Source organism: Dasypus novemcinctus, chromosome 28 (assembly GCF_030445035.2).
Source record: "Dasypus novemcinctus isolate mDasNov1 chromosome 28, mDasNov1.1.hap2, whole genome shotgun sequence".
Lineage (NCBI taxonomy): Eukaryota > Metazoa > Chordata > Mammalia > Cingulata > Dasypodidae > Dasypus > Dasypus novemcinctus.
The window spans coordinates 20730981-20781666 of NC_080700.1; the positions used below are offsets into that span (position 1 = coordinate 20730981).

At 41.4% G+C, this 50686-nt stretch overlaps 1 protein-coding gene and 1 pseudogene across 3 annotated transcripts; one reads left to right on the forward strand and one right to left on the reverse strand.

The window, feature by feature from the left end:
* Window positions 1-15826: 15826 nt before the first annotated feature.
* SOD2 (superoxide dismutase 2) lies at window positions 15827-34124 on the reverse strand. Of its 3 annotated transcripts, XM_058289714.2 has the most exons (6): window positions 33943-34063; window positions 33134-33336; window positions 23000-23116; window positions 20076-20255; window positions 18562-18727; window positions 15942-16078 (listed from the first exon to the last, which is right to left on the reverse strand). In XM_058289714.2, exons 1-5 carry the CDS (start codon window positions 33972-33974, stop codon window positions 18582-18584), a joined length of 678 nt encoding a protein of 225 aa, XP_058145697.1. In that variant the 5' UTR covers window positions 33975-34063; the 3' UTR covers window positions 15942-16078; window positions 18562-18581. The 3 variants fall into 3 exon arrangements, with proteins under 3 accessions (XP_058145696.1, XP_058145698.1, XP_058145697.1); XM_058289713.2 differs by having other exon boundaries at window positions 15827-18727; window positions 33943-34124; XM_058289715.2 differs by having other exon boundaries at window positions 15827-18727; window positions 33134-33333; window positions 33943-34078.
* On the forward strand, window positions 24097-25324 carry LOC101425573 (actin-related protein 2/3 complex subunit 1A pseudogene; annotated as a pseudogene).
* Window positions 34125-50686: the final 16562 nt, after the last annotated feature.

The window sequence follows — 50686 nt, forward strand, 5'->3', positions numbered from 1 at the left end:
TTCTAATAAGCCAGATGCCAAGACACCAGCAGCAAACTATAATCTATAACATGAAACAGGAAGATATGGTCCAGTTGAAGGAATAAGCTATGACCCCAGATGACATAAAGGAGTTGAGACAACTGATCATAGATGTTCAAACAAATTTCCTTAATAAATTCAATGAGATGGCTAAAGATATTAAGGATATTAAAAAGACAATGGATGAAGAATTTGACAGCATACACAGAAAAATAATGGATCGTAAGGGAATGAAAGGCTCAATAAATAAATTTTAAAATAGAATGGAGGGAAGTGGACTTGGCTCAATGGATAGAGTGTCCACCTATCACATGGGAGGTTCACAGTTCAAACTCAGGGGCTCCATGACCAGTGTGGAGCTGGCCCACGCACACTGCTGATGCATGCAAGGAGTGCCATGCCACGCAGGGGTGTCCCCTGCATTGGGGAGACCCATGTGCAAGGAGTGCACCCCATAAGGAGAGTCGTCCAGCACAAAAGAAAGTTCAGTCTGCCCAGGAGTGGCACCGCGCACACAGAAAGCTGACACAGCAAGATGATGCAACAAAAAGAGACACAGATTCCCAGTGCCACTGACAAGAATAGAAGCAGACAAAGAAGAACACACAGTGAATGGACACACAGAACAGACAACTGGGGTGGGGGGAGGGGAGAGAAATAAATAAAAATAAATTTTTAAGAAAATAAAATACACTGGAGTCAGATAAGAGCCAACATGAGGAGACAGAAAAAAGGATTGGTGAACTTGAAGACATGGCCTCTGAAAGTGAACATACAAAAGAACTGATGAAGAAACGAATGGAAAAAACTGACCACGGTCTCAGAGAACTAATTGAAAGCAGGTGATGTGCCACCATATGTGTCATGGGTGTCACAGAAGGAGAAGAAAAGGGAAAAGGGGACTAAGGAATATTTGAAGATATAATGCTATAATGCTAGATATCCATGCCCAAGAAACACAACATACTCCCATCGAAATAAATCTTAATAGACCAACTCTGAGATGCATACTAATCAGAATGTCAAATGCCAAAGACAAAGAGCGTATTCTGAGAGCAGCGACAGAAAAGCAATGCATAATATATAAGGGACACCCAATAAGATTCAGTGCCGATTTCTCGTCAGAAACCATGGAGGCAAGAAGGCAGTGATACAATATATTTAAAATACTCTAAGAGAAAAACTGTCAGCCAGGAATCTTATACCCAGCAAGACTGTGTCTCAAAAATGAAGGTGAGTTCAGAATATTCACAGATAAGAAGAAACTGAGAGAGTTTATAACGAAGAGCCTTGCCTTGTAGGAAATACTAAGGGGTGTGCTACAGGTTGAAAAGAAAAGACCAGAGAGAGGGGTTTTATTTATCTGAAAGAGTAAGGAATCCCAAATAGCCAGAAACATCTTAAAAAAGGAAAAGCAAAGTTGGAGGACTCTCACTTCCATACTTTAAATCATATTACCTAGCCATAGTGGTAAAAAAACAAAAAAAAATAAAAAATAAAAAATAAAAAACAGCATGGTACCGATATAAAGACAGACAATAGACCAATGGAACTGAATTGATGGTTCAGAAACAGAGCGTCACATCTATGGTCAGGTGATTTTTTACAAGCCTGTCAAACGCACCCAGCTTGGGAAGAACAGTCCATTCAACAAACAGTGTTGGGAGAATTGGATATTCATATCCAAAAGAAGGAAAAAGGACCTCTGTCTCATACCTTATACAAAAATTAATTCAAAATGGATCAAAAGCCTAAATATAAAAGCAAGAACCATAAAGCTTCTAGAAGAAAATGTAGGAAAACATCTTCGAGACCTGGTGATAGGTGGTAGATTCTAAAAGGAGTTAAGAGGAGGACTGAGGACTACTGACGGTTAACATAGAAGTTTTAATTAACTTTATTAAAAGTATGGAAATGTATAGAGTTGATGGTAACACATTGTAGTGAGTAACAGCTGGTTTATAAATAGGAATATGGCTGGAAAGGGTAGTCTAGGGATGTAAATGTCAATTGAAAGAAAGCTAGAGAATAATCTAGGGATTGAATAACAAAGTGAACCCAGAGGTGGATGAGAATTGTGGCTGATGGTACAGATGCAAGAGTGTCCTTCTGTGAGCTAGTGGCATTCATTCTGCTGTAGAGAAGGTGGTGGGAATGTGGAGAAGCATGGGGAAAATATAACTGGAGTGACCTATGGACTGTGTTTAACAGCATACTGAAACATTCATGCATCTTTGCCAAAGATATACTGGGTTGACAATGGGTGAGTATGGAAAAAGTGTGCCAAATGTATGCTACGGACCGTGGTTGGTGGTAACAGTCTGATGATATTATCTCATAATCTGTAACAAATGTTCCATCACGATGCAGTCTGTTGATGAAGGGGTGTTATATGGGAATTATACACATGGGCATTTGTAGTTTGTTAAGTTCACAACTTCTGTAATAAAAATATATTTTTAAAAATATGAAAAATGTTCAACATCACTAGCAATTAGGGAAATGCAAATCAAAACTACGATGCGATACATTCACATCTATTAGAATGTCTGCTTTTAAAAAGTCAAAAAACTGCAAACGGAGAGGATGTGGAGAGATAAGAATGTTTATTTACTGTTGGTGGGAATGTAGAATGGTACAGCCATGGTGGAGGACTGTTTGGCGGTTCCTAAGGAAGCTGACTACAGACTTGCCATGTGACCTGGCAATTCCATTACTAGGAATATGTCCAGAAGAACTGAGAGCAGAGACACGAATAGATATCTGCACACTGATGTTCATAGCAGCCTTATTCACAATTGCCAAAAGTTGGAAACCCAGGTGTCCATCAACTGATGACTGGATAAAAAAATTGTGGTGTATACACACTATGGAATATTAAGCAGCGGTAAAAAGAAATGACATCATGAAGCATATGACGACATAGATTAAACTGGAGGACATTACTTTGAGTGAAGCAAGTCAGACACAAAATTTTCCACAATATATTGTGGAAAACCATGGAGTTAATAACTAGAATATTGGTCAAAAGAAAAGAGAATGAGGTTAGAGAATGGAAAGCTGAGGTTTAATCTATGCAGATTGGTAAAAATATCATTTGTAAATCTTTGGAAATGAATAGAAATGGCGAAAGCATATCATCGTGTTTGTAACTAGAAGTGCACTGTATGGGTATGACAGTGGTTGAAAGGGAAAGTTTAAGTTCATGTATATTACCAGAAGGAAAGCTAAAAGTTGTAAAATGGTATTGTATATGACAGAACAACCATGTAAAACAATTGGGGTGTTATTACATATATGACTGTTTTTTACAAAATATCAATACAAATATACTAGAGAGAAGGAAAAGAATAGCAGCTATGAATGGCAGGGGAAGCATAGAGAGATTGAGAGTTGATGCATCTTGGTTGTTTTTTGTTTATTACTATTGAAATAATGGAACTGCTCTAAGAATGAAGTGAAGAATGCACAAATATGCAACTACACTGAATTCCATTGACTGCACAGTTTGGAGGGATTTATGCATTATTAATGCATACCAATAAAATTGATTTGTTTGAAAAAAATTACAGCGAGACATCATTTCATACCTATTAGAATGGACACTATTAAAAAGACAGAGGACTACAACGTTGGAGAGGATGTGGAGGGACAGGAACACTTATTTATTGTTGGTGGGAATGTCAAATGGTACAGTCACTGTGGAGGACTGTTTGGCAGTTTCTAAAGGAGTTCAATATAGATTTGCCACAAGTTGGCAGTACCACTACTGAGTATATATCCAGAAGAACTGAGAACAGTGATATGAACAAACATCTGCACACAGGTTATTCATGATTGCCAAAAGTTGGAAACAACCAGGTGTCTATTAACTGATGAACTGTGGTGTATTCACATGATGGAATATGAAGCTGTAAGAAGAATTGAAGTTGTAAGGCTTTTGACAACACAGATGAACCTAGAAGACCTTATGTTGAGTGAAGCAAGACAGACACAAAAGGACAAATACTGGGTGAATGCACTAATATGAACAAAATACATAAATGTGGTTCCCAGACCCACATGAGTGAGAGCTGCATGCAGGACAGGTGCTTCAGGTGCAGGGAAGAGGGGCACCTGAGCCCTATACTGCCGGAAGGGCATCGTGCGCAACCTCTGTGGCAAGCAAGGACACAGCGCCTTTGCCCAGTGTCCCAAAGCAGTTCGCAATTCCATGGCAGCTCAGCTCACCAGCGTGGCTGGGCACTGAACACCCATCTGCCTGCCTGCCGGGGTGAATGTACAGCCGGCTTACCCCTCTAAGTGCCAAAACTTTTTAAACCGTTTTTTATCATTTTTGAAGGACATCTTTTTAAAATCTACAAGAGACATCTCTCACTGCCTTCTTAAGCCGAGTTTACACCACTTCAGCCTTTTCCAAATTGGTGACTCTGTCATCAATAGAGACTACCAAGGACTATAATGTGCAAATGTCACCCCTTCCTTTTCTACCGTTTTTGTTTTTGTATTGGGGATTTTTTTTTTTTTTCACTTTTTACCCCCACTCCAAACTTTGTCTTCTCCCTGGATTTTTACCCTTTGGGCTACCTTGCTCTTCTTTATGCCCCAGCACTTGAGTCAGAGCCCAGCAGATGGTAGGCACTCCATCAGCGTTTGCTGAATTGAAAACAGTGTCAGTTATGGCTCCTGTCAGGGTTCTACCTTTTGTAGTTCTTCCCCTTCCCTTTTAATTTGCTTTTAATCCATGAGATCTGAGAATTTGTGAAACAAGCGGCTGGGGCTCAATCAGATGAGCTCCCATCTACCACATGGGAGGCCCTCGGCTTGCGTCCTGGGGCCTCCTTGTGAAGGCAGGCTCACCCACATGCTGCAGAGTGCCACCCAGTCTGCAGATGCTGCAGAGTACCGACTCAGCAAGGTGACACGACAAAAAAAGGAGACAAGTGAGAACACAGAAGAGCCCGCAGCGAATGGACACAGAGAGCAGACAACAAGCAAGCCACAAGGGGGGAGGAGAAATGAAAAATAAATAAATACAGACACAGAAGAACGCACAGCAAATGGACACAGATAATAGACAGCATGCAAAAAGAAGCAGGGTGGGGATTTTTCTTTTTAATTAAGGAGAAAAAAAAGGAAGTATATGTAATCTGAGTCAATAAGCTCTGAATGGTGGCCAAGGGGCCTCTCTTGTGACATTAAAATGTATGGACTTAAAAAAAAAAAAGTGGTCCTAAGTGAAAGAAATCAGACACAAAGTACTACATATTGTATGATTACATTTATATAAAATGTAAACATACAGCGATTTGTAAAGATGAATTTAGAGGGAAGTGGATGTAACTCAAGTGATAGAGTTTCCACCAACCATATGGGAGGATCCCTGGGGCCCTGGGGCCCTGGGGCCTCCTGATGAAAAAGAAGAGAAGTCATGCCCACACACCAAGCCAGTGCCTGGGTGAGTGCCCGTATGGAAGCCAGTGCACGCAAAAGTGCCCGCATGGTGAGCCAGTGCCCTGTGCAAGTGAGTCATGCAGCAAGATGATGATGCATCTAAAAGAGAGACAAGGGGAGAGTCAAGGTGAAGCACAGCAGAAACCAAGAACTGAGGTGGTGCAATTGACAGGGAACCTCTCTCCACATCAGGAGTCTCTAGGATCGAATCCCGGTGAATCCTAGAGGAAAGAAAATGAGAAGAGAAGAGAACACAGACAACAAAACAGCAGGGCAGGAAGAGAAGGGAGGAAATAAATAAATCTTTAAAAATAAAGGTGAAATTAGATTAGTGGCTATGTAGAGCTTGGGGAAGACTGCTAAGGAGTGTGGAATTTTTCTTTCTGGAGGAATGAAATTGCTCAAAAAATTTTTGTGATGATGAATTCACTACATTGATAATATACTAAATCCCACTGATTATACACTTTGGGTAGATCATATGGTATGTGCATATCTCTCAATAAAACTCCTAAATGTGCAAGAATAGCCAGAAATAACAGCTATGTACAGCAGGGGAAGCATACAGAGATTGAGAGATGAAGAATTTTCCTGTTTGTTTATTATTATTGAAATAATGAAAATATTCTAATAATGATTGAAGTGATGAATTCACAACTATGTTATTATACCAAATACCATTGATGGTATACTTTGGATGAATTGTCTGCTTTATTAATATGCATCGATAAAATTGATTTGTTTTAAAAATGAAATCTTTCATTTTAATATTAGAATATGCTAAAAGATTTTGAAAGTTAAGGCAATAAAACATATTAGGGGATAGTGGAAACTCTCTAAAACAAGGCATATATAATTTCATCAATCTGTTTTTGAAGAAGGAAAAGAACACAGACCGAAATAATAGTAAGGTGCTATACAATGCAACAGACAGTTCACCAACTTTAAATTGTTTCACAGATACTTTTCCTGTTATTTTATTGCCTTGATTCTAGGATTCCATCTATGCAAAAACAATTTGGGGGGGGGAATTAATCCTATACTAAATATGCATAGCATTATCATATTAAATGTAAATGCATAACTTTAACCATGTATTAACATACTACTGCTTCCTTCTTGAATAGACGAGTTTACTGAAAATTTTGACAGATGGATGAGATTGTTCAGCTCCTAGAAGACAGTCTTTTGCACAAAACGTGAATTAGTCACACAGACCACTCTGGGCTTTGAAAATTCTGAAATCTACCCTAGGAATGACTGACTACTTCTACTGCCTTTGTTGACTTCTCTGGCATTTGACAGGCAATCTACTACATTCAAATTACATAATTTTCATAGCAACATAGCAATGTAAGAAACACAAGAAGACTTTTGAAATGATGATGACAAATCAAATGTAACTTAAAATTTAACCACCTGCAGTGATACCAATGAAAATAATTCAAGTAAGGAGACATTTATATAAACAGATACCTTCACCCCACAAGTTTTCAGAGGGAATAATACCCTTTCAGGAGATTAGTACAGTAAAAACTTTTCGTAGTACTAAGACATTATTTGCCTATTCCATTCTTTATTTTTTCATGAATGTTCAAAGCAGTTCTCCAACGCCTACTTGATACAGAGTCTCACTGATCTGATAGCTAATGGAATGTGTGTTCTTGTGTTTTAAAAACGCTGAATTTAATTATTAATAAAATAATATCAATCAAAGCTCTATGGGATCCTCAATAATTTTTAAGAATTCAAAGATATACTAAGACAGAAAAGTCTGAGGTCACACACTTGCAGGCAGGCTACTACCAGCATATTGCCACTTAATAGTCTGCTTAGTGGAAAACAAGTCACTTTTGACAAGAACTATAAATTGGGCCTTAGTTTAATGTTTCAGAAACATTAAAATGTGGAAAATGGGTATCTTAGAATCAAAGAAAGGAAGCAGACGTGGCTCAACTGATAGAGCATCCATCTACCGTATGGAGGGTCCACGGTTCGATCCCCAAAGCCTCCTGACCCGTGTGGTAAGTTGGCCCACGTGCAGTGCTGCCACATGTAAGGAGTGCCATGCCATGCAGGTGTGCCCCGACGTAGGCGTGCCCCACACGCAAGGAATGCACCCCGCAAGGAAAGCCACCCCACATGAAAAAAAGCGCAGCCCACCCAGGAGTGGTGCCACACACTGAGAGCTGACACAGCAACATGATGCAACAAAAAACAAGAAACACCACCGGATAATGCAAGCAGATGCAGAACAGCACACAGCGGGGAAATGGATTTGGCTCAACAGATAGAGCATCTGCCTACCACATGGGAGGTCTAGGGTTCAAAGTCAGGGCCTCCTGACACGTGTAATGACCTGGCCCACGTGCAGTGTTGATACGCGCAAGGAGTGCCGTGCCACACAGGGATGACCCCACGTAGGGGAGTCCCATGAGCAAGGGGCCTGCCATAAGGAGAGCTGCCCCACATGAAATGAGTGCAGCCCGCTCAGGAGTGGCAGCGCACATATGGAAAGCTGATGCAGCAAGATGACACAACAAAAAGAGACACAGATTCCCAGTGCTGCTGACAAGAATACAAGTGGACACAGAAGAATACACAGCGAATGAAAACAGAGAGCAGACACCTGGGAGGGGGAAGGGGAGAGAAATAAAGAAAATAAATCTTTAAAAATAAATTTATTTAGAAAAAAATTTATTTTTTTAAAGATTTATTTATTTATTTAATTTCCCCCCCTCCCCTGGTTGTCTGTTCTTGGTGTCTATTTGTTGCGTCTTGTTTCTTTGTCCGCTTCTGTTGCCGTCAGCGGCACGGGAAGTGTGGGCGGCGCCATTCCTGGGCAGGCTGCACTTTCTTTTCACGCTGGGCGGCTTTCCTCACAGGCGCACTCCTTGCGCGTGGGGCTCCCCCACGCGGGGGACACCCTTGCGTGGCACGGCACTCCTTGCGCGCATCAGCACTGCGCATGGCCAGCTCCACACGGGTCAAGGAGGCCCGGGGTTTGAACCGCGGACCTCCCATATGGTAGACGGACGCCCTAACCACTGGGCCAAAGTCTGTTTCTTAGAAAATTTTTTTAAAAAGAATCAAAGAAAGCTGGATTTCCAGATTCATGAATGTTGTGTAAAGTGCAGCTAAACTGGATTTTGTCTTTCATTAAAGCAAATACAATAACTGATGTTTAAATGTAATTTGATTCATGAACAATCTATTTTTCCATTCTGACAGTGTTCACTCAACACAAAAATCATTTTTAACAAAAGGGACTATGACTAGCATCAATTTGACTTCAGAAATTTTATCAGTAAACAAAATTTGATAGGAAGTGCATTTTATGATTTTAGAAACATTAGGTTACAATATTTTTTTAATTGCAACAAAAGTATTTTGCTAAACAGTCACAACAATCTGTGTAGAGGATTAGTGACCATAAGTTGCAAAAAGATAGGGGGAAAACCTAAGGAGGTCTGAAACTAGAGAATAGTTTAGACTTGATCCAATAAGCAAAGATAAGGCTACTAACTAAAGACTTCTGGGTTAAAAGTAAATTCACAATGAGTAAATGGTCCACATAGAATAGAAGAGCAACAGACTGAAGAAGGAAGAAACTTTAGAGTCAAAAGATCACTTAATTAGTTTTGCTAATGGACAGTCATGATGGTAACACAACATTGTGAATATAATTCACACTACTGAATTATATAACTGAATGTGGAATAAAAGGGGCATTACTGGCTGGTATATATCTTGATAGAATAAAAATTAAAGGTAAACAACTGTAAGACTATGCAATACAGTGAACCCTAAAGGAAACTACGGGTTATAATTAATAGTACAATTATATTATTCACAATTGCTAAAAGATGAAAACAGTCTAATGTACATTAACTGATGAATGAATAAATGAGGTATATTTATACAATGAGATATTACTCAGTTTTAAGAAGAAATCAATTGGGGAAGCACATGACAACAAGCAGGAACCTTGAGGATATTAGGTTGAACAAAATCAGACACAAAAGGAAGAATATTTTATAGTCTCACTGATATGATCTAAATACAACGAGTAGACGTCCGGAGTGGGACTATGAAGTGTAGGTTGGTGGGAGATGGAATGTGGGATGTGTGTAGAATGTTTAATCAGGTAAAATGAAAATATGTGGTAATGGTTGGAATTGATGGCAACACATCAAAATGAATGCAACAAACACTGATTTATGGGTGTGAATGTGGTTGAAACAAGTAGTCAAGGGAAATTAATGTTATTTGGAGGACAGCTGGAGGATAATATTGGGAATGTATAACAATGATTTGGGAAGGAGATGAGGATTGTGGTTAACAATATAAATACAAGAATGGACTTCTACATATTAAGAATGTGCTGGGAAACAGACTTTGGCCCAGTGGTTAGGGCGTCCGTCTACCACATGGGAGGTCCGCGGTTCAAACCCCGGGCCTCCTTGACCCGTGTGGAGCTGGCCATGCACAGTGCTGATGTGCGCAAGGAGTGCCGTGCCACGCAAGGGTGTCCCCCGCGTGGGGGAGCCCCCACGCGCAAGGAGTGCGCCCGTGAGGAAAGCCGCCCAGCGTGAAAAGAAAGTGCAGCCTGCCCAGGAATGGCGCCGCCCACACTTCCCGTGCCGCTGACGACAACAGAAGCGGACAAAGCCGCTGACAACAGAAGCGGACAAAGAAACAAGACGCAGCAAACAGACACCAAGAACAGACAACCAGGGGAGGGGGGGAAATTAAATAAAATAAATAAATCTTTAAAAAAAAAAAAAAAAAAAAAAAGAATGTGCTAATACAATGGAAACATAAATAATGTAATTTATGGACTATACTTAAGAACACCATTGTAATGATTTCGTAGCAAAAGCAAAGCTGGTACTATATTAATGCTAAAGGTTAAAAAAAGAATCTGGAGTTTGGTTTTGTGAGATGAATATGATTAAGAATTTTTTTCTCTTCATTTTTTTCATTAATAAGGAGTGACTCCATCATTGAACTAATCCATGATCATCTGTTATCTTTCTGGACTCTACAGGAACAATTAACTGAGTTAGTAGTTGAATTAAATGAGATAAAAGTACCTGGAATGAACTTTTTAGGAGCAGCTTCCATAATTTGTTGAGTTGCATTTTTCTGTTTTTTAATTTTTTTAATTTGAAAAGAAGGTATTAAAAATAATAGAATTATAATAATATCTTTTCAAATGTAACAAAGGTACCACACTAATACAAAATGTTAAAAATGGGAGCCGGTGCAGGGACAGATGCAGGACATTGCGTATCCTGCCAAAACCCACTGGATGTACTGGAGGAGAGTGTGAACTACGATGTAAACTGTGGTCCATGCTATGTGGCAGTGCTCCAGGGAGTATTCATCAAATGCAATGAATGTGCCTTAATGATGAAATGGAATGTTGATGTAGGAGGAGCGGAGTGGGGGGAGTTGGGAGTGTGATATATGGGAACCTCTTATGTTTTTTAATGTAACGTTTTGTGTCATCTATTTATCTTTTTTAAAAAGATAATAAAGGGCAGCGGACTTGGCCCAGTGGTTAGGGAATCCGTCTACCACATGGGAGGTCCGCGGTTCAAACCCCGGGCCTCCTTGACCCGTGTGGAGCTGGCCCATGGGCAGAGCTGATGCACACAAGGAGTGCCCTGCCATGCAGGGGTGTCCCCCACGTAGGGGAGCCCCACGCACAAGGAGTGTGCCCCGTAAGGAGAGCCGCCCAGCACCAAAGAAAGTGCAGCCTGCCTAGGAATGGCGCCGCCCACACAGAGAGCTGACACAACAAGATGACGATAACGCAGCAAAAAGAAACACAGATTCCCGTGCCGCTGACAACAACAGAAGCAGACAAAGAAGACGCAGCAAATAGACACAGAGAACAGACAACTGGGGTGGGAGGGAAGGAGAGAGAAATAAATAAATAAATCTAAAAAAAAAAAAAGACAATAAAAATAGTATTTAAAAAATGGGAGCGGGTATATGGCAACATTTTCTGCATGATCGTTCTGGAAATCTACCACCTTTCTAATTAAAAATGCTTAAGGCAAAAGAAAAACATCTCTAAATACTTACCTGGAGGCAGTGAAATAGTAAGAATTGAAAAAAGACAAAATGTGCAGAACTCTAGTAATGCCTACATTCAAGATGGGGGTAAGGTGAAGGATGACGTAGGAGCTTCCAGTTCTAGGTGAGACTTCAAGATAAATCCCAAAGGTGCAGTTGGTTTCACAGGAAAATAATAAACTACATTTTAAACATATTACATCAGACCCAAGAAGGGAATTCATGTAAAGCTACCAAAGGGAAAAGGTGAATTCAAACAAATTGATGAAAAGTCAATGCTTAAATTTCAGATTTGGAAATAATAGTATAAAAAGTACATGTAAATGTGGGTAAGTAGAAGAGACCTCCAGAGGGGAAAAGATTGGAGGGGGAGGAAGCAAAAGTAAAAAGACTTAACCACTAATATCAAACTGAGAATATGAAGGAAGTATTAAAAAAGAAGGGAGCAGATGTGACTCAATCATTTGGGCACCTGCCTCCCATGGGAGGTCCCAGGTTCCGTTCCTGGTGCATCCTAAAGATGAGCAGACACAATGAGCAGACAATGAGTGGACTCAATGAGCAGACAACAAGCAGACAGAGGAGGGAGCCATCTTGGGGAGGAGAAAAGGGAGAAATAAGGTCCCAAGAGGATATGAACCACGGCGCTACAGAAATCAAGAAAGCAGAGGTTCAGGAAGGATACATGTCACATCAATTAAAGGGACATTTTATGATTTTGAAAGTCTGTGAATTACAAACCATTTGGAGAAACAGTGTGGTAGAGTATCAAGAAACATTAGATTTTGAATCAGTACTTTAACTCTTAATCCATTAGAACTAAAGAATATTTTCACACACAAAAAAAATTCATATCTAGATGGATGACCACAACTTCCAAGTGCATGAAGAAAGATTTGTTGTTGGCTCTTATCAAGGCTCAATATGGTAGCTTTGGGATACTTACTTACTCTACCACAATTTTTCCAATAGTAAAATTCCAAGTCCTATAAACTTATTCGGAGCATCCAAAAAACAACCACAAAAAATCCATTGCTTAGAAAGGAGAAGAGATCGGACGCATTCAGGGTAGTATGGCCCTAGATCAGAGGTCCTGACATACAGAAATCTGCAGATTCTACAGCAGTGCTATAAAATTAAACACATTAATAGTTCTTTTATAAAACATAAAAATACTCAGATTCCATTAGGTTTAACTAAGAAATGACTAAGGTTTTACTCCCAAATAAATACTTTTAAACGTAGTTGCTATGCTATGTGGTTTCAGAATAAGGAGTAGTGGGGCCTATTCTAATGTATAAATTAGATACAATAAATTATGCCCTAACTTTTTTAAAGTTTGGGATACACGTGGGCACATTAAAACAGAACACGTCACTCTTCTCGAAAATCAAAAATCAGGTGTCAGGGAAGCCGCTGTGGCTCAGTGACGAGCAGCGCTTCCCACAGATGAGGTCCCGGTTCAATGCGGGGTCCCCGGTAACTCAAAAAAAAAAAAAGAAAGAAAATCAGCTGTTCGTTAATATAAACTAAGAAACAATTAAAAACGGTGAAGAAAACTACTGTAAAATCATGTTTGATTTTAAAAACACACCAGGACCGGTTTCCACGGGCCCAGGACGCCCCGGCTCGCGGCGAGGCCGCCCTCGCTGAGGAGAAGCGGGAGCCCGGAGCAGCGCCGACTCGGCCCGACGCTCCGCCCAGGGCGCGTTCTCACCTGCGGTCTCCACGCGGTCCTCGACTCTGGACCCACAGCGGGTGGCCGCAGCGCCCCCAAAGAACAAAACAGACGGAAATCCTGACAGGAACTCCCCACGGCCTCGGGCCGCAGCGCGAGGCCGCCTCAGCCGTCACCTCGTGCGACTCCCGCGCCCGCGAGCGGCCTCCGGCGACCACGTGACCGCTCCCTGGGGGGGGGGGGAATACCCGGAAGGAAAAGCGAAGCCGCGGGGCGGGGCCTCTGCGGAGGCTGCGGGTTGCGTTCAAGGACATTTCCAGTTTGGCAGTGTTCAGACACCTTGGTGGGGACTGATTAGGGCCTGCCGCATCGCAAGGTCAGTTGTTTATTAAGCGCCAACTGTGTATTAACCCAGTGCTCAGATCTCAATGGCAAAAACTAGAGTTGGTAAAAGGGTTGTTTGTAAATCTTTAGAAATGAATAGAAATGGCGAAAACACATCCTAGTGTTTGTAAGAAGCAGTGCTAATGCATGGGTATGACAGTGCTTGAAAGGGAAAGTCTAAGGTCATATATACTCCTAGAAGGAAAGGTAAGAAATTAACATGGGACTGTATAGTAGAGCAAAACCGCATGTAAAATACTGTATGTGACTGTTTTCCTTTGAAACTGAACAAATTTACCTTAATGTTACAAGATGTTGATATCCGGTAAAAATACAACCAAAGCAAAATATGAACAGTAATATATAATACATTAATAATCTCCCATTAAGGGTAAAAAAGAAATATCTTAAATGAAACTATACAAAGGTACTATGTATTGTTTGACTCCATCTATACAAAATATATGTACAAAATAATTAGAAAAACAGAATAGCAGCTATGTACAGCAGGGCAAACAGATCGAGATTATTAAGGGATAGAGCTTATTTTGTCTGTTGCTTTTTATTATTGGAATGAAAATGCTCTTAATAATGACTGAAGTGATGAATGCACAACTAGCTGATTATACCAAATACCATTGATTGTACACTTTGGATGGATTGTATACTTTAATAATATGCATCAAGACACTATCCCCCAGTCCAGCCAGTGGGCCACGGCAGGACATATTGTCCAGCATCTGTTCCTGCAGGACCACCCAGGACAACTCCAAGTCCTGAAAATGTGCCCAATTCATAACTCTTCTTCCCTCTCCCTAGCCTCAGCAGTTACTATGGCCACTTTCTCCACATCAGTGCTACAGTTTCTCCATTAAACCATTATCCATGTGGTACAGCAGTGCTCCAAAATGTATTCACCAAATGAAATGAATGTGGTCCCACTATGATGAAAGAGGTTGTTGATATGGGAGGAGTGGGGTGAGGGGGGTGGGGGGTATATGGGGACCTCTTATATTTTTTTAATGTAACATTAAAAAAAAAAAAGAAATTCAATAGAAATGAAATAATGTATCAATGAAATTGATTTTAAAATTTGATGGTCTAGGTATCTGAGATGGGAAGTATGTTGAGGTTCTCTGTTTGGATTTCACATTATTTTTGCAATTCTACTCTAAATATGAAGTGATCTCAAATAAAAAGTTTAAGGAAAAAAATGACTAGCAAGAATTTGTCCCATTTCCCAAAATAAATTGAAAGCACTTTTTTTAAAATTGTGTTTCAGAAGCCTCTTGAGACCAGAAGCACTCGTTACTATTATTCACACACACAGGAGTAACAGCAGCCAGCATGACTTCACCAACTAGAGAGAAAGGGAAATGCCAACCTCATTTCCCTTTCCCTTTCTTAGAATGGTTTACCAATACTCCAGGGCATGTTGCATGAGGTAAGATCTTTGTTTTTGCATCATCATAGTAAGTGAAATATCAGTCCAGAAATGTATGTAAAATACATTTTGTAATGAAAGTCTGATTACTTCCCCCCCCCCATTATCTGCTCTGTGTCCATTCACTGTGTGTTCTTCTGTGACTGCTTCTATCCTTATCAGCAGCACCAGGAATCTGTGTCTCTTTTTGTTGCGTCATCTTGTTGTGTCAGCTCTCCATGTGTGTGGCGCCATTCCTGGGCAGGCTGCACTTTCTTTTGTGCTGGGCGGCTCTCCTTTTGGGGCGAACTCCTTGCGCGTGGGGCACCCCTACACAGGGGATACCCCTGCATGGCAGGGCACTCCTTGCGTGCATCAGCACTGCGCATGGGCCAGCTTCACACGGGTCAAGGAGGCCTGGGGTTTGAACCGTGGACCTCCCATGTGGTCGGCAGATGCCCTATCCATTGGGCCAAGTCCACTTCCCTGATTTCTTTTTAATCCCAGTGTTAAAGATAATGTTCAATGTGTGGCTAAAGTTCTAAGATGTCAGAATATAAAATAAGAACATAATAATTTATAAATTATAAAATACTATGCTTTTATATTATCAGGTGTTATTTATAGATATGACTGGATGATAAAGTTTATGTTCCTTCAGAGTTTTAAGAGCAAAACTTCAACTCCCTACCACTTACTTTTTCTTTCCCACACATAAGCAGAAAAATGATAAAGAATTTTAAGATTATTCCTGTTTTGACACAAACAATGCAGACCTCTTTTAATGACTGACAGAGTCTTTTATTAACACACAAAACACCACATCATTATAATAGGAAAATTATTGTTTCTCTAATGACTAATTACATAAAAACTATCCAGAGTCTTATAAGAATTTTAGTGTGTACTAGGTTTGATGCATATCTTAGAGGCAGGACATTAGCTTGCTGGGATCATTAGGGCTTGACTGATAATGAGAAATAGTAATTTATAAAACATTCTCTGAAGAGCTTTCCCAAACAGTAATTGCTCTGAAATTAAAACAGAAAATAAAACTTACGTTTACACCTAGTTTTAGCCCTAAATCGCAATACACATCAATCTCATTCGAAATTTTATGATTTTGATGTAACTTTTTCAAAGGTGCCCAACAGAAATTGAAAGCTCATTTTAAGATCATGAATTTTACTGTGCAATAAAGTTTTAATTTCTCAGCATCAAAGGTTATTATACAACAACCAACAGACACTATTTCAAAGATAGTATTAGTTTTCCTTCCTTGTTTCTTTCCAGCACCGATCGTATGAAGGTTTTTGTAAGCACATCCAGGAGTAGAGGAGGGACAACTGATTTGGTCACACAACTCCCTCTTTGATGAGCAGCACTTTTGCTTTACAGAAGAAACCATAATTTTATTTTCTTCTGTTTCTTTTCTTTTATAAAAACAGGGCGAAACAATCTTAAAGTCCCTTTTTTTTTTTTGCTGTGTGATTAAAATCTTTAGTTTTTAAAGTATCAATCTCTTAAAATCTATGTGATGTGGAGGAAAAACAAAAATTTTACTGAATTATGCTCTCCCCCATGCTTTCCTCCAATCTTTCAACATAAAAGTCAACGTAAAAATAGAGCCCCATAGAAATTTCAACATTGAATTTTTTTGGACTCTTAAAGCTTAGTCGGAATCAAAAAAGCTTTATATAAATCAGTAGTCTCTGTACATATTTCTTAGCTCAGTAGAAACCATGATCTAACAGCCTACCAATATTCAAAAGCCCAACTTTAGAAAAGGTCCTAGTTTTCTAGATTGTCTCTTTAGACAGAGGACACTGTCCTGTTCACAAAGGCAAGCAGAAACATATGAATCCCATTTGAGCTCCATGAAAGTCACTTTACTGTGGTTTATAAAGGATGACTATTACAATCTCCAAAGTTTTTTCAATCCACAAACACACACACATACACACACACAAATTCACACAGTTACCAATATTCACATCCACACTTATGACAATTCAGGAAGTCTAAATACTTTTCTAATTGAATTGTAAGAGAAAAATGACTTGAATTTAAATTATTTTTCAAACTTCAGTCTTCAATATTGAAACTGCTAAGTTACTCCATTTTTCCATGAAAAAAATAGAAAAATAAAATTTGGGACATAGATGAAAAATGTAAAAATAAATTGGAAAACATCCTTTACTAAATAGGTTTAAGAAAAGTCCTATATAGAAAAACAGAATATTCCAAATGAAGGAAAAACCTGTGTGCACAGAGTTGCTGACCAAAGCATTTTTTGTAATAAAGCAATTGAGAAAAAATGAAATATCCAATCATAGAGCTCAAAAAAAGATCAGGAAATGTCCAATTGATAAAATATATAGCCATTAAAAATTATGAGAACAGTGATTAAACAACATGGGAAAATGCATGACAACATTAAACCAAATATAAAAACTATCCCTGCTATATTTAAATAATCTACAGTTCTGTTTTCAAAAACTATACAAGAACAAGATTTGACATGCTTGTCTCACTGTATTATGGGTATATTTTTTCCTTTATTGAAGGAAAAACATATTAAGTTTTTATCATTGTTGTACATTAAGAATAAAAAAGGAAAAGAATAATTTTTGTACCTGAGGGAGGCACACGGCTGACCCTGTCTTGAGATAGATTTGTCTCTACTTGGGAAGGCAGCTGTCTGAGCAGCAGCCCAGTTCTTGAGAGCAATGCTCAAAAACAGGACCAAAAAGGGTGGGGGATGAGAGGTGAGGGCGGGTGGCAACTGACCACCCAGGTGAGCTGTGGTTTAGTCCCTGTCATTATTTCATCAACTAGGCCCTAATTTGTCCATTTGATACTTCTATACAATATATATATCTCTATGTTTGAAGATAAAATTTCACATTAACATCTATTTTTACCTTCAAACAAATTCAAGAACATAACTAAACTCCTCATTAAAAAAGCAGTTCTCAATTATAACCAAATTATGTTTTTAAAAAAATAATAAAATGTTATTATTAACCTTGTGAAACATGTGGCCATCTATAATTAGAGACCACTGTGTGAGATATACCAGAAATAATACTAAACAGAGGATTACCCACAAAAAAGCAATTTTCAATTGAAAGTTGAAATTCCATTGAGGTTTACAATTAAACAACTGGGGCAAAAAAACCTTCCTTTAACTACAATAAAACAGAATTATAAAGGCTTACCTACAAGTGCCAAGAGTATAGGGATGGAATTTTTTTATGGTTTTATCAATGAGAATTATAGCCTCCTAAGCTATTTTAGCTCTCTAAAGAAAATGTTCATCAAAAGACTAAATTATGCAATGAATTCAATATTTTCAAACAGTTGTCCAAACAAACTTTTAAAATGTGAATATCATTGAAATCTGCTTGTGAAATATCTCAATAAGCAATATTTAGAAATGCTACAATAGAGAAGCTTCTTAGTACATTGCAGACTCTACACTGTTACAAAAAGTCTTAAAGAGCTTACATACTCAGTGTAATGATTAATGTTTCATTTCTTGCAAGTCATATATCTTTCAGTTACATTCTCCCAGTTGATTACATTCCAAATTGCCTTTAGATAATCAGGTCTGACATTTTTATACTGAAGATAATAAGCATGTTCCCATACATCAATTCCCAGCAGTGGAATAAGACCTGTTGGGAAGGAAGGGGGAAAAAAAGCAAAAATTATGAATATTTCAACCAAAAAAGCTGCATAAAGTTGCATCTTCTTGCTTTATAAATCAGTTTATCCTCTGCCCACAAAATTATCCTTTACAACATTCTCATTCATGTTTTTCAGTTTTTATATAAATAGAACCTTTGCCTAAGAATAACTATTCACTATTAAAAAGATCTTAAAGATTACTCTTTGGAAGAAAATGTGATAAATAGTAAAAAAATAATAATAATTAAAATAGACTTGGGAAAGTCAATGAACTATAGTATTCTAATAGCCATTGTTAAAATATCAGGAGTCATAGAGTCAATTCTCCTAGACTTCCTCATTGGGGTCTCAGGACCCTCATTAAAAGCAAGTTACGTTTATGGGGGTGAATGAGGACCTCCCCAAGCTTTTCCTCCAAGGGCCCTGAGCAGTCACAGAGAGGTATGAAAAACCTGCTCTGTTCCTCAAGGCTAATTTTCATGTTAAGGAATTTAAAGCATCTATCAAAAATTAACAGAATGAGTTAACAAGGAAAAGGGATTAAGAAGTAAGGAAAAAGAGATACTGTTTTCAAAAATTAACTAAATTAAGAATTTAGTTATAGCTATAAAACTTTCCAACAAATCACAGCTCTGCCTAGGAAAAAAATTCTCACCCAGTAAGTGTTTTTTTTTAGGAGTGAACCTGGGACTTCATACATGTGAAGCGTGTGCTTACCCACTGACCTTCACCCACTCCACTCCAACAGTAAGTCTTATTCAAGACCCACCTGAGGTTTCCAAGGCAAATATAGTCTATACCCTTGGGTAGAGGTCTGGAAACCTGAGTTCCAGTCTCAGTGTTACCACAAAAACAAGTTATAAAAGACAGTGCTACAAAACAAAATGAATTCATCACCGTTTGTTATAAGAATTATGCTTAACACTTGATAATAAAGGCATAATTGTTTCAAAAAAAAAAAAAAGGCAGTGCTCAGCAGAGGGGATGAGAGTCAAGTTCTCAAGTCAGACAAAACTATTTTTTTCCCTCCTATTGGTGTTTACCAAATATTAGTTTTTCATTTTAGCCTACATAATTATGTAAATTGATACTAATTTTCTGCTGGATAAAGCAGAGTTTGTTTAAACCATTTCTGTTGTTTATGTTAACAGTTCATAAAATAGTTATTAATTAAAATTAAATGTGCTTATTTTACAAAATGTCAAGGACTTGGGTGTCAACTCTTAAAATTTATCATGGTAGGTTTAAACATAGCAAGTTTTCCTTATTTCTAGTTAAATTCCTTATAGCAAACCATCTCTCCTAATAAAATGCATAATAATTTTCAAATCTAACCTGTTGTTCCTTGCAATGGATCCTGATTAGAACAAGCAGCAATCTGTAATCGGCTCTGTTCCTTATTAAAGCCAAGCCAACCCCAACCTGAACCTTGAACGCCAACAGATACAGCTGTCAACTTTTCCTTAAATTTATCAAAGGAACCAAAGTCACGTTTGATAGCTTCCAGCAACTCCCCTAGAAAGAAAATCCAGATACCACAGGTGAACAGATTTCAGCAGTAACAATAGAATATTATATTACATAAATTATTGTCGTAAGGCCCAAGATAGAACTAGACAACATGGAGAAGATGTAGTATAACCTAGTGAGCCTATGTAATACCAGTGCTACTACAAGACCAGTATCTTAAGGCTTTACTATTTTGATTGATCTTTTAATGAAGTGTGTTAAAGGGATTTCTCTACTCACTGTGCTATTTTCATCAGCAAAGAAATATTTTCCCTCTGTAGAAAATTTGACTTTAACTTCTACCCTACCTATTCTATATCCCAATTTGGGAATTAAAAGTTATGGCTATTATTTGAGTCTCTCCAAGGAAGCTTAGATATTTTCTATCTTTTTATTTCCTTGTTTTAAAAGAGTCATTCTTCTATTCTGAACTAAGGGTACACTGTAAGAGCTATAGTCCTTTTATTCTGTAGTAACATGGAATAAAAGACTAGCCTGAACATATCAACTAAGCCAACTACACCAGAAAAGAATCACTTCTCTCATTCCACTGGTTTAAAAGTAATCATCTATTAAAAGCACAAATGATGGAATAAAGACGTACAGATAATACAAAATGTCAAGAGTACCAAAACCTTTGGTGGTTTATGGGTATATCTAATATTCTGGTAACTCACAAAAGTATTAAGTTATGGTCTGAAGACCTAACTCAAAAAATATAAATTCTCCATCTTTGCATATTGTAGCAGTTTGATACAGTTATGAATCCCAAAAATAAATACTGGGTTATGTTTGTAAACTGGTCCATACCTGGGCATGATTAAACTGTGATTACGGCTTTGACTGGGCCATGTCAGTAGGGTGCTGTGTCCCCGCCCCTTGGTGGGTGGGACTCACAGATAAAAGGCATGGCAAAGGACAGAGTTGGGGCTTTTGATGTTGGGATCTTGATGCTGGAATTTTGATCCTGGAGCCCAGGAAGTAAACACACAGGAGAAGAACACAGAGGAGTAAAGATTGCTCAATATATAGGGCAGAAACCCGAGAGAGAGAGCGGGAGAGTGCGAGCGAGCAAGCCCTGGGAAGAAAGGAACCCTGAGCCTGGAGAGGAGCAAGACCCAGAAAGAGAGAATCCCAGGAAGCCTGAACTCTGCCAGGCATTGGCAGCCATCTTGCTCCAACATGAAAATACACTTTGGTGAGAGAAGTAAATTATGCTTTATGGCCTGCTATCTGTAAGCTCCTACCCCAAATAAATACCCTTTATAAAAGCCAACAGACTTCTGGTATTTTGCATCAGCACCCCTTTGGCTGACTAATACACATATTTACTCCCCCATTCATCATTACCTCAAGTGAAATGGTTTAAGTCAGGTGCACAGGATAGACTGCTTTCTATAACAGTGATTAAAAATTAACAGTAAAACAACAGAAACTTAAGGCACATGCAGTGAGCCAAGAAACAGGAGAGGAGAGGTAGAGCTACATCCAAAAACTTTTCTGGGGTGAGGAAGATAAGGAAGTGGTCTGGGATCCACAAGCTACATGAGAAGTCAAATGAATGACAATAAACAAGACCTTCTAGCTCTGCACTCCCCCTCATTACCTGGTTTTTTAAAACAATACCTGAAAAAAACAATTTTTTGGGACAAATGACTGTTTATCAGTTAAGGAAGAATAGTAAAATAATAGCACTTTAACTTATGCAATTCTCAAAATAGACCTGTTATTATCCCCCTATCATATAGATGAAGAAAGTAAGGTACAGAATGGTTAAGTATCTCACACCCCAGGTTCTACAGTTAGAAAGTAGAAAGTTCATCTTTTCTAAAAACTAAGTTTATCACCCTTGCCCTAATTTGAAGTACAGTACATTTAATCCCAAAGCTGACACTCTATGTGATATTATATATGCATGTGTATAAAATCTGATGGTCTAATTCCTTGAATGCATTATACATTCTTACTTATGTCCCTTTAAAAGTTACAACTTTGTTGTGCTCCTTACTAGAAAAAATATGCCATTACTGACAGATATATCTGGGAGAATCAAAACAGGTATAATGCAGGGGCATTCTCAGGACTTGGAAATTGTCCTGAATAACATTGCAACAACAGATACAGGCCATTATATATCTTGCCATAACCAACAAAATTGGGTGAGAGAGAGTGTAAACTACAATGTAAATTTTAACCATGCTTAGTGGCAATGCTCCAAAATGTGTTCATCAGTTGCAATGAATATACCACACTGGTGAACGGTGTTATTAAAGTGGGAAAATGTGAGGGGCATGGGGAACGGGGCATATGGGAATCCCCTATATTTTTTATGTAACATTTATGTAACCTAAGTATCTTTAAAAAATAATAATAATAGGTGTAATATAGTGGTCTTTTCGGGACACTGGAATTATCTTGAATGATGTTGCAGAGATAGGTACAGGCCATGATATAACTTGTCATAACTTACAAAATTGTGTGGGAGAGAGTTTAAGCTATACTGTAAACTATAATCCAAACTTAGTGGCAATAGTCCAATATGTACTCATCAATTATAACGAATGTACCACACTAATGAAGAATGTTATTAATGTGGGAAAGTGTGGGAGGGGTAGAGAGTGGGGCATATGGGAATCCCCTATATTTTTTATGTAACATTTATGTAATTTAAGTATCTTTTAAAAAATAAAATCAACAATCATTCATCTTGTGCACAAAAGATAGACAATGTTGTACTAACATATACCAACCTTTGGGTTCTCCACCACCATTAGGGCTCAGGTTTGTCCAGAAAATGGTATGATTGATATGGCCTCCACCATTGAACTTGAGTGCAGGCTGAAGAGCTACCTGAGTTGTAACATCACCTGAAATGTTAAAATGCAAACATATTTTTAAAATTTTTACTTTTCCAATTGTTCTATACTAGTGTTTTTCTTTGTAAATGTCAGAAAAATGGACTAACTTATCTATAACATCCTATTTGGGGGGGGGAATGGGGTATAGGGTATATGGGAACCTCTTTTTTTTTTTTTTTTTTAAGATTTATTTATTTTATTTAATTTGCCCCCCTCCCCTGGTTGTCTGTTCTTGGTGTCTATTTGCTGCGTCTTGTTTCTTTGTCCGCTTCTGTTGTCGGCGGAGGCGGCACGGGAAGTGTGGGCGGCGCCATTCTTGGGCAGGCTGCTCTTTCTTTTCACGCTGGGCGGCTTTCCTCACGGGCGCACTCCTTGCGCGTGGGGCTCCCCCACGCGGGGGACACCCTTTGCGTGGCACAGCACTCCTTGCCCGCATCAGCGCTGCGCATGGCCAGCTCCACACGGGTCAAGGAGGCCCGGGGTTTGAACCGCGGACCTCCCATATGGTAGACGGACGCCCTAACCACTGGGCCAAAGTCCGTTTCCCTTATATTTTTTAATGTAACATTTTTTTGTGATTTATGTATCTTTTTGTAAAAAGACAATAAAAAAATAAATTTTTAAGAAATTTTTTTTTTAATATTTAAAAGTAAAAAAAAAAACCACATCCCATTGGTCCTGAAATTCCAAATTTTCTGGATTCTTTTAAAAATTAAAAAAAAGGACTCTTCCCAAATTATTTGTACTGGTAGAATTTCAGTTCAATTAATAATGTGCTAACAACTAATGAGAGGCTCAGAAGGAGTTACAAAGGTAGTAAAAAATACACTCCTGACCTAGAAGGAGCTCAGGGTTTTCTCAGATAGAAAAAGTTTTAGCAGATGAAGTAATTAAGAAAATGAGCGGCCTCGGTCTCCACCCGAGCCCGCCAGAGCCTGTTCGCATAGACTGACCGCAAATTCTGCGCTCTGGGACCCTCCAGACCCCGACCCAAGCTTTCTACCTTTTGAAAACACTGCGAGTAATGTCTCTGCATCAGTTTTTACTAGAGCCAATCACCTGCCATGCTTGGAACAGGGATCGTACACAGATTGCCCTTAGCCCCAATAACCACGAAGTCCACATCTACAAGAAGAACGGGAGCCAGTGGGTAAAAGCGCATGAACTCAAGGAGCACAATGGACACATCACAGGTATTGACTGGGCTCCCAAGAGTGACCCCACTGTCACTTGCGGGGCAGATCGCAATGCTTATGTCTGGAGTCAGAAAGATGGTATCTGGAAGCCGACCCTGGTGATCCTGAGAATTAATCGTGCAGCCACTTTTGTGAAGTGGTCCCCTCTAGAGAACGAATTTGCTGTGGGAAGTGGAGCACGACTCATTTCTGTTTGTTACTTCGAGTCTAAAAATGACTGGTGGGTAAGCAAGCACATTAAAAAGCCTATTCGTTCCACAGTCCTCAGCTTGGATTGGCATCCCAACAATGTTTTGCTGGCAGCAGGATCCTGTGACTTCAAATGCAGTGTTTTCTGCCTACATTAAAGAAGTGGATGAAAAGCCAGCCAGTACACCGTGGGGCAGCAAAATGCCTTTTGGCCAGCTGATGTCAGAATTTGGTGGCAGTGGCACCGGTGGTTGGGTCCATGGGGTCAGCTTCTCTGCCAGTGGGAGCCGCCTGGCGTGGGTCAGCCATGACAGCACTGTGTCTGTTGCTGATGCCTCAAAAAGTGTGCAGGTTTCAACTCTGAAAGCGGAGTTCCTGCCACTCCTAAGTGTATCATTTATCTCCGAGAATAGTGTCGTAGCTGCTGGCCATGACTGCTGCCCAATGCTCTTTAATTACGATGACTGTGGCTGCTTGACCTTCGTCTCCAAACTAGACCTTCCAAAACAGAGCATCCAGCGCAACATGTTGGCTATGGAACTCTTCCACAACATGGACAAGAGGGCCACAACCAAGGACTGCAATACAGCCTTAGTGACACTGCACCAGAATAGCATCACTCAAGTGTCGATTTATGAGGTGGACAAGCAAGACTGTCGCAAATTTTGCACTACTGGCATTGATGGAGCCATGACAATTTGGGATTTCAAGACTTTAGAGTCTTCCATCCAGGGTCTTCGAATAATGTGAAGCTGAGTGAACCTCCAGGATCTAGCATGACAAACTGCGACTGAGCACAGCTCTGCCATTTGCATGATGGGGAGGAAAGCCAGCCGACAGGAAACACTGAGCACAAAGTGTGCAGATATTGTTTGTGTGGTTTTGCCTGAATATAATTGGTAAACGTGTTGTTTTTTTTTAAAGTATTTTTTTTTCTGTTTCATTCCATTCTTGACCAAAGCTTCTCTTTAAGTAGTTTATTATGGAAAATTATCACACTAACTTAAAAGAAAGGGTGGGGAGGTATGTAAGTTCTCTGCTAGAAAATTAAATAAAAATACCAAATGTGAAAAAAAAAAAAAGAAAATGATCAATGATAGAAAATAGGAGTGTTTAAATGTTTGGTTTAATATACAGACTATATGAAAAAATTTAAACTTTCATATTCAAGAGTAGACAATTACCCATGGGGAAATATTTAAATGTTACATTAATAAGAAACAACATATTCAAAACTGAACTCGAATTTTCCTCCCCAATTTACTCCTCTTATGACCCTCTCCATCTCAGGAAATACTGTCTGTTTTTCAGGACACTCTTGACTCCTAAAGGTCTGACTCCTGTCCTCTCACAACCCACATCCAATCCATCAGCAAAGTCAGCTCTGCGGGCAAACAGACTGGAATCCAATCACACCCTCCCGTCTCTGCCCGGGGCGAGGCCACCAGCATTCTTCCACCTGCACTACTGCCACAGTCTCCTCCCCGGTCCCTGCTTCCACATGGGCCCCCCAGGGTTTCTTCTCAACACAGCAGCAAAGGGAAGAGCATCACCTGACTGTGACCACTGTGACTGCCCCCACCCCTGCGCTCGCCTGGCCTGAGCCGTTACACTGGCCTCTTGCACTGATGTTGAAAAACTAAGGGGGACACGGTCATGGCTCAACTGACAGAGCATCCGTCTACCACACGGAAGATTCAGGGTTCGATCCTCAGGGCCTCCTGACCCATGTAGTGAGCTCGCCCACACGCAGTACTGCTCCCGCACGCCAGGAGTGCCATGCCACACAGGGGTGTCCCTGCATGGGGGTCCCCCACGCGCAAGGAGTGTGCCCCGCAAGGAAAGCTGCCCCGCGTCAAAAAAGCGCAGCCCACCCAGGAGTGGCGCTGCACACATGGAAAGCTGATGCAGCAAGATGATGCAACAAAAAAGAGACAGAGATTCCCAGTGCCACAGGATAATGCAAGTGGACACAGAAGAATGCACAGTGAATGGACACAGAGAGCAGACAATGGGGGGGCGGAGGGGAGAGGGATGAATAAAATAAATCTTAAAAAAAAAAAAGAAAACTAAGGATGCTCCCAGCTCAGGGCTTTGACTGTTGCCTTTGCCTGAAATGTTTGTCCCTATAGCCTCATGGTTCATTTCTTTTTTTTTTTTTTTAAGCTACTAAATCATCTTTATTTTTTTTTATTTTTTTTTTCAAATGTTACATTCAAAAATTATGAGGTCCCCATATAGCACCCACCCCCTTCACCCCACTCTTCCCACATCAACAACCTCTTTCATCATTGTGGCACATTCATTGCATTTGGTGAATACATTTTGGAGCACTGCTATACCACATGGATAGTGGTTTACACTGTAGTTCACACTCTCTCCCAGTCCACCCAGTGGGCCATGGCAGGACATACAATGTCCAGCATCTGTCCCTGCAGTACCACCCAGGACAACTCCAAGTACTGAAAATGCCCCCACATCATCTCTTATTCCCTCTCCCTACCCTCAGCAGCTACCGTGGCCACTTTCTCCCATCAGTGCTACAATTTCTTCCATTACTAATCACAATAGTTCCACAGTCGAATATCAGTAAGTCCACTTTAATACATACTCTATTCCTCCAGCCTGTGGACCCTGGGATGGTTATGTCCACTCCCGCTCTATATCAAGAGGGGGTTTAGATTCCACATGGATAATGGATACAATTCTCCTGCTTTCAGTTGTAGGCACTCTTTGCTCCCTGGTGTGGTGATTGACCTTCTTCGACTCCCTGTTAGCTAGCCAGGGTAAGTCCAATAAACCAGAAGGTTAGAGTTACAAGTCTGCTGAGGTCATGGTTCATTTCTTTAGTCTTCCTTCAAGACTGTACTGAGCTCCTTTCAACACCTAAAGAATGAAGACCATTCTCAGCAAGCAGACTGTCGACATTCCAGAAAATGCTGACATAGTGCTGAAAGGACGTACAGTTATTGTGAAAGGCCCCAGATGAACCCTATGGAGGGACTTAAGTAACATCGATATAGAACTCAGTCTCCTTAAGAAAAGGAAGAGGCTTCAGGTGGACAAATGAAGAGGAAATAGAAAAGTACTGGCTACAGTTCACATTTTCTGTACTGAGCCTCCATTACAAGATGAGGTCTGCATATGCTCATGTCCCCATCAGCAGCAGCATTCAGGAGACTGGGTCTCTTACTGAAATCTGAAATGCCTTGGGTGAAAAATGCAAACCCAGGACTCAGACAAGGCCAGGTGTTGCTTCTTCAGCATCTCAAGCCCAGAAAGAGGAGTTAAAACTTGAAGGAAATGACATTGAACTTATCAAATTCAGATGTTTTGATTTAGGAAGCCAAAATGATTTTTTAAAAAAAAAAAAAAAAGATCAGAAAATTTGGGGATGGCATCTTTGTCTCTGAAAATGGAACAGTTCAACAGTCTGATGAATAAGATCAAAGTTGTCCAGCAATGGAAACAAGAAGATGCCAGACATATTTGTGATCAATTTGAAAATCAATTAATGTAATAAACTATATTAAAAAAAGAAGGGGAAAAAAGCACACATCATCATCTAAATCAATGCGCAAGAGGCATTTGACAAAATACAAGACCCTTACTTGATAAAAACTCTTAGAACACTAGGAATATAAAGAAACTTCCTCAATATCATAAAGGTATATATGAAAAGCCCATAGCTAACATCCTAATTAAAGGTGAAAGACTGAAAGCTCTCCCTCTAAGATTAGAAACAAGACAAGGTTACCCCTGGATACATTGTTGAAGTTCTTGCCAAAGCAATTAGGAAAAAAAAAAAAAGAAAGAAAAAGGCATCCAAATTAGAAAGGAAAAACTTTCCCTATTTGCAAATGACATGATCCTATATACGGAAAATCCTGTAAAGTCTACAATAAAGTTCCTAGAGCTAATAAATGCATTCAGCAAAGTATAAGATCAACACTCAAAAATCAGTAGTGCTTCTATACACAAGCAATGAACAATCGGAACAAGAAATCAAGAAAAAAATTTCACTCACAATAGCAACTAAAAGAATCAAATATCTAAAAATAAATCTAACCGAGGATATAAAGTACTTGTTCACAGAAAACAATGAAATACTGCTAAAAAGAAATTAAAGACCTAAATAAATAGAAGGATATTCCATGTTCATGGATTGGAAGACTAAGTATCATTAAGATGTCACTACTACCAAAGCAATTTATAGATTCAATGCAATCCCAATCAAAATTCCAACAACCTGCTTTTCAGAAATGGAAAAGCCACCATCAAATTTATATGGAAGGATAAAAGGGCCCTGAACAGTTAAAGCCATCTTGAGAAAAAGACTGAAGTTGGAGGATACTTCCCTATCTTAAAACTTATTACACCCACCCTCTAACGGACCTCCTCACAGAAGCCCCCCTATTTCACTTCTGTTTTATCTACCTCTTAGCAAAACAATAAAGATAAATTAGGTAGTGACAACTCCACTTGCTTAGTTTGTTGGGGGACGGGGGGGAGGTGTATCTGTTTCCAAAGGAAAAGAATATTACCTTAAAAATACACCCCCTAAAAAAACACCAAAAACTAAAAATTAATTTTTAAAAAAGAGAGACATTTTCCAATAACCACTGTATTGTTTTGATTTCCCAAACTTCTTTATTTTCCCCATAAATAAGTTTCACCATTTGGTGATTTTCTTCACTTATTTAAGATAAGTGAAGACAATCTTCACTACTCTATGGTATAGCTTTCGCAGGCTGCCTCCTAACTTGCCTCATCCCTCATTCCATTCCTGCCACAACCTGTGATTCTCACCCTTTTGTCCTCACAGCCAGGATAGAAATGAAGGAGGACTCCTACCTCACACCATGTACCATGACCAGAAAGCATATGAAAAGACATTCAATGTCATCAACCATCAGGGAATGCAAATCAAAACCACAATGAGGTACCATTTCACACCCATTAGAATGGCTCCTATTTGAAAAATAACAAGTGTTGAAAAGGATGTTGGAGAAGTGTTGAAGAAATGGAACACTCACCTTTTGCAGATGGCAATGTAAAATGGTACAGCTGCTATAGAATATAGTTTGGTGGTTCCTCAGAAAGCTAAGTATAGTACTACCATATAGGGAAGCAGATGTGACTTAACAGAGCATCCGCCTACCATACAGGAGGCCCAAGGGTTCGATACCCAGGGCCTCCTGGCTCATGTGGTGAGCAGGCCCATGCGCAGTTCTGCTGCGCACAAGGAGTGCTGGCCCATGCAGGGATGCCCCGCATAAGGGTGCCACCTGGAGTGCCACAAGGAGTGGCCCCTGCACAAGGGAAGTCGCCCAGGAGTGGTGCCACACACACGGAGAGCTCACACAGCAAGATGACGCAACAAAAAGAGACACAGATCCCCAGTGCTGCCTGATGAGAATACAAGGGGACAAAGAAGAACACACAGCAAATGGACACAGAGAGCAGACATGGGGGGGGGGGGGACACGCAGGAGGTAAATAAATAAATCTTAAAAAAAAAAAAGGAACTACCAGGTATATACCCAAAAAGAACTAAAAGCAGGGACTTGAACAGGTATTTGCACACCAAAATTCATAGTAACATTAGTCACAATTGCCAAAAGATGGAAGGAACCCAAGTACGCATCAAACAATGAAATGGATAAATAAAATGTAGTATATAACAAAATGGAATAATAGTCAGCTGCAAAGAGGAATGACGTCCTGATACATACAGCAACATGAATGAACTCTGAAGGCATTATATTAAGTGAAATAAGCCAGATACCAAAGCACAAATTTGTATGATCACACCGATTTCAAACAATTAGAATAAGCTAACGCACAGAGTCAGAATATAGAATATAAGTTACCAAGGGATGGGGTAGAAATAGGGAATGGGAAGTTAAGGCTTAAAATGTACAGGGTTCAGGGAAGTGAATGTGGCTCAAGTGATACAGCTTCTGCCATACCGTATGGGAGGACCTAGGTTCAATCCCTGGGGCCTCCTGGTGAAAAAGAAGAAGAGAAAGCATGCTCATACAGTGAGCCAGTGCCTATGCAAGTGAGTCACGCAGCAAAATGATGATGCAACAAAACAGAGACAAGGGGAGAGTCAAGGTGACGCACAGAAACCAGGAACTGAGGTGGTGCAACTGACAGGAAAACTCTCTCCACATCAGGAGTCTCGAGGATCGAATTCCAGTGAATCCTAGAGAGAAAATGAAAAGAGAAGAAACACAGACAGCAAAAACAGCAGGGTGGGAGGAAGAGAAGGGGGAGAAATAAATAAAATCTTAAAAAAAAAAAATCTAAAACCTTAAAAAAGAAATATGTACAGGGTTCATATTTGATATGATGGAAATACATTGGTAGTGGATGGTGGTGATGGCAGCACAACACTGAACATAATTAACAGCATTTAAGTATATATCTGAATATGATTAGAAGGAGAAATGTTGGAAAGCAGGTGTGGCTCAACCTGTTGAGTGCCTGCTTCCCACATGGGAGATCCTGGGTTCGCTTCCCCGTGCCTCCTAAAAAAAACAACAACAAGCAAACAAAGAAATGAAGGGACCAACTCAAGGGAGCCAATGAACACAAGCTTCCCACTTACCAGGTCCCAGGTTCAATCCCAGGTCCCAGTAACTCAAAAAATAAAAAGGGAGACGTGTTAGAGTGTATATATGGTGACAAAAAAAATCCATGGAACTACACTATACAGAGAACCTAAGTTAAACCATGAACTCTATTTAATAGTACAATGATTAAAAAAAAAAAAGTGCTATTATCAATTGTAACAAATATTCCACACCAATACAAGGTGTTGGTGGTAGAATGGTATATCGCAATCCTGTATTTTATGCATGATTGTTCTGGAAACCCACAACTTCTCTAATAAAGGAGAAAAACTAACCCCCTCCCCTAAAAAAAGAAAGTTTTACAAGTACTTATTAACATATAGGTAATAAAATACAATAACATAAAGCTCTTTTTCCAGCAGTTTTCATTATGCAAATAAAACTTTGACACCACAAGAAAAGGACTGAAATTAAGCTGTTTTTTAAAATATTGAGGAAAGTTCATGGGTATCAGATGTTGCCATACAGGAAATACTTTCACAACTGTGGTATTCCCAGCCCTCCCAGGTTACCACTTCCTTCACCCATTTGTTATTGCCTAAATCACAGAACCTTTTCCCGTATGTCCTCTGACTGTCAAAAGTAAATCTTCCAGAATGTGGTAACTTCCTCTTGTTTTTGTTTCACTATTTACTCTAACATAAGCAACATGAAATACTAGATTTTTCCACTAGGTGCCACGAGCCAACAAGAAGTCCTTGTTCAATATTTACTCAATACATTTTGTAAGCCTCAAATTCAATGAAAAATATATTAAAGCATAGATTTTTAACTTTGTATCTTCTCAAGCTATACATATAGTCTGGAAACACGACTGTCATAATTCCTTGTGCAAAGCACTCATCAGTATAGACACACAAATACAAAAACTTCATATGCATCATTTTGTCAAATGAGCTCTGCAAAAAGAAAAAAAACTATTATATTTAAATTGGATTATAAATACTAGTAAACAGATACAAGCCTGCTTCAGTTTCCTCGTGAATTTTGACTCCTGCATTGATTCCAGAAAAAGATCAGAACCATTCCAGTTAGGAAACTGCTTTTTGGCAATGAAAATCGTAATGCTGACTCCTGCCTCTTCCTTTCCCACAGAATGGAAAGTTCTACAAGTTCTACAAAGGCTACAAAGTTTTGCAGTGAGGGAGCAGGAGAGGGTATATGGGAAGCACATGTTCTGTGGAATCTCCAAGTCCTAGAGTGGACTCCTAATCCCAAAAATTCTGGACAATGACAATGACAATGAACACAGTCCCTATCCCAAAGAAAAGCAAAGCAGTCAACAGGTATTGATTTCCTTTAGCTCCCCACTATCAGCATGACCACTGCCTGAGACTGCTGGCTCAACAACTAGACTCAACTGCAAAAGGAGAGAGTAAAGTTCCTGATCTGTCACCTGTTGTCCAGACAGTGTGGTTCAGAAAGACAGACTGGTGTAGTCAACAAAGCCCCATTCTCACTTTTATCAGGAGGACTGGTGGAGAAAGCCTATTTTTCAGACCACCCGTGTTACACTGACACACAATGGCACTTGTGTCCTAGACTGTGGATCACAAGTGGAAAGGCCCTCCCAGCCCTCCTGTAAATGACTGGCAGAACTCTGCAATGACCAAACATTACCCAATGCAAAAACGAGTTACAGGTTAGAGCTTTCTTATTAAAATGCTCTACGATTCACCAATGCTTGCAATACATGTAACAAAAAATGGGACTCAAACTGAATGCCTTAGTTACCAACAGTAACAGTAAAAGTCATAAACGTAAGTTCATTTATGGGATTCTCAGTTTCCTGCGGCCATTAAAAGAAATCTATACAAACCAAATAAGATAGGGCATCTATGATATGTTATAAAAATGAGAGAGAACCGCATGCCTGAAAAACTAAGAACTGGTAAAAGCATGAAGTGGATCCGCCTCAGGACCGAGGCACGGCTTCACGGAGACACCCCTCACTGCCGCAAACGGTCGGGCCCCCAGCCGGTTCATCAGAACCCCACATACCCTTTGCCAGCGCCTCCTTATACTTGTCCTCCGTCGCGTTCAAGTTATTCACGTAGGCAGCGTGATGTTTGCTGTGGTGCAGCTGCATGATCTGCGCGCTGATGTGGGGCTCGAGGGCGCCATAGTCGTAAGGCAAGTCGGGGAGGCTGTGCTTCTGCCTGGAACCCCAAATCCCCAAAGCTGGCACCAGCTTCCTGCTCCTGCTGGAAAGACACAAAAAATTACAGACCTTCACTCGACACGAGCTCCCTTCCGAGCGCGTGCCCGGCGGCCCGGACGAAGTTGTTAAGGACCGATGCATTCGGCGTCCCTTACAAATCCACCTTCTCTCTCGCCGGACGTGCTTTTGAAAGCACCCAAAGGTGTCTTTTTCCATTAAACAAACTTCACTGTCCCGAACGGAGGCCAGACGCGTGCTCGGGCGACAGAACGCCACGCCCGCATCCCACAGGGATGGGACCGTGGACTCCCCGGCGCCGCGAGGGGAAGGGCGCCTCCTGAGGGGCGGCCCCGCGGGCCCCGCCGCTCCCGGAGGAAAGAATCCGAAAACCGCGCTCACGCCCGGCCGACCCGAGATGCCCTTGAACCTGCCCAGCCCGGCGCGCGCGAGGGAGGGCCCGGAGAGGACGCCGCGCGGGGCTGAGGGGGCGGCAGGCGAAAGCGCCGTCCAGGGAGCCGGGGGCGCGCCGGGTCCTCTCAGCCTTCGCGGCCCGTGACCCCGGGCCCGCCCCGGGCCCCCTCGGCCTTTGGGGGAGCCGCGAGCGAGTCCCCAGCGGCGGCCGCGCCACTCGGGGCACGGCGTCTCTCACCCGCACGCCGCCCGGGACAGCATGGCGCACATAGCGACCGTTCCGGCAGAGCGCGAGCGAAGACGCCAGCGTCCCGGCCGAGCCGCAAGGGCAGCCGCCGAGGTTCCCCGGAAGCTCCGCCCCCCGCGCCGGCCGCCCCCAAGCGGGGAGGAGAGGACGCCGAGAGTCCCTGGGGATCTGCGCCGTCTGCACGAGACCGCACGCCCTGGGACAAGAGGGATTGAGAAAGCAGAATTACCGCTTCGCCGTGGGCCGCGGGAAACTGCAAGACCTGTTAGCCGTGAGTCTGTAGTATAGCGCCAAAGAAAGGAATCCCCCTCCGCGTAGCACTTGGTACGGCCCGCGCCGCGGGGGGCCCCCGGCGGTGGGCGTGTCGCCCCAGGCCGCCGTGCGCGTCCCCAGCCACGCCCCTCCCGTGCTCGAGAGACCTCTGCGAGGGGAGAGGCTTCAGCTCTCCCTGAGCGGCCTTGGTGGGCTGCGTCAGGACCCGAGCTGCGGACAGGTCCTCTGGAAGGCACATCTCCAGAGAGCGAGCTCGCAGAGGGTGTAGGCCAGTTCGTCGTCACCGGAGTTTGGATCTGTCCACACCACTGCCCCCAATGTCCTTTCCTGGCGAGAGTAATTTGACCTTGGGACCTCCTCCGGGCCAGAGCTATGCCGGGCGCTAGGCCGACTTTATTCCCAACAGCTGCCTGATAACCGTGTTACTGAATACGTACCCTGTGTCAGGGACTGCACGGAGGGGCTTACATACATTTCTCTTATTTTACCCCTTAGGGTTGGTGTTATGTCCCTAGTTAACAATGAAGGAAAGTCGCACTGAGCTTAAGCAGCCCTGATCACGCAGCTAATAAGTTCATACTTTCTTAACTATTAAGCCATATCAAGTTTTGTGTGTTTGCTTAGCGTGACTTCTATGAACCAATTGTTCTGGAGAATATAAAAGTACAACGAAGGATTCTAAACTATAATGTCAGATAGTCTAAGAGACTATCAAAAATCATCAAAAATTTTCTCAACAGTGAAAAAAAGGGGGGGGGCGGATTCTGTGTGAATCCTCCCAGTATGCAGAAGTTAGCAAAGTTTTACACTGTTAATGACAAGAGCTGGGACTTTGTTGAATAGAATATAAAAGGAAGCATATAGTAGATGTTCCATAAAGCATTTTCATTATTCTCTTCCACCCTCTTTGGAACCCTCCCTAGGATGACTAGGCTTTGGGTAAGCAAAATAGAAAGACCAGCATTTAGGTAGAGGGATTGTGTAAGCATGGCTCCACCACAGGAAGGGCTTTGGCTTGTTTACAATCAAGAGAATGTGACTAAGAGCACTTGTTGGGGTGAAGGAGGAGATTCAGGTGGGGCCAGGTTAGGGAGGTCCTTAAAACTCAGAGAAAAGGGAAACGGACTTGGCTCAGTGGTTGGGGCGTCCTGTCTGCCACATGGGAGATCCACAGTTTGGACCCCAGGCCTCCTTGACCCGTGTGGAGCTGGCCCACGCGCAGTGATGATGCGCCCAGGGAGTGCCGCCCCACGCAGGGGTGTCCGCCGTGTAGGGGAGCCCCATGCGCAAGGAGTGTGCCCTGTAGGGAGAGCCGCCCAGCGCGAAGAAAGTGCAGCCTGCCTAAGAATGGAGCCACCCACAAGGAGAGCTGACACAACAAGATGACTCAACAAAAAGAGACACAGATTCCCGTGCTGCTGACAGCAACAGAAGCGGACAAAGAAACAAGACGCAGCAGACAGACACAGAGAACAGACAACCGAGGTGGGGGAGGAGGGGAGAGAAATAAATAAATAAATACATCTTTAAAAAAAAAACTCAGGGAAAAAAGCGTGAGTTTGATATGATTAGTAACAGGAAGTTGAGAAATGTTTTCATTCAGGAGAGGCATGGTGATAGTTTTTCAAGCACGCAGGCTGGCATTGCTATGTTGGGCAGGCTACTTAGGAAGCTGTTGCATTAATCCCAGCATGAGGTACTAAGGGTCAGTTTTAGGGTACTAGGTTTGGGAACTGGAAGAAAGGGCATTTTGAAGGATAAAACAACAGGATTCAGAAATGGATCACAGTAATGAAAGGGCTTGATCTAGTGAAAACAAAATGTCACTATAAGGACCTTTGGACATTTGCCCCTTAGATTACATTTGCTTCTTAGCCTCAGTTTACAGCAGTTTCCTGGAGCTTCTCTTGGCACTGGCCCATCTACTGACTCTCCGATCTTAACCCATGGAGAGAATCAAACTTATAGGGCACAAACCAGTGAGATGAGAACAGAATGGAGCAAGGTTGAAGAGACGGGTCCATATTTAAAGTCCAGCAGATCCCTCTATAAAATCCCTCCATAAGTACTATAGCACTTTGATATCGTTATGAATTCCAAAAATAGATATTGGGTTATGTTTGTAATCTGGTCTGTACCTGGGCATGATTAAGTTATGATTAGGGCTTTGATTGAACCACATCATTGGAACATTGAGTCCCCGCCTCTTGGTGGGTGGATAAAAGTTATGGCAAAGAACAGAGTTGAGAGTTTTTAATGTTGGAATTTTGATGTTGGAGTTTGATGCTGAAGCCTTAAACTGGAGCCCCAGGAAGTAAGCTCACAGTGGAAAGAGAACCAAGCCCAAGGAAGAGAGTACCTGAGCCAGGAGAAAAACAAAGAGGAACAGAGATGGCTCCTTAGACACGGCAGAAACCCCAGGGAGAGAGACAGAGCCATTTGCCTGAGAGTCTGCAGCTGACCTTGTGGAGAAAATGGAGGACCTGAGCCCAGAGAGAAGCAGGACCTGGAAAGAGAGAGGAACCCTGGAAGCCTGAACCCTGGCAGATGTCCACAGCCATCTTGCTCCAACACATGAAAATAGACTTTGGTGAGGGAAGTAACTTATGCTTTATGGCCTGGTATCTATAAACCCCAAATAAATACCCTTTATAAAAACCAACCAATTTCTGGCATTTTGCATCAGCTCCCCTTTGGCTGGCTAATACTAATACTATGCAACATGCTGCTCCCTTTAGGGGAATGAACAACCCACCATCAACACTACTCCTTGTGAAACACAGCATGGCCACTATATTCCAGGCAAATGGAATCTGTCACTATACCAGCAAATTCCAGTTCATAGCTCAGGATTGGTCGTGGAGGGAGATTGGTTTGGTTGGCACAGTTCTAAGAATGATCCTCAAGAGCTACCCAAGATGAACTGGCCCAAAGCACTGAGGATAGTGACCAAGCATACAAATCTTGGGCTGGTTACATCTTTTGGCCAGCACGACCCACGGGATCCACTCTGAGGAACTAGAATATGTGTGTAGGAGGTATGACCTCAAGTACCACTGAGCTTCCTGCCAAAAGGTGGTCCACTGGGAACAGGATATTAATTTAGTTTAAGGAACTGGCCAGGTACATGTTGGGGCAAGATGCTGTTGTAAATTATTGAAGAAGGCTGACCAATTTACTCTTGTATTGGGTTTGAGGAGTATCCTCTTGATGTACAAACAGGAGGCTCTCTTTAGTCTCAAAACTGTCTTAGTTTCCAGGACTATTTATAATAAAGTCCACCAACTGGATGTCTTCAAGCAACAGAAATGCATTCACTCAGAGTTATGGAGGCTGGAAGTTCCACCTCTGTAGGGGAGAATCCTTCCTTGGTTCTTCCTAGCTGCTGGTGGTTTGCCAGCAATCCTTGGGCTTCAGCCTCTATGTCAGTCATATAACATTCTTCCCTGAGTCTGTCTCTATGTGTCCAATTCTCCCCTTTTTTATAAGGACGCCAGTCATATGGGATTAGGGCCCATCCTAATTCAGTTTGGCCTCATTTTAACTAATCTCATCTTCAAAGATCCTATTTCCAGATAAGGTCACATTCACAGAACCAGGGTTTAGGACTTAAACATGTCTTTTTTTTGGGGGGGGAGGTGGTGAGGGGGGCCTCATTCAACCCATAACACTGACCCTGAACATCCCAATCCTCCTTGATGAGCAGAAATCTTCTTTTTCCCCAGACCAGGTTAAAACTTAGTCCAGTTCAGTGATGTCTGTAAACCAATCTGGTTTCCAAAATTTCAGCTGTTATTGAGTTTATAATCGCGATCACAGGGCTTCCTCCCACCTGGGACCTTCCCCCCTGCACACCCCTCCATCTCCCTGCCCTTCTCCTGCAGGCCCTGCTGACACCCACCTGCATTCATGAGGGATGGCCCTTCTCTGCTGGCTCCTGCTCTGGTGTCACCAGCTCCAGCCAGAACCGGGGGCTGAGAGGGATGAGGCGTCTATTGTCTTGGTCTGGTTCAATTTAACTTTAGTGGTCCCTGCATTGGTGGGAGTTTTTTCTACAAGTGACACGTCTGGCGTTTTCTTGGGCAGCATCAGCATCACCTGATTGGCGCTCAGTCACATAGATGCTCGTGCTCCTGCGGAGGGAGAAGCTGTGCCTATTTGGCCCCGCCTGCCTCTTTTCTAGATGAATGTGCAGAAATCGTGCAGAACACCAGGGCATCCGGATTCACGCTTCCACTAGCAAAGTGTGGTAAGCACAGGGTCCTCGTCTACACCACTCGAGAGCCAGGGCACTGGAGTGGAGGTGTCCCCAAACTACTTCCTAGGCACGTGACACCTGCTCCCTTTAAGGTGAGGCAGAGCCTCCACCCTCAGAAACTTCCTGATGAAGAGAGGGCACCAGTGTCAAAGTTTACGCCTCTGATGGGTTGAAGCTTTATGGACCCCAGACAAGTTTGCTCTTAAAGCTAATCCATTCCTGAGGGTGTAAACCTATTGTAAGGAGGGCCTTTTGATTAGGGTACTTCAGTTTAGATGTGACCCAGGGTGGCTATTTTTTTAACAAATCAATTTTATGGATACCTATTAATAAAACATAAATCCATCCAAAGTGTGCAATCAGTGGTTTCAGTGTAATCACATATTTGTGCATTCATCAGTCATTCTTACAGCACTTTCATTATTCCCTTAATATCAAAAAACAAACAAAATTTACTACCTCTCAATCTCTTTATGCTTCCCCTGATGTACGTAGCTGCTGTTCTTTTTCCTTCTCCCTAATATATTTGTATTTATATATATATATTTTTTTAAAGATTTATTTATTTATTTCTCTCCCTTTCCCCCCCACACCCCAGTTGTCTGTTCTCTGTGTCTACTTGCTGCGTCTTCTTTGTCCACTTCTGTTGTTGTCAGTGGCACTGGAATCTGTGTTTCTTTTTGTTCTGTCATCTTGCTGAGTCAGTTCTCCATATGTGCAGCGCCATTCCCGGGCAGGCTGCATTTTCTTTCACGCTGGGCAGCTCTCCTTACGGGGCGCACTCCTTACACGTGGGCCTCCCCTACGCAGGGGACACCCCTGCGTGGCACGGCACTCCTTGCACGCATCAGCACTGCGCATGGGCCAGTTCCACACAGGCCAAGGAGGCCCGGGGTTTGAACCGCAGACCTTCCATGTGGTAGGCGGACGCTCTAACCACTGGGCCAAGTCCACCGCCATGTATTTATATTTTGTAAAAACAGTCTTATATATGCAGTACCACCCATATTTGTGTTTTACATGAGGTTTTACTATCATATACAGTACCATGTTACAATTTTTAGTTTTCCTTCTAGTAATATGCGTGACCTCAGACTTTCCCTTTCAACCACCATCATGGCCATACAACAGCACTGCTAGTCACAAACACCGTGATATGCTTTAAACATTTTTATTCATATCCAAAGATTTACAAACAACCTTTTTACCAATTTTGCACAGATTAACCCTCAGCTTTCCATTCTCTACCCTCCTTCTCTTTTCTGGTGAGCTATAGTCTAATTATTAACTCCATGGGTTTACACAGTGTATTTAGTTCCTAATGGAACAATCATATAGTATTTATCCTGTTGTTTCTGATTTACTTCACAACATAATGTCCTCCAGGTTATCCATGTTGTCACATGCCTCACAACTTCATTTCTTCTTACCTCTGCATAATACTGACTTTTTAATAGCAGCCAGTCTAATAGGTGTGAAATGATATTTCATTGTAGTTTTGATTTGCATTTCCCTAGTCGCTAGTGATGTTGAACATTTTTTCATGTGTTTCTTCACCATTTGTATTTCTTCTTTGAACAATTGTCTTTTCAAGTCCTTTGCCCATTTTTTAATTGGGTAGTGTGTCTTTATATTGTTCAGTTGTATGATCTCTTTGTATATCATGGATATTAAACCCTTATTAGATATGATTGCCAAATATTTTCTCCCATTGAGTCGGCTGCTTTTTCACCCTTTTGACAAAGTCCTTTGAGGTGCAAAAGTGTTTAATTTTTAGGGGGCCCAGGGTGAGTGTTAATCCTCTTACTGGATATGAGAATGTAATTCCTAGACAGAAGAAAGAAGAAAGAAAGCAAAAAGTTAGAAGCAATGAAACCTGGAAGGGAAGAGAGAGACCAGCAGATGCCACCCCGTGCCTTGCCATGGGACAGAGGAGTCCAGGATTGCCACAGCCAGTCTTTGGGGAAAAAACATCCTCTGATTGGTGACTTTTTTTGGCCTTTTTTTTCAGCTTCAAAACTTTAAGTTTATAAACTAATAAATCCCTATTGTTAAAGGCCAACCCATTTCTGGTATATTGCTTTTGGCAGATTAGCAGATCAAAACAATCCCAATGTCTAGCATACGTCGATTCTATGACCTTCTAATCCCAGGTGCATGGAGGGGGATGACAAACATGGGAAAGGATCAAGCCCAACATTCACTTAAAGCCTAAAATATCTATTTCTCTCCCAATCAAGAAATCTATATTTCCTGATGGAAAAAAAGCTGCCAAAAGAGGGTATCCTGTCCAGAACATGAACCTCCACCTTTGATCCAGACTTTGGGGAATTTAGCAATCTTGCTTTTAGTAGCAGCTGACTCCTTTAGGTTGGAGATTGGGAGTGGAAGGGAAAGGGTTTAGGCTGGTACTTTAACTTTCATGTTTCATGGTTATTCGTAAACAGCCAGGTATCGAATCTCCTTGAGGTACTAGGCAGTGTTAAGAGTTGGATATAGCAAGATATTGGTGGTGGGTGATGTGTGGAAGCCCTGAATGAAATGTTATGCATGTTTGTTTTTTAAGTTTACAACTTTTACTATACACTTATTGCTTACGTATGTTCATTTATGAATGATAGACTTTAATACATTGTTTAAATGAAAAAAGAGTTGGGTGTAGAGCTGTTGATCACCCCTATCCTCAGGAGCTCTGTTACAGCCCTGGGGAGCCTGTCACCCAGGAAGGACAGTGGCACCCAGGAATGCCAGGCAGACTAAGCTAACGAGAAGGTGGAGGTTACACTGGGATTGGAGTCAGGGGTTAGAGGCCAGAGCCAGAGAGCAGGGCTTCTCAACCTCAGCATATTGAAATTTAGAATGAAACAATTCTTTCTTGTGGGGGGCTGTCCTGTGCATTATGTTTATCCATATCCCCTAGCCTTTACCCAGTAGATACCAGTAGCACCCACCTACCCACCCTCAATTGTGATAACCAAAAATGTCTCCAGAAACTGCCATATGTCCAGTGGGGTGGCAAAACCACCCTGACTGAGAACCACTGTCACAGAGGTAAAACCATTGCAAAAGCCTCAATTCAGGTGAGTTAATCAGCAAAAGGTGCCATGGAAGGCAAGGTTGAAGGGTAGGATCAGAGTCTGTGAAGGGTTCAGAGGAGGAGCCAAGATGTTTAGGCTCCATCCTAAGGCACTGGGGTGGGGGATGCATGGCCCCAATGTGCTCACTATATTAGATGATACCCCAGCCTCCTGTGTTCAAGTCTTGTCATCTCAAAGCAGTCATGGCTGAAGCTTGGTCTGATGGATTTATGATTATGAGGAAGATACATAGCCTCTAGAGAAGAAGAAACAAGTTCTTAGGATTTTTATGAATAAACAATAGTTGGTGGTAATCAATAAATCTGAGCAAAGTTAGACTGAATGAGGGCAACAATCCTAGAAAGAATTTGTATAACTGCAAAAAAAGAAAAAGAAAATGGGTACTCTTTCACCCAAAATCTCAGTATCAAAAAGGTAAATGACTCAGCAATCCCACTCCAAGGTACATACCCAAAAAAAACTGAAAACAGGGACTCAGACAGATCCCTGGACACCAATGTTCATAGCGGCATTATTCATATGGACAGCAGGTTTTGTAAACAAATGAATGTGGTATACACATGCAATGGGATATTGTTTAGTCATATAAAGGGATGATGTTCTGATTCATGCTATAACATGGATAAGCCTTGAAACATTATGCTAAGTGAAATAAGCAAATATACAAATATTGTATGGTTCCACTTATATGAGAGTACAGAAAGTAAAAGATAATTGGTTACCAAGGCTGAAGGAGGGGAAATTGGTAGTTACTGCTTAACGGGTACAGAGTTCTGTTCAGGGTGTAAAAAGGGTTTTGAAAATAGATGGATGGTAGTGATGGTAGCACAACATTGTGAATGTAATTAATACCACTAAATTGTACACTTAAAAATGGTTAAAATGGCAAATATTATATGTATTTTGGCCACAGTGTAATTTTTTTAAAAAAGGTAAACGCAGTTGTAGAAAATTGCTAATGTAATTTAGCAGGGATTATTTGAGAACTCACTATATGCCAAACACTGAGTGCTGCAAAATAACGAGGGGAAACAGAACAATGAGTCAGTTTTTTATGGGAGAAAGACCAACCTGTAAACAACCACAACAAAAATAAAAACACCAACAGCTATCATTTGTTGAGCACCCATGAGCCAGAATCTTTACTGACTGATGTTGTTTAGTCCTTATGACTACTTTACCAACTTTTACAAATGAAGAAATCAAGATGAAGAAAGATGAAGTAATTTTCCCAAAGTCACTGAGCTAGAACTAAATACCACAGGATTTAAACCTAGGTCTGTTTGACCCATAAGCCCATGCTTTTTCCACTCTGCCATGCTGTTTCCAGGCAGAATAGAGTAGAAGCTTTTTCATAACACATTTCATTTAAACAACTTGCCAGATCAATAGATATCCTTCAGTTCCTCTGTAGAACACACTGAGACAGTCCACAGCCCATGAATGGTCAGTGCTAGATCACTCACTACTGCCCCCATAGCCAAGTTGTATGCTTACCAAGAGTCAGGTGTATTTGTTCTCAAAACAGATTTAGGCTTTACCTACTTGTTTTTGAAATTACATAATTTAATTAAGTACTATATAAACAAAATGTGAGTATTACAAGAAAAGAAGTTTGTTTTTTTTTTAAGATTTATTTCTCTCCCTCGCCCTCCCCCCCATTGTCTGCTCTGTGTCAATTCGTTGTGTGTTCTTCTGCATCCGCTTGTACTATCAGGCAGCACTGGGAATCTGCATCTCTTTCTTGTTGCGTCATCTTGCTGCATCAGCTTTCTGTGTGTGTGGCACCACTCCTGGGCGGGCTGCGCTTTTTTCACACAGGGCAGCTCTCCTTGTGGGGCGCACACCTTGCACATGGGGCACCCCTACGTGGCACAGCACTCCTTGTGCACGGCAGCACTGCCCGTGGGCCAGCTCACCACACAGGTCAGGAGGCCCTGGGGATTGAATCCTGGACCCTCCATATTGTAGACGGATGCTCTATCAGTTGAGCCACATCTGCTTCCCAGGAAGTTATATTAATGAAAACTAAATTGAGGGCTTTGTAAAGACTGAATAAATGTGAGCCCCTGAATTTAATGGCTGCTCAATTAGATGTGGGCAAGAAAATATGTAAGGTTGGGAAAACCATTAAACAATTGAAAGGATGAAATTGCTCTGCATGTATCTTTAAATTCCTATTTCACTTTAAAGAATTAAAAATGGAAATCATAGACAAAGCACTATTAGTATGGTGATGGGTAACTCCAATAATTCCCTGGCTCTTCATCAGAAAATTACTGAATGAATATCCACATACATGTTTAAGGTAGGTATGTGTCATTTTATTTTGATGCCCACTTTTACTTTTTAGATGCCATGGAATAAGGGCACTTCATCTGTAAGTGCTAAATGAAGGGCAAATGTCTCTGAGAGAGCACTTCAGAAGTTGTGGTAAATGCCTGGGCTTTGGAATATATTTACTTTTGTTAAAATTTGACTTTCCATTGACCTGATTTTCTTTTTGTTCAGGCTAAACTTTTCAAGTCTTAGGTGAAAATCTGGTTTTCTTTCCTTAAATTTCTCTTGAACATAAGGTTCAATTTTTAGACTGAACCGTAGGTGAGAAATCCTCAGTAATGGGTGGTCTCCAAAACCATGAGAGAAAAAGTCAGCTTTAAACAAGAGCCAGGCAAGACAATCCTAATCAAGTAAGAGCTTCTCCCACACACATGGCCACCTACCACCACCATAAATAAAAACCCACACCTCCTCTCTCCTCCAACCCAACCCCTGGACAGTCAGAAACCATGGTTAGAATGCTAAAAGAGGAGGACTAGAACAAAGCAGGAAAATAGAGAAGACCCCCAACCAACTTCCCACCCTTTCCTCCCACTGCAGCCTTCTTGTCTGCTATAGACCTGAGCTGAAGAAGTCTCAACCTTAACTCAAATTCAGTTTGATTACTACATGGAACTGGGCATTTTGGTATTGAATCAAGATACTGAATCCTTACATTGACATATTGACTTAAAGTGGTGATATGAATTTTATGACCTAAGAATTACCAAAAATAAAAGAAGTCATGGTATCAGCAATTTGATCAAGGGGCAAAGAAAGAACAAGTCCACCAAGCCAATTTAATGACACAGTGAAGAGGCAAAAGGAAAGTCACCGTATGATCACATCCCATGTTGCTCGATGGGATGGTCACACATCAGCACCGTGTCTAGCAGAAATTCTCCCACATTTGTGATATTTGAATGGCATCCAAGATTTCTAGAAATATGTATTTCCCCCCTTGAATATATTCTGCGTGCCATTTCATTGGCAGTTTTTAGAAGAGAACCCCGCGCTTGCTCCACCATCTTGCCTAGGATCGCTCAAGCCTAAAGCCCAGGTGTGACCTTTAAATTTAGAAAGTGGTATGAAAAGTTACAACTTAGGTTCATCTAGACATTTTTGTGACTTCCTGAAACATTTCTTGAAATTCCTTTAGAAAAGCATCAGTGCAGAGCAGCGTTAGTTGTTCTGACAGATAAACTCCCAATTCTCTGTGGTTTACACTTACACCACAGTCCCTGGTTTTCCATTTGTGGGTCCATTCTCCTCCCGGTCCTTGGTTTTCTCTCCAGTCAGCTGGGAGATGGGGAAAAGAAGGGGAAGGGTTGCTGTGAGACAGGCCTGGAAATGGCATATGGCACTTCTGCCCACATACCTTTACCTAGAACCCAGCCACATGGCCACATCCAGCTGCAAGGGAAGCTAGGACATGCAATCCAGCTGCATGACTAGGAAGAGCAAATGGGTTTGGTGAATATTTAACAAGTTTCTGTCACAAAAAGTATACTGAAGTTTCAGTAACTGGCAGTTGTAATACATATTTTAAGACATAAATTAATATTCACAGAATACCCAGAAATGTTAAGACACAGGTCTATTAGCCACTTTCTAAAGAATGTACAAGTGTGACAAATGCACACGTTAGCTGAATGACTGACTAGTGGCTGACTGTAACAATTAATATGTGGGCAAAGCTAATGGTCCCTATTCATAATGAGTTTCTGAAATACCAGAGTCAACCTGAAATTGTAGTCATAATAAAATTATCTTACTGAAACATTTAATCATAATTTAATTTTACATTTAAATGAATTAATTGTAGGGGAGAAGATATGGCTCAAGCGGTTGAGTGCCTACTTCTCACACGGGAGGTCCCAGATTTGGTCCCCAGTGCCTCCTAAAAGCAAAAAAAAAAAAAAAAAAACAAGCAAACAAACAAAATAACCAACTCAGGGAAACCAGTGTGGCTCCGTGGTTGAGCAACCGGCTTCCCACTTACAAGGTCTCAGGTTCAATCCCCAGACCTGGTACCTCAAAAAAAAGAATTGTAAATGTTCAACAGTATAATAATTTCCTAGCATGTCAGGTGAAATTGACATATATATATATTTGAAGTTGAAATAATGTTTACCATTAAATAAATATTTGATAAAAAAAAGAGATGTTCTTAGCTCTTTCCAAAAGTACTGGTGAGCAGATGTAGCTCAAGTGGTTGATTTACAGATTTTAAGATTTTCACTCTAACCTACATCTAGCAACTGTCCAGATACTGAAAATAATAATCATATGACTGGTGCAATGCCTTGATTGAATATGATGATAACCTATGCTGTTATGAAATCATTTGTCTAGCACAAGGTCAGGGATGGCCAAAAGAGCAGTGAAGTGAGCAATTCCTGCAACTTTCTAAAGGCCAAGGCTAAAGTCACATGGTGAATTTTGAAAAAGTAAATTAGTCAAAGCAACATCATGGTTTATCTTTAAAATACCTATTAAATATATATTATCTTTTCCATGCCTTCTAATAAGACCCCTGCAAAAAACAGGAATATCCATCTGCTGACATTCACCCTGTATATCTTTCTCACTTCCCTATTTTCAGGGTTTGGGGTTGCTGAAAACTCCTACTCCTAGCTAGTCCCTTCTAGGAAATGGATCCCAATTACTGCAACCTGGGCCTCTGTGTGGGCTCTGATCTAGTCTGCTGGGCTGCCAAAAGCAATACACCAGCAATGGGTTGGCTTTTACAATGGGGATTTATTAGCTTACAGGCTGACAGCCCTGAGGTGATGAAACGTCCAAGTCAAGGCATCATCAAGATGATACCTTCTTCCTGAAGACCAGTTGGCAGTGATCCTGGACTCCTCTGTCACATGGTAAGGCACATGGCAGCATCTGCTGGTCTCTTCCTTCTCTTTCAGGTTTCCTTGCTTTCAGCTTCTTGCTTCCATGGCTCTCTCTCTCTTTTCATTCTCTTAAAAAGGACTCCAGTAAGAGGATTAAGATCCATCCTGAATGAAGTGGGTCACATCTTAAGATCCTGATCACCGAAAGATCCTACTTACAATGGATCCACACCCACGGGAATGAATTCACTTTATTTTTTTTTTTATTTACTTCTCTCCCCTTCCCCTCCAGTTGTCTGCTCTCTGTGTCCATTCGCTGTGTGTTCTTCTGTGACTGCTTCTATCCTTATCAGCGGCACCAGGAATCTTGTTTCTTTTTGCTGTGTCATCTTGTTGTGTCAGCTCTCCGTGTGTGTGGTGCCATTCCTGGGCAGGCTGCACTTTCTTTCGCGCTGGGCGGCTCTCCTTATGGGGAGCACTCCTTGTGCGTGGGGCTCCCCTGCGCGGGAGACACCCCTGCGTGGCAGGGCACTCCTTGCGCGCATCAGCACTGCACATGGGCCAGCTCCACACGGGTCAAGGAGGCCTGGGGTTTGAACCACGGACCTCCCATGTGGTAGGCGGACGCCCTATCCATTGGGCCAAGTCCGCTTCCCTGGATTCACTTTAAGAACATAGCTTTCCAGAGTTACGTACAGCTTCAAACCATCACAGGGTCCTGCATGGAGTTAACACAGCTCCACCTCCATCCTTCACCACTTTTCCCCTCCGGGACTCTCACTGCTGAGCTCTGCTCAGAGAACGGACTTCTGAAAACAGATTACCTGAAACATGTCTATCCTTCTGAACATGACCTTTTACAGCCCAGTTTTCCTTATGAAGGAAGACTCTGAGTTTCTGATGATTTCCACTGCTATTGCTTCTAACTTATCTCCTGCCCAAAACTGCTGTCATTACCATTCGGCCATCCCTCTGTTGGGGGAGGCAGCACTACTCAACTCATTGAGTCATTTGGCCATGGTAGACATTTTCTTCCCTCATATATTTGCCTGGGGAACAAGAATAAACTATATCTAAGTCAGGGGTTCTTAGCTAGGGGTTCACAAATCCCCAAGGGGTCCATGGAAGGATTTCAGTGGGGTCCGTGAGCTTGAATTGAAAATTCAAAAAGCCAGTATTCTTGTGGGGACATATTGGTGTAGGTGTGGTGTATTTATTAAATAATACACAGTATAGTGTGGACTTAGTAAGGGGTCCATGGTTTTCACCTGACCAGCAAAGGGGTCTGCAGAACAAAAAAAGTTAAGAACCCCTGATCTAAGGTTTCTCCTACTAAAAGGGAGATTTATTTGCTCACAAGTCTTGTGTATAAAATAAAGATGCCCCAAGCAGGTACACTTACTCTAAAAAACACAACATACATCAGTTTTATTGATACATATTAATAAAGCATAGAATCTATCTGGCACACTTACTTTTATCAAAATACCAGGCTGATGAGATTGAGCATGCTTCAAGCACATGTCCTGCAGTAGCTATAGCATTATTTTGCTAAAGGTTTCCATTTTTCCATGTGCCTCATATGGCAGGCCTGTTTTATATAAGACAGTGGTGACTAGAATCCATTTAACTTCATACAAGTTGAGGCTTTACCTCTTATCTCCTTTATGCAAGCCTCTCCGGTGCCTCAGCTGTCCCTTCTATCGAATGCGACTGCCTAGCCCAAGCCCTGACTTCCCTATTTGTCTGAGAAGCAATGAAACAATGTATGGGCAGCACTCAGCAAAGTGTCAGCCACCATTCTCCATCGCTCTTTCTACCTATCCCTTCCTCTGCCCCCTTTTCTTCTCTGCAGAAACCCAGGAACCTGGGGTAACCCTGGTCCCCCAATGGAGACACATCTCATTGGATTTATTTTTAATTAGAAAAGTTGTAAGTTTACAGAAAAATCATGCAGAAAGCACAGAGTTGCTACATACTCACCACCATTCATTGACTTTTCCCTCCTTAAGAGGGATAAGCCCGACTTCGATCTGGAACAGACTAGCATGTTCCCTTTGGGCTTCATCAGCCAATTCTGATTAGCACAACCTGGACATCTCTCCCCCGGCTGGGCCTAAGTAGTGATGTCCTGAGAACCTAAATGACTTGGCTTTGGCTGGAGGGCTCCACAGTATTTTGACCCTTTTCTTGTTTCACCACCGGGTGGTGATCTTCCCAGAGAACTGTTAAATGCTTCCTCTTTTTCAATCGGTTGAACCTGGCAACCACTGACTCAGACTCTGTTACCCAGCTTAAGTAGTCCTACCCCGCAGTCTTCCTGGACTAAGCACATCATCTGGTGCTTTTATCTGAAGCCTTTGGTGGCATGGATGGGGGTGGTGTCAGAGGTGTTTCTGCGCACTGGTGGCTGCTGTGGAACGGGTATTGTCTGCGTTTTCTGTCTTGCTAGGCTGCCGCCTTTAGGGTTTTCTGGTTAGAGCAGGGGTTCTTAACCTTTTTTGTTGCATGGACCCCTTTGCCAGTCAGGTGAAAATTACTGAACCCTTCTCAGCATGTAGCAGCAGATAGTTCTATGACCCTCCACTATGTCACGTCTAACAACTACCATAATTTCCAAGTATGGATGAGCATAAGTGATTATTTGAGATATGCAACAACTGTAATGTGGTATGAAATGAATACTGTTGTAATTTATTGCATGCATTCATAAATAAAGGAAATGCTAGATTTCAGTTAGAGGTCAACAAAAGTAAAGATTAGTTGATTTTTTTTTTTCAATTCAGCTCACAGACCCCCTGAAATCTTTCCATGGACCCCTTGGGGATCTGTGGTCCCCTGGTTAAGAACTCCTGGGGGAGTAGATGTGGCCTAAGCAGTTGGGTGCCCGCCTCCCATGTAGGAGGTCCTGGGTTTGGTTCTCAGTACCTCCTATAGAATATGAGCATACACAACAAGCAGAGACAAAGAGCAGACACAAAGAGCAGACTAGGGAACCATCGGGGGGGAGGGGGGTGCTTTTCACCAGGACTGGGGCACATTTTTTTGTCTGTGCCTGATGGTTTTTCCAGGTTGCATGCTTCTGGGATTCATGAGACAAACTCCTCACAGTAACTTAGCACTATGTTAGTCCTTGGGTCCTGAGGACCCTAGCTCATCTGCCTTCTCTCCACCTTTCAGAATATTATGTTTGTATTATATACAATGTCCAGGGGTTTTATTTGTATTAGCGAGGAGAAAATAAAAAAATATATATTTGCTCCATTTTCCCAGGAGTGGAAGTTTCAGTTGTGTATTTAGAAGGGACTTGCTGGAATGTGGTTTTGGTGGGAAACAAAGGGGGCTGCAGGGGACTAATTAGGAGGCCATTGCAACAGTCCACATGAAATAACGAGGACACTGGAAATGGATGAGTACTGGGTCAGAGCTGAGTGGGACTGAGTAAAATAGGTTTAAAAAAGCCAGGAAAGAGCAATTAAAGTAAGTCATAATGTGCTTGACAGATGTTTACAACTGGTGTTCAATGTGGTCGATTGTAAACAGAACTACCTCAAGTCCACGTTCTTTTGTCTGGTATAACTGCAGATTTGCAATTTATCAAACCTGAAAAAGAAACATGTTTTTTGAACTGGTGGGTCTCTATAAGTTGTGGGAAATAGAGAACTATCCTTTTTAAAAATGAGGACCCAACCAAACAAGACTTTACCTGTTGCATCTTTAAGGTTAAATACAACCAGCAAGCATCAGAAGCAAATAGAACAGTATTTTGAAATGTTCTGAAAATTAGATTCCTCAAGCTCTTTAAATTTTTAATTTAGTTAGGTCTGTGTCTTGTAAGTTTGGTTTTGTTGGACTTGAATAAGGATATTTTAATTTTGCTTTATTACACAGTTAAACAAAGAGGCCTGTGGGCATCATAATATAATGTAAAAACAACA

Excerpts from the sequence above, each read along its gene's own strand:
- SOD2 (XM_058289713.2), bottom strand. The coding sequence starts at position 33,974 with ATGTGCGCCATGCTGTCCCGGGCGGCGTGCGG. Across the intron at positions 33,337-33,942 it reads CTGTCCCGGGCGGCGTGCGG|CAGGAGCAGGAAGCTGGTGC; the intron begins GTGAGAGACGCC and ends GTGTCTTTCCAG. Across the intron at positions 23,117-33,133 it reads TAAGGAGGCGCTGGCAAAGG|GTGATGTTACAACTCAGGTA; the intron begins GTATGTGGGGTT and ends TTAACATTTCAG.